Source organism: Phaeoacremonium minimum (assembly GCF_000392275.1).
Source record: "Phaeoacremonium minimum UCRPA7 unplaced genomic scaffold PA7_03_scaffold_455, whole genome shotgun sequence".
Classification (NCBI taxonomy): domain Eukaryota; kingdom Fungi; phylum Ascomycota; class Sordariomycetes; order Togniniales; family Togniniaceae; genus Phaeoacremonium; species Phaeoacremonium minimum.
Genome location: NW_006921357.1, coordinates 1 through 52,034, shown reverse-complemented (window position 1 = coordinate 52,034; position 52,034 = coordinate 1). Strand labels below are relative to the sequence as shown.

Below are 52,034 nucleotides of genomic sequence, written 5' to 3'. Positions count from 1 at the left end.
CTCGCCTGGTAATTACTTAACTAGACTGCCTAGGTAACTTAGCTAAATTGAACCAAGAATGGGTAGACGGCTAAGGGTAGCGTATCTGGCGTATCTGGCGTATCTGGCGTATCTGGCGCACCTCCTTCCTCCTGCCTAGCATTACCATGCAGTACATGGAGTTACGGGGATGTTACGGTGTATAACGGAGGAGGCTCCAGCTCCCCGCCGGCCGCCATTTCGCCGTCCCTCCTTCTTTCCTTCCTTCCTTCCAAGGTTCTAGGGTTCCAGGGTTCCTTCCCAAAGAGAAAACGTGGGCGACAACCTTGGAAGTGCAGGTGGCCACAGGTGGCCACAGGTGGCAGACCATGAAAATGAGCTGACCAGTCAGATCTTGACCTGGAACAGCGATGCCCATGGCCCATGAATGAGAGAGACCTCGGGAGGCACTCTATGGCCCCCTTTGGCTTCCCCTTTGGCTTCCACTCTGGCTTCTTGACTACTATGCAGTAGCTTGCTCAGAATCAAGATTTTGGGCAACGACTGGACCCGCGCTGGGCCGTAACGTTAGTGGGCGTTCAGTCACTCCACACTGCATTGCATCGCTGGTGCGCGGCTCGCACGGGGTTTTCTGCTTTTCTGCAAGGTGGGCTGGGCGGCTCCTTGCAGGTCCCCTACTATCTCCTACTGTCCCCTACTGTCGAGGTCCCTGGGAATGCGACCCCTTCGACCCCCCTGCTGCACCGTGTCGTGTAACTGTCCGAGGCGAGGGGCGCTAAGATGAGTCGTGCCCGCCGCTAGCCTGCCCGGGCCCCAGAGCCACGATTCGCGCTCTTCCCAAGATTCTCTCCCATCCCGGCCTCTCGGGCAGCCAGTCAAATGGGCCCAAATCACGATCGTCACTTCCCCCAAATCTCAATCTCATCTCATCTCCAAACTCGGCCGCGTGCTTATTAAACAAGAGATAAGATCGATGCAGCCCCAGGGTTAGGTGAGTTGGGCATCAATCAATCAATATTCTCTTGATAGCTGCCACCTCCAAGATGAACATCAATAAACTGCGCTTCGTAGACTCCTGCCTTTCTCGTGAGAAATTATCACGACCCAGGTTGTGGCATGGTCATTTTCACTCCTCTAGAGTGGGCCTCATCTCATGCACCTTATTTCCTGTACTGTTATATGACATGACAAGCCCGCACAGGTTTGGAAGAGTGCATTGTAACAGATCAGGTGTATTTCGCAGGCCAGCCCATCTCCGTGCTATTTGTGGCAGCATGGGGAGCTACCGGTAGTAGAGGACGACAAGCTTCAACTTAAGAGTTGAAATGATAATAGCTCCTGGTGTTGCCTGGTTCATATGCAGGACTACAATTACCTTTTTATCGTTTCATAATACATGCGTCAGAATTTCCTGTGATTTGATGATCTCTGCCTACTCAGTGTCGATGGCTCAGGACCCAGGTCCAAGGAAAGTCATCGGGATCGACGACGCGCTATCGAAGCTACCTGAAGGGTCTGTTTGCTGGGAATTGGACAGGCGTTACTGGGGAGCATATCCTTCCAATCGAAAGCTATGCCACTTTCCCCAATTCGGGATCGTCTTCCTCCATCACTTCCTAGCTCTCAGCTCATCTGAGCAACGACACCTCTTAATCGGTTCGTCTTTGGGGGAAGCTCAAATGAGGGGCGCCGTCGGAACTCCAGAAGTACACGAAGACACATCGAGGACATCATGTTCCACTGTAGTGACAATCTATGACGTTGCTACCTACACAACAATTCGGGTGATGGGACGGAGCCTGGAGCGAACCCGGTCTTCAACTTCGTCATGTCTTCAACTAAACTTCGGCCAGACTACCGCAATGACATTCCTAAGTTCGAGGACCAATGGGATGCCCACAAGCTTCGAGACCTGGGCTGGGTGTTCTGGGAAGACGAGGATCGGCGTAAGTCTCTAGGTCTGCACGAGCACATCGGTCTTAAATATATCAAACCAGAGCCCCCTGTGCAAGACTGGTTCTCCGGCACCAAAGCGTCCCTCTGGAGGGACTTGTACGTTTCGGCGGACACCTAGAATGTTTTCACGCTGTCTATGGTTCACAATCCTGTTTGGGGTGAGGTAGAAGGATATCCTGCATTCATCGCGGCGATTGAAGACGTCGTGCAGGTAATCGAGACGCTTGAGCAAGGAGGTCTGAAGACGCTGAATTGATGGCTCTATGAAAGCAGAAGCGGTATCAACTTTCTCTGCTCTCTTTGAATGTATTCATGCCATTTGGCGTCAATGACTAGATAAGCTGGATATCCTGGCTGAATTCAGTGGCCCAGCTCCACGTTATCTATCTAGAAAACACCCTCCGCGAGCAGTGTAATGTACCAACACAAATCACAGTACTGTCAACTGTTAGTGTCATTCATATAAACAGAAAATCACAAGCAAATCATCTTTCCATCCGGTGCCATGAAGCGTGCTTGGGTTACATTAACGAATGCTGTTTCCCCGCATTCAAGTTGCCAAATGAAGACAACCATCACACAACACTTGTCCGAATCTGGAACAACCTCGCCCAATCTCATGATCTAGATGGTGGTTTATATGCAAGAGACTGTGAAAGTCAGAACACCGGTCAACTCATGCCTCGGGTTTTTCAAACTCCCCGATGCTCTTACGTATCCATTTATTTCTGTAGTTCTCGCCATAAAAGCTGCCATTGTTCCAGCTATAGCATAACCCTGATATACTTTGACGCCGCGTAGTAGACATAACCTAAGGCTTACGACTCAAGATGACTGACTATGCGAAACCTTTTTACACCTGCCACGAAGTCAGCCAAACGTGCCCGGTAGAAGCAACAGTGCTCGGATATTACCCCAACTTCGGTGTGAATATCACCCTCGCCGTCGGCTTCGGGGCGTGCCTCTTTTTCACATCAACGGTTGGTTTATGGAAACGGACCTGGGGATACACGGCTTTTGTCACAATAGGCTGCGCTTTAGAAGTTGCTGGTAAGTACACAACCGCCTCAACACTTCAGCCTGTGGGTGCTTGTCGTCGCCCGCGATCCCACAGCGTCGCAGCTCACTGGCAGCTAGGGTATGTGAGTCGCATCGTCTTACATGGCAATCCATGGAACAGCGACGCATTTCAGGTCCAGATCATCTCAATCATCCTCGCGCCGACGCTGCTCTGCGTCTCCATATACTTGACGCTCAAACATCTGTGCCTGTCGATCAACCCGACGCTATCACGCATCCGTCCAGATCTCTACCCCTTCATATTCCTACCGGTCGACCTGGGTTGTTTGACAGTCCAAGCAATCGGCGGCAGCTTAGCTTCGGTTGCCGCACATGACCACCCCAATCTACTCGAGCATGGTAATCGGACCATCATTGCTGGCATTTCCCTGCAAGTCATCGTACTCAGTGCATTTGGTATTGTGTCTGCAGATTACTTCTTCAGAGTGTACAAGTATATCAAAAGCGGCAGCGCGTCAGCCGCAGCTCTTTCTGTCTGGCGTGATGGAAAGCTCCGAGTATTCTGCTCGGCTGTGGTCACTGCGTATCTGGGCATCCTCATTAGATGCATTTACCGGTATGATCTCCTTGCCGAATACTAACCTTGGTCGTTCTGTGCTGACATTACCAAGCATTGCCGAGATGGCGGGCGGCTGGGGGTATGTTTCTGACCGTCGCGAGCAGGGACTGATAACACATGCGCTGACTGACATAGAAATCCCATAATGCGCGATGAGATCAGCTTCATTGTATTGGAAGGATTGTAAGTGGAGTGCTCTTTCCCTCTGGCCATTCATAGAGAATTCCAGCTAAATGTGCAGTAGCATGATTTTGATCCCAGCTATCTCCCTGGCATCCTTTCAACCGGGTATTATGTTCCCCCAAATGGCTACCAAGATGAGCTTGAGTCTAGTTATGAGATGGCGACGAAGGGCAGGTTTATCGGAGCAGCCATCGCCGAACAGAACCGTTGACCCGGTCCCGAAGAATGAACAGCCATTGACAGCCCAGAGTAATGCTGAGATGCAACAAACATCTCCCTCTACTGAGGCCCATTAGTTTGGAGAGACATTAGTGATTGGAATCGTTGTCACTGTTCACTTAGGTAAACATCGCTTCATCGTACCATTCGTGGTGGAATGAACTAAGTAGGTCTATAAAGAGTCCATGATATCCGCCCTATTTGTGATAAGACATTGTGTTCATAATCAAAACAAGGGGCCCGGTCATATTATAGTCCCAGAGTTTGTCGGAGTTCCAAGATATTTGATATAGGCTATAGCTACATATGAATTTCCTTCCATATATCTACCTCGGTCGCTCGCCGCCCTCTGAACCTCGTCTGAGGCGTAGGAATCTTGGGTGAGCCCCACCGAGTTGAGATAGACATGCACATTTCTGCAAAAACTCGGTAGTTGTCGGGATTCACAAGAGCATCCTCAATCTCCGTAAGTGCGAGGTAATAACAGCGGTTGTACCCGTATCCTTTGACTCCTTGGCCAAATTGAGCGTTCTCCTGGTCGAGGTCTTTCCAGCAATGAGTTAGAAATTTCTTATCAATAGAATCATATAGGGCTTGACTTACACTTGGTAGTGTCAATAGCATGGATCATCTCGTGTAGTATTGTGCCTGAAGCAGACTTATAGTCATCAGGATTAGGAGGTGATCCGCTTGTGCTGTAGTCCAGATTCAGCATCCCATGATAGTCGCTTGTGAATTGGTTGGTGCAGAATAGTATCCCGTTCACCGACCCCAGTATCTGATCATTAGACATGTAATTGCCCCTGAAGGTCTGGCCTAGTGTTTTCCCATCTGTACATGGCCTCGAATTCTCGCCTTGTGCTAAAATGTGTATTAGTACCTCTCTTGAGAAAGATATGATATGTAAGTGACATAACATACAATTACCAGCTGAAAATTGCAAAATAATGGTGTCTTCGGTCCCTGGAATCGAGTAATGCCAGACGCCGGTGGTATCTAAGGCCGATTTAACACCCAAAACGTTAAATTTTCATGGCTGCATCTCTTACAGTCTCCCACAACTCCCCAAGTCAAACTATTTCCAGTGCAGAAGAAATAGCCTGCATTTCCTGACATGAGTCCTTGAACGGCACCATATACGCCTAGATTGTGCTTAGCAAATCACGGCGTGTCAGTTGACTGCGCGAGAAATTACCTGATACCTCGTTGAGCCTGACTTTAGAAGCGTCATCTAAGCCAGTGATCTTGGAAAACCCGAACTTGGCACCAAACATGGCCTTAGCATTATCCGCACCACGAGAGGTCTTCGTCAGTGGAACAATGGTATCTGCGTTCACTACCATATTGATAGAGGACACGGCGTTCTGTGCCATCAGCACCGCGTTATCCCACATGTCATCGATAGAAGCGCCCTGCACCGTGATGCCCTCGCAGCCGATTGTAGTCCACGTAACGGCAGCCTGACATTGTGCAAAGGTGAGGAAGCTCAGTCCACCCTTGAGGAATTTTGCAATCTGCATCGCGGACAGAACGTTGGACAAGAGCACTTGACGGATGGCAGCAGCTTGCGCTTGGAACCTTTTGCAGCAGCTTTAGGATTTGTATTAGAGTGCTCATGATTACATGCCCCATGGTCTAGATTAGACATGGGCTCATTGTACACTAGCCTGGGTACAGCGTCGCGTGTTCTATTTCCTGCGTGTCCAAAGACCCATTTTCGGCCGGCTTTTACGGGACGACGATAGCATTAAACTGCCCAATGTCAAGGAGATTGCTTCCCAAACGGACGGTATCCACGGAAATACTACAAGGATTTGCGGCACAGACATATTTTTCCGGCACTAAGATCCCAAATCGAGGCGCTCCAGAAGGATTTACGGCACAGGGCTGGCTATTGAGCACTAACTGGGGCCAAAACTGGGGGATGCCACGAGATTTTGCGGCGTCGACAAGCTTTTATAGCATAGACTATTGTACCTTTTTTAAAACTGGCGAACTCGTCAGCGCTACAATATGTTGTAACGACTCGAAGGATGCATGCTCTGGACCTGTCTACGGTCGTACTCCGGAGTCTGTATCTTATGCTCATTCGCCCGTCGCTGGTTTTGCTGATGTTCGGGTCACGCTCCATGCAGGTACTATTGTAAGGCACAGTAGGATATGCCAAGCCATACCCACCTGGTTTGACTCTATTATTGACCCATATAGTTGGCTTTTACCATAACGTTACCTCCTACTAATTAGAAGTCATTAGTCAAGTGATTGTATCAGATGCTTTCTACCCTTGCATACTAGGATTGACCCATCTAAGACTGGGAAGTTGTCGCGTGAGTAAGGTTCTAAGATAAGAGTAGAATTGAGGCACAGCTATGCACAGTTAGCAGGTACAGCCCTGCCTCGGCTCCGGGTTCCTGGACCTTTGTCTTCACGAGTTGATAATCTTTGGAGCCCCCCTTCAACTAGCCAGTGGCTGTCTCAGACGCATGCGCCAAAGTCGTCAGACGACCACACACATGGACAAATTGGTAAAAGGCCTTTGGCTGGCCGCCTCGGTCCTTTTTTGCTTTTCAAGTGTTGGATCAGCGTTACCAGCTACTAGTCAATATGCTGAGGACCTGCCGGCCAACTTCAGCCACCCCTTTGCTCAATTTGGAATGGCTAGCAAGAAGAGAACGGATAAGAACATTGAGCTGCGAATCTTACCGCTTGGTGCTTCTATCATGAGTGGCACTGGCTCGAGCACTGGCAATGGGTAGGCTTTCCTCGACTTTGAAATTTCAGTGTTGTCCAGACTAACCATTCCACAGGTGTCGAAAGCCTCTCAGGGATGCTTTAAGACTTGACGGTTGGAGCGTTGACATAGTCGGCAGCCTCCACAGCGGCACTATGGTTGACCACGACATGGAAGCTGTCCCTGGAGATGTGCTCACGCAGATTCTTGCCAGAGTGCCACACTCCACTGGTTTCAAGGTCAGTGCGCGTCCAAGAGTAGAGAAGGCTCTATCTTGTTAGTGCCCGGAAAGGAAAGGAGAGACGCTGATCTCGATTCTGCATAGCCAAATATTGTCATCATAAATGGTGGCACGAACGATGCTAATGGCCCCGTTGACCCCCCTAACGCTGGTGTCCGTATGAATAACATACTCAACGCGCTTTGGAACGCGGATGGCATGTCAGGTACCTGTATTATGCTATCAACATTAATCCCTACGACCAATGCAAATGGTATTGCAAACCAAGACACGATCAATACCCAATACCGTAATTTGGTACAACAGCGTGCTGCAGAAGGCCAATGTATCTACTTAGCCGAGATGTGGCCAGAAAACCAACAGTGGCTGCAATTTAATACAGACTATCTGGCTAATGAAACTCCTCATGTTCATCCCAACGTTCGTATCTCGAGTATACTAACCTAATTTTATAAGCTGACTATGGAATTAGGACGTCGGCCATGCAAAAATGGCTGCTGTTTTCTACAATGCAATCAATCAAGCCATAACAGACAACCGAATTGTGGCGCCAGGAGATTTCACTATTGGACCCAGTGTTTGTGCCAAGTACGGGGGTACAGGAGTCGATGCTGGGGGCCTCACACAACGTGGTTCTGGTTATGACGATGGTATCTATTACCATGATAGCGAGGAGATGGGGGTGAGTGCGGCAAATTCAAAACACCTACCTAGAATTCACTAATCAACACCGACAGGTACTTTGGACTGCGGACAGTGATTGGGATCGCGGACAATGGAAATTTGCTCGTCTGTTTGATCGCAATTATGATGATCTTGTTGCTTGGATTAATAAGACCAGCTCCTCCCAAGTATATGCGGTTTGGTAAGCCATGAAAATTTCTTCCTATTCATGTTTTTTATTTTTCATTTCCTCCTTACCTAAAGCTCTCACTCAGTTCTGGCTTCTTTTTCCTTACATTGAACTCTTCCTATTTGGTAGCGCAACGAATGCTAATCTACTTGAAGGGCCAACTCTGGTGACGGAAAGGGAGGCTTCACGCAGATGAGCGACCTGGTCCCAGATTTGAACTGCCAATATACAGAAGGTGTTAACTTCATCGACATGAACTCCGACGGTCTCGATGATCTAGTTTATATCGACGCAGATGGAAACGCCTATCTATCGATCAACCAGGGAGATGGTAATCGCGCTGCTGGAAAGTCTCCTACGTTTAAGCGCGTCAGCAGTACCGCTATGATCAAACCGACAGAAGGCTATGCTCGAGACCACGTTCTCCTGGCTGATATTGACGGGGATGGCCGAGGGGACTATGGAGTATTAGACGACTCCGGAAACGTATACTTCTGGAGAAATGGATGGATTGACGATATACCTGCATATTGGCAGTATCTGGGTCAACGCTTCACGGGAAAAAACATGGGCGATCTCAGAGGCACTAGATTTGAAGACGTGAACGGAGATGCATGTAGCCCTTTCGATCTCTTGTTTCATGCGCTAACCAAGTCCAGGGTCGTGACGACTGGGTGTGGCTCGACGATGTGGGGAAAGGTTATGTCTACACTAACGGTCGAAGTTGTCTGAAAGGCGTCGAAGGGAATGGCCTCAATGTCGCCTGGCGCGCAGGCTTTTACAAAGGTGAATCCTCAGGTCCAGCCTACAAGGGCATGGGATCATATGTTACTACCAAGGAGACCTATTTACGTGATCGCATTCACTTCGCACGAATTTACGGCCAATCAACGGTCTTCGGCAATCTTCCCAAACAGGACTATGTCTTCATGCAACATACAGCGGTCGATGGTAAGCATCGCTTCCAGATGCGTGTATGGAAGAACACTGGCTACGGTGGTACCAAACTGCTCGCGGATGGCAACAAATACTGCAATATGATGGGCCACTCGAATGGTATGGTAGATTACGTCTGGACATACTCGTTCGGAAGAATGGAGATGTGGGCCAACCGAGGCAAGGGGACCATCACTGATGCAGACCCTGATGGCTACTGGAACTACCAGGGAACTATCTGGACGCCACCACAAGATATGGACCGGAGGGACTTACACTTGGCTGACTGGGACGGCGATGGGGTCTGCGACATCATTTACGCTAATCCAAAGGGAGGTGCTGTTCAAGTTTGGATTAATACCTTTCCAACCACTGGCAACTGGAACAATTGGAAATATTTGGCCAATCCAGCGCCAAGCCTGACCTGTTCCCAGACGAGGGGATTGGGCATCTATGACCTAGCTGTGCGTTTTGCAGACATTACAGGAAACGGACGTACCGACTACCTCTGTATTGAACCGGACAGCAGAACAACCGGTTTCACTCAGAACAGTGACGGCAGCTGGACAAATGCCGGACAGATCAAAGTTTCCATAACCAAAGACCGTGCCAATCTCCGCTGGGCAGATGTCAATGGAGACGGGGCTGACGACCTTCTCTGGGTCGAGAAATTCTCGGGTGACGCCTATGTCTGGTATAATGGAGGTCCAGCTGATCCCGCCCAGGCGCTTGGTTCATCATTTGCCTGGGCAGGACAAACCGAAAAAGCCTATGCCGGCAATGTGCAAGGTTCTTGCGAGTTCTGGACTGACATCGATGGAAACGGTCGTGCCGACGAACACTTCGTGCTGGGTACGTTTAACAATAAGGCCAGGACCGCGTTGAACCCGTCATGCGGACTTCAAGACGCCACAGGAGACGATTCCAGCATGGAGAACATTCTTCCTACAGTCCCAGGATCATCTTCTGGTGGTGGTGGTGGTAGTGGTGGCGGCAGTGGCGGTGGTGATGGTGAAGTCCTTGTGCCTCCTGATATCTGGTCGAACCCCAGCCCAACAATCGGATGTGCGCCGCCTTGTACTCTGATCCTCCCACCCCTCGATATTGGCCCCGTCACTGTTACTTGGCCTGCAATCACCACATCTGTCTGGTCATTATCAGGAACTATTACCACAATAATAACGACCATTATTACTCTGGATCCTTTTGTGGTCTCGGAAGTCCCCTGGTGGCCTGTCACAATTGGCACCGGAGATGCGAACAACGGTGTTATCCATCCCGAGCAGAGCGTTCTGCCCCCCTTAATCACGATTGGCTTGCCAGCCAACATAGCCACTGTATCGACAACTACTTCTGGTGATAACACCACCATAGTCCCTCCCTTATGGGCCACAGGCGGGCATGTTGGCAGTTTCCAGCCCATGCCTACCGTCTCAGTGCCAGTGCCGTCCGGCCCGACAACCGATCCGACCCGGACCACCAACCAAGGGTCCCACACCGTGTCTTACACGAGAACACATCCAACAACCACATGCACGTCTCACTGCGGCGAGCGTGATTGTGGGTTATTTGGATGCATAGGGGGTGGTGTTAGCTGCGGACTGTTCGGCTGTCTTGGCGGCTGTGGACTTTTCGGTTGCAATGGGGGCTGTGGTCTTTCTGGCTGTTCGGGTGGGGGAGGCGGAGGCGGAGGCGGCAATGACAATCCTGGAGAATGCGAAGGAGAAGATTGTGGTTGTGAGGCAACCAAGACTGTTACTTCGTGTGGCGTCCTCTGCACCCACACTGCGGACCTCACTACGACGCAAACTGGCGAGTGCTCTACGACTGAGTGCATCACCACCAGCTGTGGGCGAGACACTACGACCACATCGACCACCACCACGACCTTAGAAGAGGAGGTCCTTATTACAGCCATTGCTACTGACGGCATCTGGACGGAAGACGTGACAAATGCATTCGCCACAATGGTTTATAATGATGTGATGAGCTGGTGGTCCGTCGAGGATGAGGCCGCTGCTGCTGCTGCCACCTCGCAAGCCACCACCACCGTTATCGTAACGGCGACAGCCACTCAGACAGTTGGTGGAACTACTACGGTTGTAGTCACACCGACATCGCCAAAGACAACAAGTACCACAAAGGCTTCTCCAACGCCTACACCGAGCTCCGCAGTCCAAATCGTTCTCATGGAGTATTACGAGAAGAGCGAGGGTCCAGGCGATTCCAACAAGAGAACTTACGATTGGCAGGTCTTTGCTACAGACTACGACGAATCTGTAGACTACTGCAATGATCAAGACTCCATATACACTCAGGCTACCACACAAGTCCTGAACTCAAAGGAACCTTTCCCCTCGAAAGATGTGGGCAAGTTTGACATCAAGAAGTTCAGCTTGAACAATTGCAAGTACACGGCAGAATCCACAACTGAGGTTGGGACAATGGCATGTGATGAGGACGTCAGTATTCACTGTCAGGCCGCGAACAACGTTGGACAGATATACGAATGTAATGGGTTAACTGCCACCGAGGGAGGTGTCTGGTGCTACTGGTAGAAGAATTGGAATGAGTAGTGGTTCTAAAATAAAGAGAATCTACGCAAGATGAATGTAATAAGAAGTGCACATAAGATAATAATTTAAAAGAGTCCATGCACGAATATTAGGGTGGTTTTTGCAAAGCCCGGACCCAAAGCCTTTACTGGATGTTGCGCGTTCTTGAAATCCAAAGTATACTATTGCAGCATATCAAGATCTGTTGCCAGCTTGTCTAAAGTAAGCTCCTGTTCAACTTCACTTTCCAGAAACGTCCATTTCTCCTGCGAAAATTCTTCAATAGTCTTGGCTCGACATGTTACAGATCTGGCTGCTTACCTTCTTTCCATTTGATGATTTTCCTGACAAGAATTTCTCTAAAGAGATCCATGCAGACTTAGTATCATAATTGAAGTTAATTATGTAACCTTTGAAAATTTCTGTCCGTGGTCAGTCAGCTTATCCACAATGCTCCATTCGATTAGAGGGCTTTCTATAAGATAATACTTACCCCCTTTGCAACCTTCCACTTGAGTACGGACACATACTTGTTGTCCATGAACATATTTTATTGCCTTAGACTTCGCTGACTCGGACATCGCGATCTTGGTGAGCACTCTTTAAATGCGTTTTGAATCACATTTCCTAAAATAAGCAAACTATGTTTGAAAGAAGTTCTTCAGCGATACAGAACTCTACTTTATATGGTCTTTGCCAGCAACTACAGGTATAAATTATAGCCTTACGATCCTATGAATCAATAGTATACGTGGTCAAACATGAACTGTTCATCATAGACACTATTATTTTTTTTCATATCGAACTCTGTGCTTGATTCACGTATGTCATTTGTCATTCTAGGGAGTGAGCTGTGAAAAGTTCTGCATAATGGCCAATCATGGGAGGCCATGCCATGCATCGATATCTGACTCAATGAACATTGGAAGAAGCAGACAATAGGATTTTGATGGGGTCTTGTGTGAGCCATGTCCGTGATCTAGTAAGTTGAGGTGAGCAAGGTTGGCTGTTCTCAGAGACAAGGTCTCCCAGAGTCTCCGTGCCAGCACTCTATTTCATCCGGGCTTTTCTGACTGTAGACAATCTAATTCGCACCCAGAATTGAGTGAGGCCAGTCGTTAAGAGCACCGCACTACAAGAGCATTGTAAGCTATCTATGACACGGCCAGCATCATGCCAAGCATGAGATCTATTTGCGTTCATGCTCTCGAAGTGGAAAGCGGACGATAAGAGTCAGATGGCTGAGCCGGGGAAATCATATTGAAAAAGGATGCGAAGTTACCCTTTTTTAATTTTCCGTCGAATGCGCGACAGTAGGCAACTCTTGGCATGTTGACTAGCTGTAAGCCAAGATATTGGCGCTCAGGCATTACATCCCAACCCAAGCTTTATTAAGGCTTACACTTCCAAGCTGCATCTTGCTCCTCACAAAATGGTCGCATGGTGCTGAAACAAGCCATATTTCTTCGCCCCTCCTTATAGATTGTTGGCAATAGGTGCGGCTATCTGTCGCCGCAAAAGAGCCGACTACCTTAACTCGACGGCAGCTCTATGTGTGTCTATTAGCCCTAAAACCACAAGCACCACTTTGCTAGACTTTCAAGCAGCCGTGAGTCAAGCTATCCACTGTAAATCCTTTCCAGCCTCGGTATTTAGACATCTATCCCAAAGGAGAGAGCCAGAATGCTTATTATGGTGATATAATGACAAAAATGGGGATTCAAGTCGGATGGGTTGCATTCCACGCTCGAGGATATCTCTGCTCCCATAGTTTGCCAGACATGAATTATACGAGCCTTCTTTAGATTTCAGTATCACGGGTTTCCACAGTGCCTAGAACTCATCACGCCAAAGATCTTAACTCGTAACGGCGGATGACCCCCCTGGCCCTTTTGTCCACCAATAAAATTCGTCCATTTCTTGGCTGTTTCCCCTTTTCGGGCAAGCCATTCTTACACTCAATTCAGTGAGAGTATCTCAAACTAACATATAAAGGTCTGTCATCGAGGGCTGAAAGGACCTCAAATTTACGTAGCAACACGGCCATTCTAGCTTTGATTGCTTCTCATCCCGAGTCACAAATTCCGACCTTAAATCAGTCATAATGCTATTTTCCAAGTCGTTGGCGCCTTTGCTGGCTGCTCTTCCTGCCGCATTTGCTTGCAATGGATACACTGGTGGCGTCCCAGTTCCTACCAAGACTGTGACTAGCAGCAAGGTTATCGAAGTCAAAGCCGGTCAAACTTATGACGGTGGCTGGGCCAAGTATGATCGTGGCTCTGGCGCTTGCAATGAACAAGCAGAGGGCGGTAAGTGAGGGCACATGACCCAGTCCCCAAAAATTCAAATCATTCCTAGCTCCTTGCTGTGTTCTGTTATTTTTAGTATCAACTCGTGGCCCGTACTTCTATGAAGAGTAGTAGCTAACTCTTGCATAGGTGACGCCGATGCCGTCTTCCTCCTCCGTTCCGGAGCTACACTCAAGAATGCCATCATCGGTAAGAATCAAGCCGAAGGCGTTCACTGTGACGGTCCGTGTACGCTTGAGTTTGTATGGTTCGAAGATGTCTGTGAGGATGCCATCACCGTCGTAGGTTTCATCCAAGTGTCGTGTTTAATCGTACATCACTGACTTGAGACGCTGCAAGAAAAATGACGTGGCTGGCCAGCACTCCTGGATTATTGGAGGTGGCGCCTATCATGCCTCCGATAAGGTGGTGCAACATAATGGCTGTGGAACCGTGAATGTCAGTTTGACTTATCTCGAAGATGTTTTACACCGAGTTGCTCATCGCATTTACAGATCATCAACTTCTACGTCGAAGATTATGGAAAGCTCTACCGATCATGTGGCAACGTAAGTCAGCCCACCATTCGCTATATAACTATACTGATCACTTTTGTCTCGCGCAGTGCAGCAAGCAATGCAAGCGAAACGTCTACATCGAAGGAGTCACAGCCGTGAATGGTGGCGAGCTTGCGGGTATCAACTCCAACTACGGCGACACCGCTACTCTCAAGAACGTCTGCTCCGACGCCAAGGTCAAGTGCCAAATGTACAATGGCTGCGCTGGAGGTTGCGAGCCCACCAAATCTGGTGTCTGCTCCGGTTAAAGGAAGCCGCGTGGAGAAATTGTCACTTTGCTGATGCAGGCATCGTCACCAGACGAAGCGATGAATACGATATTGTCCTTCTTTGCACATACGGGCCGCCCGTAACGGGAATTTCAGTTGTAAATATTTATATGAACTCAGAATAACAACTCAGCTGTACTTATGATTCGTAGTCTAACTTGCAACCGCATCTCACATACCGAGACGTCAAAGAGAGAAAGCCACCCCTGATTCCACAAGATATGGGGTAGACACCCGGGATTCCACAACAGCCTCCTCACAATTGCCTTGTCTTTTATGCACACAAGGTCGCATATCCACTCACAACAGCTGCAGTTGCAGCAACGATCCATCGTCCGTTGTTCGAGTTACCCCATCTAGCCACTATGTCTGCCATGTCTGTCTTTTCAGCCCATTTCTTCACGGTACTCGACGCCGAATGCCGGTACACAGATGGTATCCCATTGCCGTGCGGCATGCTGAAACCTTCGTCTCGCAGCAGAGTCTGAGCTCTCCATTTACCAGCGCCGTTGATACCTGGCTCGAAGTACATGAATGTGATTGGAAGGATGGAGCCTATGGCAAGCGCTGCAGCAGCATACAGGGTCCGCTGTAAGGAAGCCGGATTGGCACATGCCAGAAAGACATTTGAAAGCGTTCCAGCTGCAGCTATTGGCCGAACCCACACAGGCCCGAACTGATACATGTGAAGCCATAGCTTGGCTATGACAGGCGCGGGTAGCTTCAAACCGGCCAGGCGCTTGGCAGACACTGAGTCTTGCGCTGCCATTCCTAGACACTGTTAGCATCTCAGGCTTCCCGGGCCTTGCTCTGGCACTTACCAGCAGATAGCACCGGCCCCGCGGTTGCAGTCCATTGTGCTAGGGCTATAATAAAAGCGAAGTTCATTCTGATGCAAGCTTTGATGAAAATCAAGATGCCAGTTGGTAGAAAGCTCTAGAGCGCCCCGCGATTTATGGTAAAGGATGACGTTTGCTGACTGGCGGGGTGATATCTTGAGGTGTCGGGAAATCAGTACGCGACACTGTTTGCCTAGAAAAGCCGTAACATGCGCCCCGTGTTCGACTACAAGTACTACAACATCTTCTGCATTTCACGTCATAGTCTAAGCGCCTTGTATAACTAAGTTCAAAGATCCTGTATCATCAAAAAGGTGCAGATGTGAATCCGCAAATAGGCGTACTTTTGGCAGCCGACTGTGACTACTGTGGACAGCACTGCTCATGACCGGCTCGATTCCACCATGGGTTGCACATAGGTCTGAATGTCCACATCACCAAAGAATTTCCCCAGCCGCGCCATTATCATAGTCTTGATCGCAAGGGGTCCTATTTGCTCCAGTCTCTCACCAGATCCTTCGTTTTGATATACCAGACGACCCAGACGTGTTATAACATCCACGTCCCTCCGCATACCGGCAATCGTCTTCTTGGCCGGGGTGGTCGTTTGGGAGTCTACGCGGAGCCGCAGACCTGCTTCGGGACATTTCGTCAGCCGATAATGGCCACAATGGCCCCCGAAGCCGAGCGAAGGCTCATCTTCTTCATCCTCAAGCCAGCCAGGTGAAGGGCCGTAGTGCGGCCCAAACACGATCGACACGTCCTTCAGCGTGGTGAACTTGCGAAAGTGGCGGTAGAGAGACTTCCAATTTCTGATCACGGCGTCTGCAGGGAAGGCCATGTGCTGGACGCTCCGGAATATCACGGTCGGATGATCTGGTAGGATCCTTACAGTCAAGGCCTCCAGAGGGCTATCCGCGTACATATAGTCGAACTCAGGACGGAACTTTCGACAGGGAACGAGCAGCTGAGAGCCATTCTCAAGCGGCAGCTTGGCGAGTCTGACATGTTTGAGCGCCACGGCGCGCGACTCGTAGCATATACGCATAATCGTGGGGAAGCCCGTGAGGACATGTGGCGCGGGTGGCCATTCCGCGTCGTCCTTGCGTTGGCTAAGAACCCAGACCTCGGGCGTGTCTTCAAGCGTGTGCTGATAGATGGCCTCGCGGATCTCTACCGGGAGATCACCGAAAGTCGTCACCATCTTTGCAGGGCAGGCAATGGGCTGGATCACACACAGTTACTAGCGATGGTGGAAGGGTGGAGGGGATTGTCGCGCGTTGGCCATAACAATTTGGAGATAACCCCGCGATCCAGGGTCTGAAACAATAGCCACACGGGGACACCCGTCCTGAATGACCTCGCTTCCGATAAGCACCTTATCATATCGTCAAAAATGTCAGCCTTAGAGATATCGGTCGTAAGAAGTGGCCGGTGATTCTTATGATTTATTCACCCTTACTATTATATCATGTTATATCTTATGAGAGGAGTAAACTTTATCAGTTATCGATTGTGCTGATCTGCCTTTTTATGAAGACTTCGTCTTAGAAAAGATCATGTTCAACTCAACCGGAGAGGAGTTAGCCGATGAACTTTGACATATACTATGACAGATAGGTTTAACAACTATCAGATATCAGCCACGACGAATGTCTCGCAGTAACTTTGTAAATTGATTCTCCCAGGAGACAAGCCAATAGGAGGTGAGGAGTGAACTTTCATGCCAGCCTTCTATTAGTCTGTAAAATTGAGACACTATCTCAAAGCCCGGAGAACTCAATTTTTGCTACAGACCAACTTTCACAAATCTCAGATCTAGATTCATACAAATAATGAAATTCTATATAGAGTAGAGGAGTGAATCCACATCGATAGCTAAATCGTAAGTTGTGTGGTGGGACAGACTCTGGGGTAACTAGCTCACCTCGATCAACACATCCCGGGTCTTTCCCCATAAAACATGTTTCATGTTCTGCCAGTCTCTATCACATCCTTTTGCCTGTAGGATTTCGTGAGACCTCTGCTGTATGATGAACTTAAGCAATAATGGGTTAGATAGGCAAAGCATAACAAGTAATAGAAGCATACCTCATGACACGCGTCGGGAGAGGTCACCCCGGTATTCGGCACAGCGCTGTCTAGTGGTGTTTTTACCATCAGAGAACAGTATCTACAGAGCATGTAAGAAAGGGCTCAAATAGCTCAAATGCCCCTGACAGAGAGAGCTCCATCCCATGAACGTAACCGTAACCCAGATATTCTACAGATTCTTGAAGATACATCATGAAGCTTTCAAACATTGCATTCTTCGCTTTCGCAGCTCTAGAGGCAGCTTCGCCCACAGTAAGGAACCACTCTACATTCTACACCCTCTTTTCCTCACCCCTAACCTACTTTCATCAATTCAGGGAATTGATGAAAAAGGCGCATCTGTAAAGAGAGGCGTCTACGGCAGCTGGATCATCTCTTCCGTAGGCCTGACACCCGAGGAGACCAGCGCTCTTCAAAAGAGGGGCGTATATGGTGGCTGGATTATCTCAGCTACCGATCTTGCTCCAGATGACGGGAGTGATGTTGAGAATAAGGCATGAATGAACAGATGAGGAGAGAGCAGACAATTCTATCAGTCGTCAGTAACTATTAGCGTCTGTTACGAGAATGTAATTTCTACAGCGAGACCTGATACATGACGCTTGACTTGGCGGATTGTCTAAGCCTGTGCATCTATGAAGCAAAGCTCTGTTTGATATGACAACGACCTTTTTGTTATCTGCGTCTTTGTGTCACGGACTAGGGAGGAGTATGAAGTTCACTGGAATGTTTAATGGTTCTAATGTGTGCAACATGTCACCGAATACTAGAGGCTTGGGTAAGTTCCGAGATGAAATGCTAGGGCGCTTGCACAGTCTAGAGCTCAGCATAGTGTCACTGATTGCCTGGGTATATTGCGGCCAAGCCACGCGTCTGCTGAAGAGTAACCAAGCAAAACATATTTTCCATCCAAAGTAATAACAGTGAAGTCTAAAAGATTTGATAGTGTTGATGTACAATCGACGGTCCCAGCCGCAACACCAACCATCCGGGTATCGATATTGCGCCAAGAAAATAAGCATCATTGATTCCTCACTACTCTCCCGTCTAGTTCCCCAACCTCGTTAGGCAGTTCGTGCGCGGTGTGAGGTGACGACACATCCGTATTGTAAGCCGGCAAACTTTTCCACCTCCAGTCCTCTGGGCTAGCCATCTGAGCCGAAGCCGGGTACTGTTGTGCAGGATACGGTTGTGCTGAGTACTGCTGGTTGACCATCTGCTGGGTGGCCATTTGTTGGTTCTGACCCTGTATGCCGGCCATTTTACGCTTCCATGATCGCTCCCTGAAGAAGAGAAATATCAATGCGGCAACAAGAAGAGCCGCCATCGACCCTCCCACTGCACCTCCCACGACACTTGCTGATGGCCCATCCGCGACAACTGGACATACATTCGTTCCGTTCGAGGCACAGCTTGCTGTTGATGACGAGGATGAGAGCGATGCTGTGGGTGTCGATGATTCAGTTGCAGATGCAGATGGTATGGCCGAAGAGGTGGTCTCTTCTAGGTCAAGTGTCGGAAAGAACGGGACACCAGGATTCAAGCTGAAGTTGCTGGCACAACAATTTGAGTCACCACCGCAACATACAGTCCGCGGCGGGTCGAAAACACCGGGCTCGCAGAAGTAGACATTTGCAAAGTTGTCTATCCGGGCTATGATAGCTATTAGACTGGCGAGATATAAGAACTCTCCCAAGAAGTACTCACTATCAACACATTGTTGACCACATTGTGGCGATGTCCAAGATCGATCTGTGCATCCGCCTCGATAGAGATATCCCGCGCTACCAAAGCAAAGTCCAGATGTCGTGCACACAGATGACGAGAGTTCACAGCACACACTGACTCGTCCGCCAGCAGTCGAGTTACATGGCTGGCCGGTGGTGTATTCGTCCCCGTTGGGAAAGTAGCACTTGTCCGTCGACGCCATGATCGTGTAGATCAACGTTGGTGTTTTGAGATGAAGTTCTTACCAATGACGAATTTTGGGTAAGATGAGACACGGAGTTCAAGTACGGCATCGAAGACAGACCGTGGGGAACAGGGTGGGAGCGTGCCGAAGGGTTAATAGGAGAGCGGATTGTGTTACATGGATCCTGGGTGGATCGGCAAATTCGCAGTGGTGTCTGTGCCTCAGGACCACAGCATGGTATGAGACTGTCCGTTGATCCATATCGACATGGGGCCATATGGCGTTAGGGTGTTGTCTGCTGTGCCCGTTGAAGGATTCCCGTGCTCCAGCCCACATCAAGGCTGATTCTGCCCAGCGAGGTCATCGGCTCCATGTACCGATGCTCTGGAACCTACGCCAGTATCCACAAACTCGTGGCTGTTCATCGTGAAGCTTAACTCGAGAAGGATCTTCTCGCCTGTGATGAATCTAGCCTCTCAAGCGAGAGGTCTACGAGGAAAGCTAGCGCCGCGCGCCAGGTCTTGGGAAGGGCCACCAACACGATTAGCCGCGAGTGGTGAGTGTCGGGATGCCAATGGTAAGCTTGATGTAAGAGAGTCAATCGTTGCCGAAGATTCCTTTCGCCGTACTGGCGCCTAGCGTTGCTGTCAAGATTTGCTGGTGGACTTGTTTCTGGATAACTTTGTGGTGAAGGAGCCCGATCCTGGCATGTTGGGGGGCGGGCGAAATGCAGCCTTTCCCGTCTCAACCTTGGCGCGCGCATAAACGCTGTTCCAAGTTGCATCGGGAGTAGCTTGGCAGGGTCTGAGGGATCAATGCACTCTTTTAGCCCACTGCTTCGAGGGCAGTCGAGGCAGTGCAGTGCAAGCTTTTTGGAAAACGGCTCGATCTGCGTCTGATTCGGGATTTTCCCCAGAGACGGCTTTCGGTAGATGAGCGTTCAAAGAGCTTGGCGTAAGAGCTAACATCCCGTCAAGAAACTCTTGCAGAGTATGTGATGGTCTTATATGACTCATGGAAACCCCTACAACGACAGAACAGTGACCTCCCAGGCTACAGATAGAAAAGGCTGAACGAATTGATCCCCACACGTACGAAACAAGACTTGAATTCGGGTTGCAGTTCCTGTGTATGCAAGGGGACTCGCTAATCAACGTGGCTTGCGCTGGCTGTTAGAGGAAACGGTGGTGTTGTCCGGCCTGCACGCATGCAGCCCCGGGTCTACCTAGGGAATTTGCAGTTGTGAAACCCGCGAAGACTTCCTATAACGATCATCCCGAAGAGAGGAGGACTGGTAGCGGACCCTGAATATCCTATTGGTGGCTGGGGTCGCTGGGCTTGCGGTTCACCTTCATCCTTCTGGTAGCTTGCGGCACAGCGCGTTGGGCAGAGCTCTTGATACGATGGCCTTGCAAGGCTTGTCAATGTGGTGACATATGGGATCGGGGAACGGCCCTTGCAACGTCCGGCAGACTCGCCTATTCAAGCCGGAGTGGGCAATGTTGCCGTCCATCTTGGAATCGTGGATCTTTGTCAGGGGATTCGTAATAGGGCAGGAAAGAAAGTGAAGAGAGGTAAGAATAAGCTACACACTAAAAGCTTGATCCTTGTGCTCCCGTGGCCGTGATTGCCTATTCTAATGCTCTCCTCCAGCGTCTTGCGGCTTGGAGTCTTCAAATGGGAAAGAGCCCGGATCTATTGGGAAGCCACGCCTCAACGCAATGCGCACCACTCCCGATGCACTACATAACATTATCTGGTTCATTCCTTCCATTCTCTGACAATCTGCTCAAGTCAAGTTCTTGCCCCGAGGCAGGCGACCAGCCCCGAAATGGAGGCATACACCTGCCCGTGCCGCGATGCTCAACGTCATAGCTCCCTGGGGCAGCTTCCTTCTCGCGGACTCTTATCCTTTTGCTCATTGTTGTGCTGTGTGGCGTGTGCTTCATACGTGTCGCAGCATATCGATGTTTAGTCCAGTCCAACAATTCAGTGTAATGTCACGAATGGCAAGACTAGCATAGCGACCGCTTTCTCCAAGGAGTTAGATTCCATCACGAAACAGTTAGCTAATCACCAAGAACCTACTGTTATTTCTTACGTTGTCCTTTCCGCATCCACCCGTATCCGTGGGCGGCTTGGAGCGGATTGAGGTTTGGAGACGAGTCGGTGGGAGGTTTGGGAGACCCAATGCGCCGACAATAAGCGGCCCCTCCGAGTGTCTTCGGCTCGGCACCGGAGGGGATGACTAACCACAGCTCATCTCAGTCGATGTCATCGTGGAATATCGGCCACATTCAGCGAGAAAGAAACCGCAAGTATTTGAGCTTTGTGCCGCAAACTAGCGGCGCCTGCAATCAAACTCCGTTCGCATGTTCTCTGGCGAAGTTTCTGATGCAAAATACTCTGTGCCATCATGATCTATCATCAGGCATCCCGCTGTGGATGGAAGGGGTGGAAGGTCAAGGCATCGACTGCCCCTAAAGTTTAGTGAATGCGGGGCATCTGCACTCCCGCCCTCGGCAGCGGGGTGCATCGTCTTAGTCAATTGGCCTTGGAGTGTCGACGAGTACGATGCGCCCCACGAGGAACGGAAGCCACGATCCACGATCTATTCACCTAACTGCCAGCTGATGGAGATGGGGACGGGATGGCGGAGACCAATTGACCCCAACTGAGACGCGGTGGAGCTCAAATGACGCCTCGTAAACCGCTTCCAGTTGTTTATATGTGTCAAAGCCGTCCGTCTCCGCTCAACGCTAAGGTGATTTGGCTTTCCACCTACGATGTCTTGCCCTTTGTTTCTGCTCTGATACTCTCCGGTTTGCCAGAAAGATCACTTGATGCCCCTTTTCTCTGTATCATAAACCTATAAGGACTTCTGCAAGCGCAAAAGCCTTCTTCCAAGAACCGGTCTCGTGTCTATCTTCCAACCTCCAACGTCATATCCAATTGGCTCCTCGACACCCAATTAACGGCAACCGCCAAGCAATCGAGACGAACATGCTCCCTCGAACGGTGACCCCACCTCCCGACGTGCTATCCGCGATCCGCACGCAATCGAGGACCAGGGGATTAGTGTTAACCCCCTCGGCAAGCCTGCGATATTGTCGCCCCCATGCCGCCTCTCGACTCCGAGGCTTCTCTAGCCGCAAATCCCCCGCATGCCCCGGTCTTCGGACCTACTTCTGGCATGGCTCATCCCGGGCTGTCCCCGAGAAGCACGGACAATATCAGATAAATGGGAAGTTGTTCACCACGTCTTCTAGAGACCCCACGACGACGGGACTTCAGCCATATAGTAGAACTCGAGGCTCATTAGCGATCCTTTCGTCGCCATCTGACCAGAAAGACTCTTCACCAGCGGTTCAGAGTAATAGAACGTTTGCGTCTGCATCAACCCCGCCCAAGATGTACACAACGTCATTTGCCTTCTTTGAGGCGTTATGGGAAGCTGGCGTAACCCATTGCTTCGTTAATCTGGGGAGTGACCATCCAAGCATCATAGAAGCTATGGTAAAAGGACAAAGAGAAGCACAAGGAAAGTTTCCGCGTATAATTACCTGTCCAAATGAAGTGAGTCCTTCCTCACTCTTGGCCGAGATATGCTCTAACTCGTGCAAAAGATGGTGGCAATGTCTGCAGCCGACGGTTTTGCCCGCCTGACGGGACAGCCACAATGCGTGATCGTGCATGTAGATGTAGGTACACAAGGTCTCGGGGCTGCCGTCCACAATGCATCTACCGGTCGAGCTCCAGTGTTGGTGTTCGCTGGATTGTCTCCATTCACAATTGAAGGAGAGATGCGGGGCTCACGAACCGAGTATATCCACTGGATACAAGACGTCCCTGACCAAAAGCAAATCCTGGCTCAGTACTGTCGGTACTCCGGTGAACTGAAGACTGGTAAGAATGTGAAGCAGATGGTCAATCGGGCCTTGCAGTTTTCAAGGTCGGCGCCGCAAGGTCCGGTCTACCTCTGTGGAGCCCGCGAGGTAATGGAGGAAGATATCGAGCCGTATCACCTGAACCAAAAATTCTGGGATCCCGTGCAACTCGGTGGCTTGCCGACTCCTGGAGTCAAAGATATCGCGGAGGCACTAGTCAATGCGAAGGAACCCCTCGTCGTAACCGGTTATGCGGGTAGAAACCACGCCTTCTCTCCCGCACTCGTGGAGCTAGCGAACACCGTCAAGGGGCTCCGCGTCTTGGACACTGGAGGCAGTGACATGTGCTTTCCGGCCGAGCATCCGGGCTGGCTGGGTCTACGCTTTGGGCGACACGAGGCCATCAAGACGGCGGACGTTGTCCTCGTTATCGACAGTGACGTACCGTGGATCAACACTAGCTTCAAACCCAAGGATGATGCCCAGATATTCCACATCGACTGCGATCCATTGAAGCAGATGATGCCGGTGTTCTACCTCGATGCAGTGCAGCGATATCGCGCGGATAGCCTGACGGCCGTAGAACAGATCACAGCATACCTGAAGAGCAACGAAGAAACGAAAGGGAAACTTGCGAGCGAGGAGTTTAGCAGTAAATGGGAAGCGTTGGAAAAATCATATAAAGATCAAATAGACGACATCGCCGAGCGAGCGAAGCCACTTGAGGATGGTTCCTTTGGCACTGGCCACCTTTGTCAGAGACTGAGGGAGCTCTGCCCCGATGATACGATTTGGAGCATAGAAGCCGTGACAAACACGATATTTGTGCATGACAACCTACAGCCGAATCTCCCTGGTCACTGGATCAACTGTGGTGGCGGCGGTCTGGGCTGGTCTGGTGGCGGCTCTTTGGGAATCAAATTGGCGACGGATGAGCAGAATGGCGGCCCGGGCAAGGGCAAGTTCGTTTGCCAAATTGTTGGTGACGGAACATTCCTCTTCTCGGTACCAGGTAGTGTGTACTGGATTGCACAGCGGTACAATATCCCAATCCTAACCATCGTGCTGAACAACAAAGGTTTGTTGGTCTCGCCCTTACCTGGTGCTGAGAGAAAAGCTGATAAACGACAGGATGGAATGCGCCGAGAAACTCGCTCCTGCTGGTGCACCCAGATGGTCTAGGGTCCAAGGCCACGAACGAAGAGATCAATATCTCATTTGATCCCGTCCCTGATTACGCGGGCATTGCCAAGGCTGCTGCGGGTGGCAACCTCCATGCGAGTAGGGTAGACAAGGCGTCAGACTTGGAGAGTGTTTTGAAAACCGCTATCGAAGCGGTTCAAAACGGACAGAGTGCGGTCGTTGACTGTAAGGTTGTCAAGGGCCAGTAAACAATATGAAAGAGGGTTGTATTGCGGTGACGTGTACATGAAATAACATTGGTCTGTGAGACGGCCCAAGAGTGTCGACCACCAGAAGGTCGGTATATTTGGTGGCTATATGAGCATATATTATAAGAACTCGTCAGGATGCTCACCCGTCTGTTGTCTTCTGTGAAAAAATCGTGACACTCACACAATGCAGGAAATGGCCAAATTGCGGCCAGGGCGTCAATGCATCGGAACCAGAGAAACGAAGCTCTCACCACACGATGCGCGTGGCGATCGCCAGATCAACTTACCTGATCGAGAGCGGCAAAAGGCAGACTGGTTGCATATCAAACGGCTTTGGCGTCGCAGGCCTCGTGCGGCAGTCTCAGTTGAGCCGTGCAGGGCTGTTTCGGCAGCGGTCTCCGAGAGTCTGGGGTCGCGATAGGCGGCGTTTTAAGTGGCTGTTTGCTTGGCTTGGCGGCTTGGATCTTATCAATGCTAGCCTGCACGTGGTGGAAAATATCAGATGCAGAAATGAGAAAATGGAAGTAAAGCAGTGAGGAAACCTTTATTTCTTATGGCAATAACTGGTGTCTGGGTAAGAGTAAGCGAGCAGCCGTCAGATAGCCGATCCGTCCGCAAGACACTGCATGGTAAGACTCCTAGGAGGATGTTGGTGCAGCGAGCAAGATTTCCCGATTCGTCTCAAAGCGGCGTCTCCCCAGATAGGCTGGCATCTGTCATCTCAACAACGGCTGCCGGTCCGAACGAGACACGGCAGTCTGATCGGCTCTTGGCGAGCGGCGATCCTGACGTGCCCGCATGGCCCGCCCAGGTTGGCCGTGACAGATCGGATAACTACTCCTGTCTGAGGAAGACGGGACGGCATTGGCAGGATCTCTTTATAAGATCCACTGACTCTCCTATGCTACGATCTCGTTCTCTCTCTTGCCTTCTTTCCTCACCCACGAGCTCTTCATTTCCATTTCTCGCAGAGTAGATCTCTCGATCGTTACCAGCCCAAAGTTCTGTGAACTTTTTCCATTCTTTCGTATATAATTTACAACAGTCGTTACACCGCAAGCCGGTCTTTACACCACTTCACTCTTCAAATCATCCAAAATGCAGTTCAACAGCCTCCTCCTCGCGCTCGTCGCCGCCTCGGCCGCCACAGCCAAGCTCTTCCCCCGACAGGCCGGCGCCGCCGACTTCGGTGCGTGCACGCCGACGATCGACTTCCAGCTGGGCCGCGAGGGCCGCAAGGCGGACGAGGGCACGTTCCTGCCGACGGACCCGCTCGTGGCCAAGGGCCAGCAGGACGCGCTCAACCCCAACATCATCACCAACCGCGTGTGCGACCAGCTCACCAACGTGTGCGACGCCAACGACGCGGCCAAGGCGCTGTGCGAGGACGCCAAGGCGCAGGTCCAGGCGCTCGGCACCAAGGACGCCAGCACGGCGGCTGCGTTCAATGCCGCGCTGGGGTTCTAAACGACGAGCATACTTGTTTTGTTTGTTGATGAGGGGACTACCCTAATGGCGGAGGAGTGGAGTCGAGGATGAAATGTAGATTGGAGGAAGGAAAGTGACTCTGAGAGGGGGATGGGGAAGCTCGTTCGGGATGGGGGAAGTATGCTCCAACGGAGCGTACTGTTCACGATGAGGGAAATCAGTTGTACTATTGTCACCTTTGCAGTAGACAGACAACATTGACAACCTTGCCTCATATCAAAGTCCAAGGCAGCATGAAGTCGCGGGTGAGTGAATGATGCAATCATAGACAAGTTTCTCCAAACATTACCTCCAAGTCTTTGGGCAGTAGCGTACTATTCTCTTCATCTTGCCCTTCTCTAGTCTATGAGAGCAACGGCCTAGAACATTGGCGGCAGACGCGGCTTACTCCAAGTCGTCTTTAGCGGTGAAGTGAGTTTCCCCCTCGAAAGAGCCTCCAAAAGCTAGTACAGTGTGAGACAAGTGTCGTGTCGTGAGTCGACACACAAATAGACGGCATCAGCACCCGCCTTTGGCTCGCTTGACAAGGGGCGCGTAGCTTCTGCAGGAACGTTACCCGAGTTCCAATGTGCCGAATGAAGAGACGATGGAATTAGGCAGTTAGTTCCCATCGCGGCTGTCCGCGACGAAGATGCAGACGGCAGATGGCCAAGAGAGATCCTACAGGCTCCGAGAGGCTCGTGGGTGCGCATCGTGTATGCGGAGTGCGAGGGACTCGTCACTTTGGTATGGGAGTCATTCTGCGTAGTAGGCAGGCTAGACCCCGATTTCTCCAATTCTTCAGTGCCCATGTGATGTGAACCCTGCAGGTGAGCCGGGGCCTCGATATTACCCTACATGAGCCTAGCAGGCGAGGCAGGCTAGCACGACCAGCCGGGTCTTACTTTCGGGCTTGTTAGACTGTTGACTGTGCAGTAGTTGAAGGTTCGTCGAGATGGTGAGATGGGACTTTTGCGCAGTTTGCCGCCTGACCCCTGCTGAATATCGGCCGGTTCTCCTCCATAATGCTCATTAAATGTTGAGGCCAAGGATTGTGATAAAAAGCCGCGAGACGGCCCTTTCGATGACGCCGTTCTGGAGCGCCGAAAGCACGCAGCTTGGAGACGATCATCTCAGACTACCTCGACCGGTCGTTCGCGTGCGGGAATAGCCACGCCTCGAAGCGCTTTGGTGTCCCCATCAGATCTGCTAGCAGGACTAGCATTCCATTCCCATCTTATCTCTCGGTTTCGCCCCCGACGGGAGCTCCCCAACAGATCTCATTGCAGACTGTTGCGCGAGTTGGCGGACACGCCTGGACATTCTCCCTCGAGGTAGCGTATCTTTCGTGGGACGATCTTCGCCACCGGCCGAGAGAGGAAACGAGTCGGATTCTGCACCAATTTGCGTCTGCATTAGGGCCGATGCGGCGGGACAAGGACTCTCCTTCCAATTGCTACGCTCGCCCGTCTCGCTAGGCACCGTGGCACCGTGAGGCACCGTGAGAAGAGCCGGGAATAGCTTGCAGCTGCATCCAATTTGGGGGGAAGGTTCCAGCTCCAGCTGTGTGAGATGAGGGGTTGCATCCATCCACCCATCCCACACATTTCGTTCATTCCATTACATCTCTCAAAGAGACCCATCCCACAGATAATAATACTAAGGTAAAGAGGCATGCAGTGAAATCTGCCGGACGGAGTCGCCTTCTGCAGAATCAGATCAGGCAGCTGCGACCGGGGCCGGCGAAGGGGACGCCGAAGGAGACACGCACGAAGTGCATGCCCCGTTCAATCAACTTACAGTACCGCACTTTACTACGACATCAGCGAGGCGAGTTGCTGAATTGCCGATCTTGGACAAATCCAGAGAGCTCCAAAGAGAGACACAGCAGAAGCAAGCAAGCAAGCAAGAGCAAGACAGAGCAAGACAGACAGCTTTCTGCAAGCCACACATTTGCCCCGCCATCGTTCACTCAAGCCAATTGATCGGGAGCAGAGAGAGACATCGGCGTATTTATCGCGCCAGCCCACGCAGCCTTCGCTTGAAGTGCACTCTACCAGCTATATACAGACACCTAAAGACAATTGGAGACGCAGCTTCTTTTGTCGCGGAGCAAGCAATTGAGGGCTCCTCGCAGTGCGTGTGAGGTAGCTCTGGGCGATATTCTTCAACGACTCAATCCCTCTTGGTATCCTTTTTGATTTTATTTTAACCTCTGGCGTTCGACCGTTCTCGACCGTGCAACGGCGGACCCCTACAGGTACCAGTTGCAGTCTACTGCAGCCTCGACTAATAAACCCGCCGCCGTCGCGTGTCAGCCGAGCTAGACCGAGGCGAGAAGCAACAGACATCCTTGGGAAAGAAGACGACGAACACGCACGAGATCACCAGATCACCAGATATGAAGCCGTGTGGCACCGATTCGAGCACGTCCATCCATACAACAGCCTCGGTGACCCTCCAAACGGATACATAGACGCCGTTCCAACCCGCCTGGGCTCATCCTCCGTCTGTGGTATATCTCTAAATACACACTCGGCGGCGGGAAGTGGTGGGGCTTGGAGAAGAGAAACAAACAAGCATCATCCACCTGGACCTAGAAACGGTACCTGACTCGAGCACTTGAACAAAAACGTCGACGCCGCCGGTTCAAAAAACACCAAGAACACTATACCCTCTTCTGACACTGCACTGCTTGGAACGCTCGGCTCTCGACAGAATCGCTAACCCCCTCCGATAACGACGGCGGAATGTCGCCGAACCCTGCACAGACCGAGGAAGCGATACCTCCACCGAACGAGTCGACTGAAGAGGCTGACCTCCCCAAAACGCCCCCTCCGCCACCAAACCCCTCCCACGACCGCACTCTAACCATCGAGACACCCGACTCAACCCTCGAGCCTATTACATCACCCGAGCTCAATGCCCAACCGGACAATATCTTCGATGTCCCGCCTCTCGCGGCCCTCAAGCTGCTCAGCGCCGGCGTCGAGGCACTGGTGCGCATCACAGGCGACATCCCTCCTACCCCGCCGCCCTCGACACCGCATATGCCGAACATGAGAGGCATGCAGGCAGAGAAAGAAAGTATACAACGCAATCTGTCCGAAAGGAGCCTCGCCCGGCTTAGGGAACAAGCAATTAGAGACACTGCGCGAGCAGCAGGCTCCCCTAGCAAAGGAGCACGGCAGCCCATCCCAGGCTCACCTCTGCGGCCCACTCCCGCCACGCGCACCTCCTCGAGCAAGTCCGTCCCCATGCCCGGCCAGCAGACACCCGTAGCGCCCATCGACGGGGTGCGCCTCCGGACGCCCACGCCCGCACCCACGCCGGACCTCGCGCCGCCCTCGACGCCCGAGCCGTACATCATCATCGGCGACGACAGCCAGCCGCTCAACATGCAGCACAGCGCCATCACGCGCAAGTTCTACAGCAAGAAGCCGCCGCCCATCGGCATCACCGACTACCTGCTGCGCATCCACCGCTTTTGCCCCATGTCCACGGCCGTCTACCTTGCCACCTCGCTGTACATCCACCGCCTCGCCGTCAACGAGCGCGCCATCGCCGTCACGAAGCGCAACGCCCACCGCCTGCTGCTCGCCGGCTTAAGGGTGGCCATGAAGGCGCTCGAGGACCTGAGCTACCCCCACGGCAAGGTCGCCAAGGTGGGCGGCGTGAGCGAGCTCGAGCTAGCGAGGCTAGAGATCAGCTTTTGTTTCCTGTGCAGCTTTGAGCTGGTCGTGGGGAAGAAGGCCCTCACGGACCACTGGATGACGATGAGGAGCGGGCGGAGCCTGAATACGATTGGCCAGATGGACGGGGCGATGCCGTTGCCGAATCTTACCATAAGGAGAGGGAGGACGCCTTCGAGGGAGGAAGGATGAGGATCGAATTATGTGGGCAGACCGAGAAGCGATATCTCTACTTATTTGGTAACAATACCGGGATATGACTGGATTGCTGTCGGGACATTGCTGGTGCAGTCAAGGCTATAAGCGATCAATACTTTGCTGGTTACTAGGAGGTCCCAACGCTGTTGGGATCAGGGGGTATAATCAGGGCTTCAATATTGAGCATCAGTTGCATTTTCGCATCTAGGGAGGCAGCATATCATCATCATGGGACAACAAATTGCATTTTGCTTATGGCGGGCGGCAGGCCGGCAGGCGAGGGCAGCATCAAGTCCGGGTTCAAATGGGCATAGGGGGGACGGGCATAGCATTGGCGGCATGTTTTCATTTATTTATTCCTGGAATTCATTTCAAACCATATCTGATTCTTGATACCCGGGGTTGTTTGCATGGGGCGGTTTGCTTGCTTATTCGGGACTCTATATATATCTGCCTCCACTTATTTTGTAGGCAGAGAAAATGAAGTAAATTTCTCTGTGTCCTCTTTCGTTTCAGCAATCCACAAAGGAGGTTCCTTGATCCAGCGATGTATTGACTACAGACAGTAAAGTATGGTCTTGCAGGAGTCCAGATTGCTGTTGGCGTAAATGAAATGACCGTCGTCCTGTCTACATGTAAACTTCCCCCGAGAACTCTCAAAGGTGCTTCGATCGGGGATGGGGATGTCAGCTATGCTTTCTTGCGGGTAGAGAGAGGGACTGAGCAGACTCACCCGACCTCTGTCCACACAGGAGTCTCGGTTGTTTCGGACGGCACGATCTCGAGCCAACCTCGCACGTCAGGATTCCCTACGAAGTTTGTCCAGAGCCGCTGGGACTTCCAGTCGGGATACGAGTAGGCCTGTATCCATCCAAAATCTGTATACTTTTCTTGCCGGCCGACCTTGTCGTCATCGTCGTAGTACTGTTGCTGGGATAAGCACATTGTAGTCGGTCCAAGTACGAGCTTCCGGTGGTTGACTTACAAACGCCAACCCGGCTTCAACTGGTCCAAAACCAGTCGACTCGTCTTTCAGAAGGCAATTGACCAGGTGAACGCTGGGTGTCCCGCGTTTCTGAATCTGCTTAGTAGTCGGCAGAGCCACGACGCAAGACAGAAACACTGATGCTATGAATAATTTCATTTTGATTTTATCTGCGATTTCGGCCTCAATTCTTTGAATCCTAAATCTCACACACGCTTTAAATCATAGCAAAGATCAAGTCATTTATGTAAAATTTCTGGTGAAGCTATATTTAGCCATCCTTGTTTGGTGCTAAGCTGTTCGCTTCCATGATGGGCGCGTTATGGCGGCCGCTTGCGGATCATGAAGCAAGTTACATTGCAATTTGAGCAAATGTCATTCTGTTTAGACGATTGTCTCATTATTCAAGAGCTACACAGCTCGGTTGCTACTACCAGGGGTAGATTATTGCAAACAGAGCATCGAGCTAATGCTGAATCAATACAGTCCAACTCTACTACCACTGATCAATTCGGATATTCATTACTCCAATAACAAGAGTCAAAGCATTGACACTAGACAGACAAGGTCATTTGCTTTTGGTGATATCAAAGCTCTCTTTATATTGTTATCTCTGGACAGAAAGTAACGTGTCAGGCGTCTGTAGCAATATGTCCAGCCTTTTCAATGTACAATCATACCTCATACTTCTACACATCTACCCGATTATATGAAGCAGAATTCTGGTCAAGAAGAAGCCAATAGCCAACCAGAGTGTCACTATTGAATTGCTAGTCGCCCAAATTCGCCGCACAATCATCCTTATAGTCTCAACCAGCCGGGTCCGGCTGCTCTAACACGAATCCGGGTCCGTCGGATTTTATTGCCTCCGAGACTATGATCAACATACCCGGAATATTGACACAATAGCGTTCCTCCGACGTGATGCCATACCAAATCTCACTCACGTGTAGTCCTATGCAGATCTGAGCTGTCGACACTGTATATTCTATCCTCATTTGGTTGATACTTTAGTGTTGTTACCTGGGAGATGGATGCCAAGACAGAATCTGCGAAAATGCATCTGCTCATCTTAGGAGCGACGGGGAAAACCGGCGGCTACGCCTACAAGTATGCCCTGGAGCAAGGTAAGCAGATCATTTTCAAGATATGAAGTTGCATGGTAACATGTACTAGGCCATCACGTTACAGCCATCGTCCGAAACGCTTTGGCCGTGGCTCCGCATCCTGACCTTACGGTTGTTGAAGGCTCGGTCCTGTCAGAAACTGATATGAAGCGTGCCTTTTCCGCCGCAGACATCCCTGTGAATGCAGTGCTTGTATTCCTAAATCCACGCCGCGCTTCAAATCGTCGCTTCTCTCGCTTTATTGGCCCGCCCCGTCTGATGGCAGATGCGACGGCCAATGCAGCACGTTTGCTGCGCCAGGCATGTCGTGAACAATCGCGAGAGCAGAAGCCACGTCTGGTTGTCATGAATGCTCTTGGCTCTGGGGAGAGCCGGAAGGTGACACCGCTTATTATACGACTAGTCATTGACTACACGAATGTGGGAAAGACATACGAGGACCACAATGCTGTCGATGCGGAGATTGAAGGGAACTGTGGTGACGACATACTGTGGACTCTTGTATTACCTGTCGGGCTCAAAGATGCCGGCACTGAACCTGTGAAGACGTATGGACACACGGAGAGAGGTGCTAGCTTATATATTACCCGTGAAAGCTGCGCGAGATGGATGGTCGATGTGGCAGCAGGGACAATGGATGACGAATTTAGCAACAGAAGAGTTATTGTGTCAAATTGAGATGATACGGAGAGTAGTACAGTTTCTGATTTGTTTTCGGGAATGCATATAAATGTGATTTTGATTCCGCCCACGTAAATGCCCATGCTCAAACATAGATGTAGCATAACTTGCCATCAAGTCCACCCATTGTGTCCATCATGTCTCTCGTAGCGACCTCCGGTGCCAGAACCCCTAAACCGTACTTATCATCTAACGTGCCGTTGCGACTTGGAGGCATGTTATTCATGGTCATGGTCTTCGAAACCTGTGTAAGCCGAGTCGCCAAATCTTGAAGCTGCCAGATCCACCACACCCTGTCAATCATGCCGTGATGGAGCCAGAAGACTGGATCGCCGGGGGACACGAAGAAGTCTCCTGCCGGGTCACCGCCCACAGTGTAGTGACCTCCACTGTGGACTCCCCACTGACCCAGATTGAACTGCCCCTCCATGACGGTTTGGAACCAGTAAACATTATTGTTCTTGGTGATGAGGTCGTAGGTATAGTTTGCCGTGGTGACAGCAGCAGAATTCTTATTCACGTCTCGACGTAGGCATCGCGGATTGTAACCAAGTCCGTCTGATCGCGGGTTGCTCTTCAAGTTCGGAATAGTCGCAGCCATGGGTCCCAGGTTCACAGACATGCTGTAGATATTTAGATAAGTAATGGAGTTTAACTCTGTTCATCATCATGTTGGATCTTACTTCTTAAATGGGCCACTCGTCACACATCCGCCACCATCAGCAGGAGGAATGACGTTGTATGGTGCTGGAGCACCAGGGATAGGGATTCCTTGATGTGCTACTTTCTCTCCATTGCCTCCCATACTGGAGTCATTTCCATTGAACAGAGGTGAGTTAACGGGATCCTTAGCATATCGATCCCAGTTCCAATACTGGTCAACAATTTAGCATGAGTAGTCACCTTATTGTTGGATTGAGGCTTACGGGCTGATATCCTGTATATCCACACTCTTCCCGGAGAGCATTCTCGTAATGCCACACATAGTACCGATGCCAGGGTAAGAAGCTCGTCTGAATGTGTGAGTGATGTGGCTTCTCTAGAAAATTGAGTATTGGCAGCTTACAGATCCATGAACTTGAGGTGTCATTTGGATGTGTACAGCGACATAGTCATCGAAGCGGCTCTTGGCACCTGGTGCCGAGGTCTTCGGGGGCTTCGATTGTAAGCACAAGACCGCTTTGGTGTATTCCTTCCTTTCATCTATTGTGAGATCGCTCCTATTAAAGATTAGACTCTCATAGAAATCAGAAGGGGTGTCTTATATGCACTAACCATTCCTTTCGCTTAACAGCCTTTTCAAATGTGCACCCATTCTTGGCGGGATTCTTTGCTAGGTAGTCCTTGAGTTTGGCAATCCCAGTTTCTTGAAGCTGGTCTACAACATCGGGAGGATAAACTCCAGCCGCGGCAAGGCTGGTGAATAAGATGAGGCCCAAAGTAGAAGAAAGACGCATCATGGTTGACTTGGCTCTAGAAAGCTTCTTTGGCGTAAGTGAAGCAAACTTTTTCGCAAGCCTTGCCTTCTAGGAGCCTTGGCTCCCCTTCTATTTGAAGTCCACAAGCCCGGATCAACGGCATCCATGACCAAAACGCCACAACATCGCGTCTATATTACAACCAGGTTGAAGAGTGCCAAGACGTCCGTCAATCCCACGGCTTCGGCCCGCTTAGCAGCAGAGTTGCCGCCGGCCTCTCTTTCATTACCATGTATCTGATTCCAGAACTGACAACTACCGACTTTTCGTAAACGAATATTAAGCTTATATACTTTCATCTCGTGTTGGTGGGTGGGAATCTGGGGTGCATCTGCCGCGTTAGTGCCAAGACCTGGATATTAGCAAAGTTCATCTCGGGCTGACAAAGGGAAGCCCTTGATTCGCCGCTGAGGCTGACAACACCTGGCCCTGATATAATTCCTGAAACGTATCACGGATATGACATTGGCTTTTGACTAACGGCGGGCTGTCGAGAAAACTCAGCCAAGTGCGCCTGATCGAGTTGGTATCCATCACAGCCAATTGAGTCTCTGGAGACGCAATAGCCGCCTTCTTCTCCCGAATAGCCTTATTGATGAATTCCAAAACGGGCATGGTCAACAAACGTGCTCTGTCGTCGAAAATGACCACTTCGTAACTTCTTCATGCAGAACCAGGAATAGTTTCCTACTTCCAGCACGTCCGCTTGAGCCCCCTGGGTGGGTGTCACCAAGCAAGTACGGAAAGGTGATGACACGTTGAAACGCGACATGTTGAAGTGACAGGAAGAATATCTGTTGCTGTCAAAAAAGCGAAGAAACAGAAAATCCTGTGTGGTGGTCTAACCGAGATGCTCGACGCCTCTGGCCACTAGCCACTCTTATGGTTGTCCTTGTCTTTTTATGTTGTATTTGAACCGTTAACCTAAAATTGTCCAACTTGTCACCGTCAGCACTTCGAACATTGTTAAGAAAGTATCGTAAATGGAAGACCGTCAATACAAGTGAAATTAGACTCATTGACTCTACCTCAATCCGAATGGTATATGATAATGACCTGAATGTAGCTATCAGCAACAGGACTTTCTTAATCATACTGTCCAGCGGCCGGTTGAGCGAATGGCGAATATTGGCGAAACTCTTGTACTAATTCTTTTATATGGAGTGAGCACAGTAAGGAAGTGAGGAGTTCTTCAGGCGATAGTATGTTACGTACATTCTACTTCAAAGCGCCCATATTTTATTCGAGTGGTAGCCCCTCAGAGAGCCAAGAGTCAAAGAGTCAAAGAGTCAAAGAGTCAAAGCTTGACTCAACTCATAACTATCGCTAATTATATTTTATTGTCACATTCATAGCTAGAATTGTAATCTGTAACTTTATTAAAGCTCTTTGATGAGGAACTTTAGATTATTTGCATCTTTTCAGCAGACAGACTCCGCAATGAAGAGCGCATGCATTCTTTGTGCGCTCTCAGTTACGAACAGTTGATGTGCTCTTGTCTTTTGTCAGCCATCGTTGTTTTCTCCACTGGCACTGGCGAGACTAACCCCGCTGTGGAAGGTACCTTGTTTGAGCGAGCTGTTGCCCCGCCATCGTCACTCGTACGGCGAACAGCCCTTCAACGCCGCCCCGCATCGGGCCGCTGCTTTCCTTGTGCGACGGATACTGAAGAGAGATAGCATCTTCCACATTGCCTCACCTGACCTCCGTCTTTCTTCCTCCCAACTCCAGTCCTCTCGATTGATGCTTCCGCGTAGCCATCAATACACGCGGCTTATCACACGGCGCCTCAAGCACTTCACGATAACCCCTGCGAGCTCCCGGTGCATTGCGACCGCCGCAAGCCGAGCACCGAAGCGACTGATAACGCCTTCACATCAGACCGGTTCATTCCCACGAGAAGTTGACCGCCGGCACCCTGAGCTCCGCTGCTTTGCGACGCACTCTCAGCATATCACTAAGCTCAGCGACCAGGGGAATCAAACGTCAGGCACAATGGCGACATACGAGGAGGTATTGAAGGGCAAATATCCGGCCAAGCTCCACGTGAAGCGCGTGGTGGACTACATCCGATCCAAGGTGCCCGATGCCTCCGGAGTGCTGTACCTCGAGGGTCGAATGACCAAGATGATTGAGGACAATGACGAGGCAGAACACTTCAGGTAATCTATTGCCCTGGGAGCTTTTGCGTGCACTGGTGCTAATCATTGTGCCTCTCAGACAACGGCGCTACTTCTACTATGTCACCGGCTGCCCGCTTGCTGATTGCCACTACATCTACGATATATCGACATCAAAGTCCACTCTCTTCATCCCGCCGATCGATCCCGAGTCCGTCATATGGTCCGGCTTGCCTACGACAGCCGAGGAGGCGCTCGAGCTGTACGACGTCGACGAGGTCAAGTACACGAACGATGTCAACGCGACCCTCACACACCTCGGCTCCAAGGTACCTAAGTCGACGGTCTTTGCTATCCCGGAGCAAGTCTCCGACCATATCACCTTCCTCGAATACGACAATAAAAACCTCTCGATCCTAAAGGAGGCCATTGAGGTCTCCCGCGTCATCAAGTCCGACTACGAGATTGCGCTCATCGAGAAGGCCAACGAGATCAGCAGCGCAGCGCATCGTGCGGTGCTGGAGAAGGTGGCACATGTGAAGAACGAGCAGGAGCTGGAGGCGGTCTTTCTCGCCAATTGCGTGTCACGGGGCGCAAAGGAGCAGGCGTATCACAGCATTGTAGCTAGTGGGCGCGCTGCTGCGACCCTGCATTATGTGAAGAATGACCAGCCGGTGGAGGGCAAGCTCAACCTACTTTTGGATGCTGGTGCGGAATGGAACTGCTATGCGGCTGATATCGTGAGTTGAGGTAACATACTAGAGACAGGACCAAGCTGATATAATCTCCAGACGCGAACATTCCCCATCTCGGGCAAGTTTTCCAAGGAGTCGCGCGCTATTTACGATATCGTGTTGAAGATGCAGCTGGACTGCATTGCTGCGCTCAAGGAGGGCGTCAAGTGGGACGACGTCCATGAGCTCGCCCACAAGATTGCCATTGACGGTCTTCTAGAGCTTGGCATTCTGCAGGGCGACAAAGACGAGATCTTCAAGAGCAGGACGAGCGTTGCGTTCCTACCGCACGGCCTGGGCCATTATCTAGGAATGGACACTCACGATACTGGCGGCAATGCGAACTACGCAGACAAGGATCCGATGTTTAGGTATCTGAGAGTCAGGGGTACTCTCCCAGCAGGTAGCGTGATTACGGTTGAGCCTGGTGTAAGTCATCATCGGGAGTATTGGCCAGGGCACTGCTAACGCTTCTCAGATCTACTTCTGCAGCTTCATTATCGAGCCCTTCCTGAAGGACCCCGTCCACTCCAAGTACATTGACGCGGCAGTATTGGATAAGTACTGGGACGTCGGCGGCGTGCGGATTGAGGACAACATCCTGATCACGCACGACGGAAGCAAGAACCTAACACCTGCTGTGAAGGACGTCGCGGAGATGGAGAAGATCATCGCTGGGAACTAAACAACGGCGTCGTATGCGATGTTAGTTGGTCCTATCAGGCGCGACCGTTTGTAAGACCAAGAAGGCAATAGAGCCGAGCGTCCATGATAAGATACAGTAGATAATCCTCCGTGTGGTAGAAAAAGTCCCATGCATGATGCACTCCTTCGCTCGCAAGTGAACCTCCCGTGCTTTTGCAATATATCTCGCCGAATCAGTGCCTAGACAGCGACTGTATGCATCTTCTCGAGCCCTCGTCAGCGCTAGCTTAGTGCTTTCTAGACCTTGGAGCGCGGTTTTCACCTACACTAAACTACACGCGGTCCGTGCCTTGGGGTCTCCGACGTCATTTCAGCGTTATTCCTCAGATAGACCACTGTTTCAATCCTAAATCGTGGCTTTTCACTTGGGAAAGACATTCTACACGCAGCCTCGCAGGCCATACACACCCACGCACCCATCTATACAGCTTGAGGAGCAGTATTCCATGCTTCTTTCAGTTCCCCACATTCCCTTGAATTGGGTGGACGGCGCGCTATTGGCGTTGAGTTAGTTTCTCATTAGCTTCTTCACGACTGGGCGAACACGCTCAATTGATCTCCAAATGCTGACGTCGCGCGCTTCGAAGCGGTTGGTGGCGTCTCGCAATGCCTCACTGCCGCCGCCACCACCATCACTGACCCCTTCACACCATTCTGGCAGCCGCCAGGCCTGTGCATCCCGGCTGAGTCGTGCCCGGCCATCACCTTGTAGGCATCGTATCCAGACAGGATCACTAGTCCAAGCACCTCGAGGTAACCAGCTTGTTGGTGGTCACAGATTGAGCGACTTGTACCCGGCGGCGTTCTTCCACCGGTCCTCGCGGCACATGGCCCCAGATGCAACTGCCAAGATGGCCTCTTCGATACGCGAGATCATCACGCCCACGCTGCTGCAAGATGTCAGGACGACGTGGTTCGAGCAATGTGACAGCGACGAGCTCGTGATTCTGCCCAGCCAGGACACCATGATGCAGTGGTTCCGCCGGAACGAGGAGTTTGATAGGATCTGTGTGTAAGCTAAGCGACACTCCCGATTACCCCTGCCCCCGAGACCCCGGGCGTTGCGACCCTCGGTCTCCTCTGTCTCTTACTTATCCCTCCCATGCCATGCCATGCAGGCACCGGCTGATCAACGCTTAGCTCCCGGTTTAGCCCTGCCCTCGAGGAGCTCAAGGCTTCCGGGGTGGACGGGGATGCCCTCCTGGACGCGGTGCAGCCGTCGTCGCCACTGGACTGGCTGAGCCTGGTCCTGCTCTTTGACCAGATACCCCGGAACGCGTACCGCGGCCCAGAGTCTGCCATCGTCTTCAATGTGTTCGACCCCATAGCGAGGGCCATCGCCACGCGGGCTATAGACGCCGGCATTCCGCTCCACGCCCAGATCCGGTACCGTATCGGCTACCGCATGTGGTTCTGCCTGCCGCTGATGCACAGCGAGGACATCGCTTTGCATAAGCTGGCCGTAGAGCAGATAGAAGCCATGGCAGACGATGTCCGAGGTGCTGGGGCGGAGCCGGGCTTCAGTAATGCCGACGGCGACGAGCTTGCGTGCAGGAAGGTACTCGCGGATGACAAGGAGGCGGCGGCGAAGCGCTGCGAGGGACAATTAGAGTTTGAGAAGAAGCACCAGGTCATTATTGAGAGGTTCGGAAGATATCCGCATCGGAATGAGGCGCTTGGACGGACGCCAACGCCGGAGGAAAAGGAGTATTTGGAAAATGGGGGCGATACCTTTGGGTGATCTGGTGCATTTTGCGGTGAACAGCAACGGGCTGGTATTGGTTCTTATCCTGCTGCCTGTACATCTAAGGTTGAGATATGCATGGAGATCTGTCGACTTTCTGATAAGTGACTACATCAAGGTCGAGGTGCGGAGTAGCAAGTGGGAGTCAATTGACACGAGTAGCTTACTACACTACACCGTTGACAGGCGTTTCCTCCAATAGCTTGGGGAAGTGATGGCATTATCTGATTAGTTGTGAGTTCCCAGATAGGCAACTCTCCACTCCATCGGAGGCTCTGCATCATGCTCCGCAAGCCCGCCGCTGCAAGAAGAACGTGTGATTATGCTGTGCCACATCAATGTCAGCCGCTGACACCGGTCTCAGAAATAACACGTTATTGTTCAGTTCGGTGTTATTCCCGTCTTTAGAGGCCATCTCAGGGCGTCGAAAGGTTGGCTCAAACGCCGTGTAACACAAGAATCAGCGCTGTCACACGCCACCAGACGCGGCGTTTGTGACAGCCCGACAAGTTGATCGGGATTGAAATTGATATCCCAATGGGGAAGCGTAAACGGATATGTTCTATTGGCCACTGTGCTTAGAAGGATTCGCGAGATATCTGCATCGGGCGAATGAGACGGTCTGCACTCTTTTGTGAAATGCCCGCCAGTTTTCCGAGCACACACCCGATTGTCCGAGCTCAAATACCTTTCTTTGGACGAGACACCCATTGTGTGTCTTCACATAATAGGCGATGATCCGACGTCTGCATATGCGGCTACGGCACTCAGGGCGCCAGTATGCGCGAGTCTGTCGGGTATGAGCGCGGCTCCGAAGGATTCACGCTGCAGCCCTACGCCCCGTTCTCAACAGGCTTCCACAGAGCCTTATCCATTGTCGGTGTAGTAGGCAGGACCTGACCATCCTTGGAGTTCTTGGCGGACGCAGTTGGCAATGGGAAACGTCCGTTTTGGCAAAGCCTCACATAAACTTGCACCTCCCATTACAATTCGTCGGCTTATCAAAGCAGTGGCTGTGATATAAGAAGATGCCTTGGCACGGCCCCTCCTCGCTCATGATTAGGACAACTCAATTTTGTAGCCAAATCTATTTGTCCAAAGAGATTCAAATTGTGCTATCATCAAATACGATTCTATCTCGAGCAGCATTGCCCGCAGGTCGCTTTCCTATTACGCACGATGAGTCAAGACGTAGCCGCCCAGAACCTGGCTACGCCCAAGACACCCATCATTCTGATCAAGCCTGGAACAGGAGAGACGCTGAAGCTGGGGCCGATCACTTGCCGTATAATAGAAGACGGCTCCAATACAGGTATGACATCTCAGCATAGCACAGCTCGGCTGATTGCGCAACACAAGGCTGACCTCCCGAGCAGATCACCGCATCGGTACCGCCGAGTTTATTGTTCCTCCAAACACGACGGGCCACCCGCCGCACTGGCATCAGATGCACGACGAGATCTTCCTGGTCACGACGGGCACTGTTCAATTTCGAGGTGCGAACGGCATCGTCGACGCGAGACCCGGCGACTGCGTCGTGGTTCCCATTGGCGCGCCTCACACGTTTTCCAACATTGGTCAGGAGGAGGCCAGGTTTGTCAACACGTTCAACCCTTCATATTACATCAACTATTTCAGGCTGCTGGCGGCGATGTATGCGGACAAGCCGGATCTCGACGAAGAGACTGTGTTGGAGACCATGCACCCATTCGGGACATTGGTGGCTCACGGCCTTTGACTTAGAGGGAGCTGGAGAATATGTTCTCGGAATTGAATTTGGAGTTACGGCGCGTGGCGTTAACAGCTTGTCGACCGGGGGAGGATCATACTCGGGACTGGCTTGAAAGGATAGTTGGTAGTCACAATGAGGATCATTGATCGCGTCAATACAAGTCCTAATGACAGCAACTAGGCGGACTTAGTCAGTTGCGCTAATCCCGCACTTGCTTGGCCGGCTGGCTCGGGCCAGATCCAACATTGCCTGCAGGCTTCTAGTGCTGTAGCTTACAAACATTAGATGTTGTCATAACCATGACAAGCGTCACTACCCTCATATTTATTGTATTATTGTATTGCTCCGGGATGCCTTGTTGTTGAAGTACCGAAGTGCAATCACGCAGCACTTTTTCAGGGTCTAGCTTGCCATGGACTTCGGTAGTTGATTGACTCCATAATGGTCCGAGTTTTTTTTTCCCCAGTCTATAAGTGACTATTGGCTTGCTAGATCCGTACGGCCTGTCAATCACATCACTTCTGCTTCTTGCTGTGTAGTCTCCAATTAGTCTAGTAATGACTACTTGCCTAGTGGCAAGCTGAAGCTGGCTGCAATGCCTTTCAAAGCTTAGTGTTTACGCGTCTATCAATGAGGACTGGAAACTAATGGAAAAGAACCGCCCAGCTACAAGGCCCATTTGAGGAGATCCACTCAGTAAAGGGGGTATATCAAGAGTACGTCTGCTTTCAGATATTCTGCGGTTACAAGTGATTTGTTTGTCTTGGACTTACCTGTACTTTTCTGTCCATTCGTTACTGTGCTATTAGGCATTGATTATTAATTATCAGTTAAAATGAGAACTGATTCTCTCGTTATCCTCTCCTTCGCGACGGCGGCCCTGGCTGGGTTGTGCGTTCATCGCCCGACTTCGTCTGGATTATCCACAACCTCTGAAGCATCCACATCCTCACCTACATCTTCTTCATCAAGCAGTTTTTCTGCCACGACCACCTCGGCATCAGGAATTACCACTTCGTCCACAACGGTGGAGATCAGCACCACGACCAGCTTCGTTGTCTCTGAAAGCTCAACTACTTCGTCCGAAACGACCATCTCGACATCAGCCACTTCATCTGCTTCACAGCCTTGCCGTACCAACCTTGTTTCAAACGGTGGATTTGAGAGCGGCAGTCTCTCCGGCTGGAGTGTTGATAGTAGCATACATGTGGTAGACGGTAGTGCTGGGTATGGTGAGCCAGCCGAGGGTGACTACTTTGCCTATTCGATTGGCAGTGCAAATCAGGACTCGTTTGGATTCACCCTTAGTCAGACATTGAGCAGCGTGGCCCAAGGCGACAAAGTTGCATGTTCGGCGTTCCTCAAAATCACGGGCGGAAATATTGGTCAAATCACTGTCTATGTTGGCTCGACGGTATGCGCCCAGACAGAGGCGGATTCTAATGGTGTTTGGGTCGAAGCGTCCTCGGGCGATAGTTATGTCATTGCTGCGTCTGCTAGCCCATTGGCAAGGATATTCGTCGGTGTAGAAAATGCATATACTTCTACTCCTGTGGGATATGTGGATGGGATCGGACTATATAACCCAGACGCTGTAGTCTGCTCAGTGTAGTAAAGTTTGATCTTTTGTTACCCCTGGGATCTAGTAGACTCTGAATCTGATGAGTCTGTGACTATGGAAAGTGGCCTTGAAGCAGATCCGATTGCATCGGCGTCCACATCTCTCTCCCCTTGCCAATGTAGCACTGCACGTTGCGGCCAGTCTTGAATACCCGTAACTCCTTGTTCACATTTATGAGTTGTACACACTAAACTCGTCTTATTCTTTGTGATCGGGACGTCGAGTGCCGGATTTCTGTCAAAGAAGTCTGCTGGCTTGATATGAAGGGTGTGAATTTCAGACGGCCTGCAACTGTGAGCAATGATGAAAATAGTCGCCGAAAATCAAATAGGCACTTACATTACTGGCCAATCCTCCACGCGTGGGTTATGTGTAAGACCAAATACATTCCATATGACAGGACTGCTCTTCCGAGCTTTAGCATCGTTGTCCTTGTTGACGCCGATTTCAAGGGAGTCGAGAAACCAGTCTCCTCTGTTAACCATGTCTGCTACACCGCCTACCTCGTGTTTGCTCAAATTTGTGAACTCCCCGGCAGCCCAAAGTTCATCATCACGGTGTCCCGTCACCCAAACATGGTGTTGTGCGAACAAAGCGCGCTTCGCAACCCTTGATCTAGGGTCTGCAAGGATAAGCTGTGTTGGCTCTGGCATGAATTTATAGCCAATATACCTGCCGCTGTGCTTATTTGTCTTGTTCCAGTTGACCATCGTGATTTTCCTGTTCAGCTTCGGCTCCGCATCAAACCATCCTGCTTTCTCCACTGGCGTACGCACAACTTCATACGCATTCCCGAATGGATTAGTCTTCTCGTTCATCTCCATGGCTTTGCTCTCCTCCACCACGACTCCAGTGTCGCCCTCCGCGTATGAGTCGATGGCAGGATCGATGCGTACAGCAATAAGATGCTGGTGATTCTGTGCCAGGACACCGTCCTGCACCACAGTACCGTACTGGCTCTTCTTCCCATAATCGATGGCGACTACACTGACAATGCCAGTGGCGCGGGTTTCGAGCGTGATACCACCGGCCTGGTCCAGCTTGTATGCAAACACGTACTCATAATTACCGAGTGTAACAACGAACTGCACGACTAGCTCACGCATACGCGCCACGACGGCACGTTCTGTTTTGGCAATCGTGTGCTTCCACAGAATACCATTGTCCTGCTCATGCATGCAAACGCGATTACGAGCTAGTGCGGGCTCTCCATCTGGCATGACCAATACCGCATGGAAATAATGAATGTGCCCTAAACAATCACACCCAACTTGCAAGTTGTTGGCTGCGTAGCCAACATCGCCGTCCCCAAAATCAAAAGCTTGCTTGTGATGAAATGGAGGGCGGGGATCGGCATACGGCACCGTCATTTCCGAAAGAGACATCCGATAGAGAATCGGTCGGTGGTCGTAAGTCAAGTCATGCAGTACAGCTCCCTCTCGCGGCGTGAAGACCAGCCGGAATCGCCATTTCTGCCATGTGACAAGATTGCCGTCGGTGACTGTGAAGGAAGGGCCATCTGGTTGGGTCACATTTAATGGCTTCAAATCCGTTCGAATAGGCGCATCAAGAAGTTCCGGGATGTATTCTGATGGTTTAGAATGCGTAAACAGTTCTCTTGGCTCTTTGGATGGTGGATCGGGGTACAGAGAGTCGCCAATACCGCCCGTCGCACAGCGCTCTACGCGAACGATCTCGTTTTTGGTGATGTCAAATACTGGCACAAGAGGAATTGGAAAGGGGTAGTGATTGGTGTCTGGGTTGCCACTGGAGGTATCCCTAGCGTAGAGCAGTGCCTGAACATACCGAGTGTCATCGGAGTCCAGATCAGGTCCCCCATATGGCCAGGGATCTATAGACAGTGTGAAGTGATCCGGTATTCTGAATTCCTCCAAAGCCCTCTTAACTAAAGCTGAGGCCTTTACTGCATCGAGAAAAGCCATCATGTCCGGTCTGTTTCTGTCAATTTCTGCGGATCATGTAGTCATCTCCTTCATTGAGCTTACAGGTTGAGTGAAATAGGGAAGCTGGGATCAAACTTCTTGACAGTAATCTGCTTCTCGGTCTGAATATCCACTATGGCCTCACAGTACTGTGACTGTTTCCCACATTTTACAAAGTACTCTACTTTGGCAAGCCTCGGTGGCCGCTCTGTAGCATCCGTAACTCTTCCGTCATGTTCAGCCGCCAGAAACGGAGTGAGTTCTGCTCGCTTTGGCTCTTGCAGGTAAATTGAGCGGTACGAGAGAATTGTTTCCGTGCGGTGCTGTCTCGTAACGACATCCCGCGCACGACAGCACTCCTCTGCTGAGAGGGGGAGTAACGGATGTGGACGAGTAACTGTCTTGTCGATGATGATATCGCCCATCTTGAGAAATGCCGAGTGGTGAATGTGATAGACGTCCTGAAGAATCTCAATACAAGAACTATAGATGACTCTTGATACTGCACAACAAACTATTATATGTCTACAGTGGACGTTGGCACGACCAGGCCTCCGGAACCAGATACAGATAACGCTGGTGTCATCTTATTGGCGAGGTAATGAGAGATAAGGTGATAGGGTCTGTTTCTCACGCAGCCTGTGACATGCGGGGTTACTACGTCTTTCTCTCACCAAATGCTTACAACACCTCCGGCGCACCGTGGAATAGATACCAAGCTCGAGGTGGAAGGTCACTAAAATAATATTCATTACGTCACAGACTCCCGGTTCCCCCTAATCTAGCAATATTGCTGTAGCTACTCTCACGCCTTGACCAGGTAGGCTCTACTCAAATTTGGCAATCTCGTACATATCGTCCGGATCTACGGAAGTCAGTGTCAGTATCTTTATTGTGCAATGTCAGGACATGCAACTTACCCTTGCCATTGTCGCTAATGAAATTCCTGATCCCCTGGACACGCTTGTCGATGTCCCCAAGATAATCATTGAGCTTTGCCTTCACCTCTTCGTTGGACTCTGCGCCTGCCGTCAAGGCTCTCTTTGCAACGTCGAAGCGGCTGACGGCATTCAGAAGCATCATGTCGAATGGAGTTGTCGTGCTGCCTTCTTCCTGATATCCATTGACTTGCATACGATGCATACCCAGTCGCCCGAAGAGAAGACCTTGCAACTCAGCTGGATACCCGTGATAGTTGAACATGACAGGCTTGTCCTTCGTGAATAGTTCGATGAACCGCTCCCGAGTTAGACCATGTGGATGCCGCTCATCTGGTGCTACGACAAAGAGGTCCGTAACATTTACGACGCGCAGTTTGAGAGCGGGACACAGAGTCTTGAGAAGCTCGGCAGCTTTGATGACTTCGAATGTGACCTCGACGCCGATGCCAACAAGTACAACATCTGGATCTGTACCCTCCGAAAGTGGAGTTGAAGCAAAGTTCCAGATGCTTGCTCCTATGCGACAATGTTCTGCTGCTTCTTCTGGCGTAAGATAGACTGCGGTAGGCTGCTTGGAGCCGATCATGAGATTGACATAGTTCTTGGATTTGATGCAGTGATCCACAGTGCTCAAAAAGCAATTTGCATCAGGGGGTAGGTAAACCTTAACACGTCGTTAGCAACAGATTCATTGAAGAAGATGCAAGGCCTACTTACACGAGCTGCGGTCGCCTTCAGATTCAGGACGGCGCCGATGAAAGACGGATTTTGATGAGAGAACCCGTTGTGTTCCTGCCTGGCCCATGTACTCGTCTCGATGTAGTTGATAGAACTTAGATCGCCTCGCCACTTGACTTCCCGAGCGATCTTGACAAACTTCGAGTACTGAACCATCATAGTATGTATGATACCCAGGAACGATTCGTAGCTTGGGAATATGCCAACCCGTCCTGTTAAGGTGTAGCCCTGGAGGAACCCCTGACAGCAATGCTCAGAAAGGATCTCAATCACTCGACCTCCTTGAGCTCGTGAGTATTCATCCCACTGAAAGTTTCGGCCTGTATTATCGAGGACTGCAGCCAGCTTGTTACTCTCCAGCTCGTCGGGAGAGAAAAGGCGAATACGCTTGGGATTCGCCTGGAAGACCTTGTCGAGAAAGCTTCCGATCGTCTGCATGCAGCTGGCATCTTGACCCTTTTCTACTCCAAATGGCTTCCACTCCACCTCCTCCAGGCCGATGGATGGGTTGTAGCTCGCTTTGATCTGCCCCAACTTCTTGGAGTCCTCTTTGGGTAAGGTGTTCAGAATTTGATCCGAAGGGTTTCCTTTAGGTACGAGACTGCCTATATCATAACTCGATAGCCACTCTTGCAAAGCTTCAAGCTGGCCCTTGTCTTTGTTCGCCTTGGGCAGTGGGACTTGGTGTGAATGAAATGACCCCTCGATAAACTCGCCGTCAACTTTCTTTGGACCCGACCATCCCTGTGAGTGTATTAGCATTTAGCGCCAATTGTTGGCTTGCTCGTAACGCACCTTTGGGGTTCGCAGTATCAACACCGGCCACCGCGGCTTTATGATGGGATTGTCCGAGCGTGCAGCGGCCTGAATTTTCCTAATTTCGGCCACCGCCCACGCTAGAGAGGCAGCAAGATCTTCTTCAATGTGCTCAAGATCCTCGACTATTCGAACTTGGTAGCCATAGCCCGTGAATAGAGACGTGATCTCCTTGTTGTCCATGCATCCGAAGATTGTCCGTTCACTGATCTTGAAGCCGTTTACGTGCAATATCGGCAACACGGCACCTGACTCTTTGGGATCCAGGTACTTGATGGCGTGCCACGCGCTGTTCATGTCAGCTATGATGTCCTCTAGTTACGTACCAAAATAAAAAGGAGAAGAAGAAGACAACACTCACGCTGCCGTTGGCCCACTCTCTGCCTCACCATCACCAACAAGACAGGTAACGATCATGTCGGGGTTGTCCATGGCGGCTCCAAAAGACACAGCCAATGCATAGCCAAGCTCTCCTCCCTCATGAATGGCACCTGGGGTCTCGGAGTTGATGTGGCTGCGCACTGTTAGCAAAAGTCGCAATGATGGACTCGGGTCGTGCATTACCTAGGAAAGCCACCTGGAACGGAGAACCTGGTAATCAGGTTTCTGAGTCCAGCTTCATTGCGATCATATTGACCGGGGTAGAACTTCTCAAGCGATCCTTCCAGCCAGAGAGCAGCCAACGCAGCCGGAGCGCCGTGGCCTGGACCAATGACAAACATCATCTCCAGCCCCTGATCCCGAATCAAGAGATTCAAGTGCGACCAAACCAAAATGATGCCGGGACATGTTCCCCAGTGACCTGGTGGTTCAAATTAGTCGACACTCGAAGCGACACAGCGGAAGATATTGCTCACCTAGCAGCCTAGGCTTGACATGATCCAGTGACAGCTCTGAATCGAGCAAGACGTTGTCCCGCAGGAATATCATAGCTGGACTATGTTAGCCTTCCATCAATGATGATGTCTCTCGCGACGAGGCGATAAGCAAAGCTCACCGGCAGCGATATAGCAAGCCGCGCGTTGGAAGTCTTGCAAGCCCCGGCGGACATCGTCCGGGAGTGGCGCCTTATCAATCTGCACCGCTAACTTCAGCACATCGTCGGGAAGATGTGATGGCAACGGCGGCGGATTAGGCCGGTCAATGATCTCTCCAGGCATCGTGGGCTAGGGTAGCGATGGAACTCCAATTTCGAGAAGTGTTGGGAATTCGAAGTGTGGCGCGACCATAGAAGTCTGTTTGGTGCTCTAAACGTGGCCACGGACAGTGCTGTTAAAGTGTGTCCAACTTGCCTGTTACGTTGTGGACCAACAATGACGTATATGACGTCGCTATGACCAGCGAATCAGAGCCGAAAACCCGTGTGCAATCACGGAGTACTTAAATAAGCACAGTAATGACACGATCAAAGATCTTGTACTTGCTTCGTCTTTTTGATGACAGTGTGAATGGGAAAATTGGCTACATGATGTGTTTTGTTTTGGCGCAGTGCAGAGCTAGGATTGCTAGGACAGTGCCAAGACATTGAAGATGCTGTCGCTGCAGGTACCTTGAAATCCAGAACGAACCGCATATGCGACGAATTAACAGTGCATATTGACCAAGTATGACTCAAAGCGTTCGGACGCCTTCAATTTGCCTTGCTACATGATGGATGACATATTCCGGTAACAGACTGGAATCGCCTCAGAGCTCCAATGTTGATTCTAGCCTGCCATGAGACGAGGCGCCGACGCACTGCTCTTGGACCTGGTTTGCAACTTTGCAAGACCCATTGCGCACAACAACATGGTCTGGAAGCTTCCCATCACGAAAAGGAAGTTGCAAAGCGACGGTTTCCTTGTCAGACGGATAGTCGGTGTAGTGTCCAATGCCAGTAACGTCGTTTGCGACCAGCAGGCCATTTACACCTTCCATGATCCAAACATCGTCATCGCCAAAAGGGAGAGTCACATGAGCTAATCCTGCCAGAAGGATAAAGAGCCTAGGACAGTTTCCGCTTAGTTATTCCATCACTGGTGGACAGGAACGGGGTAGCGATAGCAGGTTCAACGCACATAGGGTGAGGCGGCTTGTGAATGCCCTCCCCGGATCGTGGCGGGAGGACAACATAAGTGACATTGGATATGTCCGCCAGCGTCAATGCTGCTCCCACCGTCGGATACGTCTTGAGCGGCGCTGTAAACTTCCAGCATTCAATACGCGCTACGCCATCTGGCTCTGAAACCACGGCCGTTGAGTACAAGTACGGGATACAATCATTGGCTTGCACAAGGTTGAGGAGCAGTAGAAAGGCGACTATCCGTTTGAACATTGACATTGTGACGTGTGCTCGAAATCCAGTCTCGTTGATTTCAAGATGAAAGGTGAGTAATTGCTTCTTACTACGAGGACACAGCGGGGATTGACGGTACAGCACTGCCGAAGTCGGCTGTGTTCTGGACGTTTGTACCGCCACGTATGCTAGGGGGATCTTCAGTGAAGCGGCTTTCTAATTAACAGCAATCGGCGCATCTGTTCAATACTAATCCATTAGAAACATTCTGACTTTTTATGTTATATCCTATTGCCCTCTAGCCCGTTTCCCAACTCCTGTACTTTTGATATATTAATTAGTGATTAAGCTGTTCCTATACTACCTCCCGACTCTTGCCCTCGGGACCGGCAGAACCCTCGCCGGCTAAAACCGACGCCAAGCAGGACTAGCACAGGGGCAGCACCAGATGCCTCACGACTATAATTTAGTTTAGTCGACAATACTCTACAACTATAAGGCCCACTAAGAAGAATTGTCAACTCTTTACGAAGATAATTGTTTTAAATAACTATAACCTATAAGTAAATACAAAGAGGCTCTTTTCTACTACTATATAATATAATAAGGATCTTATATAATATATAAAATATATTATTTTCTATATTCTTTACTTATATAGTTTTTTCGCTTATATTTTCTTCAATAAATCGTCACTTTTTTTAGATCTTACTCTTCTATCTATCCTACTTATATAATTAAATTCTAATTTCAACTTTTAAAGCTTTTTTATTCTATCTTTATAATTTTCTCTTCTTCTTTATTAAAAGAACTAAAATCAAAGATACTTAAGATAAGATCGATAGTAAAGAAGATAAAGAATATAGAATAAAATGATTATATTGACAATATCTATATTATAAATAATGATTCTATCTTCTAACGAATGAAAGAATATATTAATAAAAAAGGTTAAATTTTATTAGACCTTTAGTTTAAATAAATTACTTTAAAAATTACTTTTTTTTTAAATAAATTATTAATATATATTTATACTTAGTTTTATATAAATAAAAAAAGATAAAAGTCCTTAATCTTTATAAAATCTTAAGCTTTTTATTAAACTTTTGGTAAATTCTATCTTAGATAAAATCAAAGAAAAGTCTAATATAAATAATATATAAAACTACTTTTATATACTAAAGTTTATATAAAATTTATAAAATCTAAGATATTAGATCTTTTATAACCTTAGTTATTCGATTATCAATATAAGTTCTAAAATATATATTCATCTTATAAAGTATATCTTTATGAAAAACCTTTAGTATAAGCGTAGCAATAGTTATTTTACGTATGCGAAAGTAAGTAAAGTAAGAGTAAAATATAGTAGTATTTTGGTATGTTCGTAGGTATATAGATGTAAGGATATAGAAAGGTATAAAGGTGAGAATTTCCTGAGGTAGGAGATTCTCTCCTATATGTAGGCTTATGCTACTGAATCCGAGGATATATATGAGGTCATATGCTAAAGTATATGACTTATGACTAACCTAAGTAATAGCTTTTCTTCTAGAAGCTTAATAACCAATATACTAATTTATATACTATTGTTTAGGCTATAGTAGCCAGATAATAGTATGAGTATTACTACTAGCCTTATTTAGATATATAAGGTCTTAACAATCTTTCTAATATAATATAAAAATATTAATATAAAAATAAAAGAAAAGGATAGATTATATAAGAAAATATAACTAAAGAATTATTTAACTTTTGAGAATTATATATATCTTAAAAGATAACTTTAAAAGAATAATCCTTATGATTATGTTTATAAAATATACTTAGTATTCATTAGTATAAAATTAAAATATTATCTATTTATATTAGCTAAGGTAGATAAACTAAGCGAAAGTTCGACTTAAAGAATATAAGGAACCTAGTATAAGTATAGTAGTAGTTATTTCATATATATATAAAAGTAAGTGAAGTAAAAGTAAGGTATAATAGTATTTTAGTATATCTATAGATAGAAGTTAGAATATATGTTTATATAGATGAAAATCTCTTAAGATAGAAGATTCTCTCCTATATATAAAGTTATACTAAAGACTATAGACTATATATAAGGTTATATACTATAGTATATAACTTATGACTAACTTAAGTAATAGCTTCTTTTTTAGAAGCTTAGTAACTAATATACTAATTTCTATACTATTGCTTAGGCTATAATAGTCATATAATAGCTTTCATAATATTATTATCAAAAATATACTTAATATATATATTTATATTTTCTTTAATATTAGACTCTTTAGAATCTTTAGCTTTTATTATACCTTCTTATTAAGACTTTAATTAAAAAAATAAGCTTTTAAAAGAAATTAAGATAATAAATTTAGATAGTATATTAGATTGACTTTAGATACTGATAGATTTCTCCTTAGCCTATAATATATATATATACTATAACAGGCCAGATAGATAGTCTATTCAACT

General features: G+C 49.7%; 12 protein-coding genes across 12 annotated transcripts; 8 read left to right on the top strand and 4 right to left on the bottom strand.

Moving 5' to 3' along the window:
- Positions 1-6,489: 6,489 nt before the first annotated feature.
- UCRPA7_6200 (putative killer toxin subunits alpha beta protein) lies at positions 6,490-11,295 on the top strand (the record flags this gene model as incomplete). Its single annotated transcript, XM_007918739.1, has 8 exons — positions 6,490-6,728; positions 6,784-6,946; positions 7,421-7,630; positions 7,686-7,813; positions 7,957-8,287; positions 8,461-9,039; positions 9,286-10,093; positions 10,631-11,295. The coding sequence occupies 8 exons, from the start codon at positions 6,490-6,492 to the stop codon at positions 11,293-11,295; spliced, it is 3,123 nt and encodes a 1,040-aa protein (XP_007916930.1).
- Positions 11,296-13,396: 2,101 nt separating this feature from the next.
- On the top strand, positions 13,397-14,406 carry UCRPA7_6199 (putative pectate lyase protein; the record flags this gene model as incomplete). Its single annotated transcript, XM_007918738.1, has 5 exons — positions 13,397-13,601; positions 13,731-13,882; positions 13,941-14,039; positions 14,096-14,149; positions 14,206-14,406. 5 exons carry the CDS (start codon positions 13,397-13,399, stop codon positions 14,404-14,406), a joined length of 711 nt encoding a protein of 236 aa, XP_007916929.1.
- Positions 14,407-15,648: 1,242 nt separating this feature from the next.
- Positions 15,649-16,470, bottom strand: UCRPA7_6198 (hypothetical protein; the record flags this gene model as incomplete). The annotated part of the gene is made up of 1 exon (XM_007918737.1): positions 15,649-16,470. One exon carries the CDS (start codon positions 16,468-16,470, stop codon positions 15,649-15,651), a length of 822 nt encoding a protein of 273 aa, XP_007916928.1.
- A 6,605-nt stretch (positions 16,471-23,075) lies between these two features.
- UCRPA7_6197 (putative acetolactate synthase protein) lies at positions 23,076-24,550 on the top strand (the record flags this gene model as incomplete). The annotated part of the gene is made up of 2 exons (XM_007918736.1): positions 23,076-24,237; positions 24,291-24,550. The coding sequence occupies 2 exons, from the start codon at positions 23,076-23,078 to the stop codon at positions 24,548-24,550; spliced, it is 1,422 nt and encodes a 473-aa protein (XP_007916927.1).
- Positions 24,551-25,651: 1,101 nt separating this feature from the next.
- UCRPA7_6196 (hypothetical protein) lies at positions 25,652-26,020 on the top strand (the record flags this gene model as incomplete). Its single annotated transcript, XM_007918735.1, has 1 exon — positions 25,652-26,020. The coding sequence occupies one exon, from the start codon at positions 25,652-25,654 to the stop codon at positions 26,018-26,020; it is 369 nt and encodes a 122-aa protein (XP_007916926.1).
- Positions 26,021-28,770: 2,750 nt separating this feature from the next.
- On the top strand, positions 28,771-29,904 carry UCRPA7_6195 (putative cyclin-dependent protein kinase complex component protein; the record flags this gene model as incomplete). Its single annotated transcript, XM_007918734.1, has 1 exon — positions 28,771-29,904. One exon carries the CDS (start codon positions 28,771-28,773, stop codon positions 29,902-29,904), a length of 1,134 nt encoding a protein of 377 aa, XP_007916925.1.
- Positions 29,905-32,788: 2,884 nt separating this feature from the next.
- On the bottom strand, positions 32,789-34,163 carry UCRPA7_6194 (putative tyrosinase central domain-containing protein; the record flags this gene model as incomplete). The annotated part of the gene is made up of 5 exons (XM_007918733.1): positions 32,789-33,326; positions 33,387-33,577; positions 33,630-33,716; positions 33,770-33,923; positions 33,979-34,163. 5 exons carry the CDS (start codon positions 34,161-34,163, stop codon positions 32,789-32,791), a joined length of 1,155 nt encoding a protein of 384 aa, XP_007916924.1.
- A 1,761-nt stretch (positions 34,164-35,924) lies between these two features.
- On the top strand, positions 35,925-37,720 carry UCRPA7_6193 (putative xaa-pro dipeptidase protein; the record flags this gene model as incomplete). The annotated part of the gene is made up of 4 exons (XM_007918732.1): positions 35,925-36,343; positions 36,402-37,041; positions 37,093-37,464; positions 37,514-37,720. 4 exons carry the CDS (start codon positions 35,925-35,927, stop codon positions 37,718-37,720), a joined length of 1,638 nt encoding a protein of 545 aa, XP_007916923.1.
- Positions 37,721-38,591: 871 nt separating this feature from the next.
- On the top strand, positions 38,592-39,481 carry UCRPA7_6192 (hypothetical protein; the record flags this gene model as incomplete). Its single annotated transcript, XM_007918731.1, has 2 exons — positions 38,592-38,752; positions 38,881-39,481. 2 exons carry the CDS (start codon positions 38,592-38,594, stop codon positions 39,479-39,481), a joined length of 762 nt encoding a protein of 253 aa, XP_007916922.1.
- Positions 39,482-40,663: 1,182 nt separating this feature from the next.
- Positions 40,664-41,222, top strand: UCRPA7_6191 (putative cupin 2 conserved barrel domain protein; the record flags this gene model as incomplete). The annotated part of the gene is made up of 2 exons (XM_007918730.1): positions 40,664-40,796; positions 40,861-41,222. The coding sequence occupies 2 exons, from the start codon at positions 40,664-40,666 to the stop codon at positions 41,220-41,222; spliced, it is 495 nt and encodes a 164-aa protein (XP_007916921.1).
- A 1,950-nt stretch (positions 41,223-43,172) lies between these two features.
- On the bottom strand, positions 43,173-44,015 carry UCRPA7_6190 (putative copper amine oxidase protein; the record flags this gene model as incomplete). The annotated part of the gene is made up of 1 exon (XM_007918729.1): positions 43,173-44,015. The coding sequence occupies one exon, from the start codon at positions 44,013-44,015 to the stop codon at positions 43,173-43,175; it is 843 nt and encodes a 280-aa protein (XP_007916920.1).
- Positions 44,016-45,607: 1,592 nt separating this feature from the next.
- On the bottom strand, positions 45,608-48,205 carry UCRPA7_6189 (putative d-xylulose 5-phosphate d-fructose 6-phosphate protein; the record flags this gene model as incomplete). The annotated part of the gene is made up of 7 exons (XM_007918728.1): positions 45,608-45,645; positions 45,701-46,385; positions 46,439-47,203; positions 47,255-47,577; positions 47,665-47,796; positions 47,853-48,077; positions 48,133-48,205. 7 exons carry the CDS (start codon positions 48,203-48,205, stop codon positions 45,608-45,610), a joined length of 2,241 nt encoding a protein of 746 aa, XP_007916919.1.
- Between the last annotated feature and the right edge of the window lie 3,829 nt (positions 48,206-52,034).